We start from the raw sequence: 71719 nt of genomic DNA, 5'->3' as shown, positions 1-71719 counted from the left end.
TCGATGGCCTGCAGGACAGTTCCCACCAGGGAGTCAAGCACCTTGGAATGAGTGGAGGACAAAGAGACATTAGCCTCCAAGTTTGTGGTAGTATCTCCATTGGATAAACCATGCAAAACAAACATCGTACCAACGCAATGTATATCCAAAGCCCCCAAGATGTCATTTGTTGCATCCATTGCCTTGCCCTCCTTTGTAAGGACTTTATTCGCCATCTGGAATAAAATTTTGTCCACAGCCATGCTTAGGTTTTCTTCAGTCAATTCCTTTGCGCATTCATCTTGTGTTGTGGGCTCATTACTCTTAGAATCTTCTTGCATCTCATCTCCCCTTGTGTATCATCCGATCCTCCTCATCTTGTGGGTGTTCTTCATCATCATTGTCATTATCAAGATTATCTTCCTATTTACCATCCTGCAAAATCTTATCGACCTTGAAAATAATTTCATACACGTCGTCATCTACCATGATATCAGTGCATCAGGAATGCCTTTAGCATCCAAAACAACAAACAGTATACGAACCACATCGGTCCTCTTTGTATATCTCATGTCCACTTTCTGGGTGGACCCTAGAATATTTCCAATAGCCCACAATGATAGGAAAGACCTAATCTCAAAAGGAACCCCGTACACATTAACCTACACCTTCTGCAGATAATGGTGTGATTCTATCTTGTGATCCAACACCTAAAAAGTCATGACCCCCTCCCCTTTGTTCATTCTCACTTCTCAAATCACCACCATCCTTTGTAATTTCATTTTGTATGGAAACAGGATGACAAACCCATCTCCATGTTCCTAGACGTGCCACATCCACTTTACAGGGATGAGGCAAGACATTTCAACCATGATTAGATCGACGGGAACCACACCTTCCTTGATACAAATCGGAGCGGTAGCTATCTCTTTCTTGGGGGAGGGTTTTGACACGATAGCTCCATCTATAGGAATTTGAAAAAAGCTGAGATTATCACCTGCAAAACCGCACAAGGTTGCATCCAGCTTTGGAGCTCACAGAAGCAGACATTCTGAAGTGAGTTGTTCCTCCTCGCAAATGTGACATCATAGGATCCCTTGCTTCTTCTTTCCAGCATCTCCAGCATGCACTCCAGAGCTTTCACCCTTTTCCACTGGAGCTTCTTCGCGTGGTTCACCGGCGGCATGACATCCGCAGGGGCCGAACCCAAGGCCACCGTATGATGCTACCCTAGTTAGCCCCTTCGGCTCTAGCACTACCATGCATCGGTGGTGCATTTAGGTAGCCGTGCCCGGAACCCCGGCCACCGCCATGTCTATGGCCACGTCCACCTTAGGCTCCCTTCCTGAAGAAACAAGGGTGCTGAAAACCCCCATGCCCTCTGTCAAAGCCCCTACCGCCTCCACTTCTGCCATATCCTCCGTCAGGGCCCTCTCCTCCAGCCATCCTATGAATCACCATAACCGTGTATGTGCGATCTGATGCAGCTCGACAAGGAGCAGATGAGTGGCGAGATCGATCAGGTGACCTACGCTAGCTAGGGTTAGACAAAACAACCCCAGGTCGGCTTCAGAGAGAGGCCAGACTCGAAATAGTCTTGGCCCAAGCTAAACTAGGCCCATCATTAGGCCCGCGAGGATCACGATTAAAAATTTGAATGCCTGTGGAAACCAAATCGGTCTCTAACGAGCTTAGGATCTCTGCCGACTGTGAGACACATCGTGCGAACTACTCCGGCAGATAATCTCTGAGCATTCATCGTGGGGAGGTTCTTGGCTGTAGCAACGACCCTTTCTAGGGTTTTGGCGACATGTGCATTGAACAATGCAATGCCACTGATTTGATTATCTTCTCTGCATCCGTCGCACCGGATCATCACAAGACTTACGTACCTCGTGTCGCACCGGATCGTCCATCACAAGACTTACGTACCTCGTGTCGCACCGGATCGTCCGCCGGAACCAAGCTTTCGACCGCCGTTGCGAGTTCTGACCTAGAGTAGCTTGCCATCATCGCATCAGAAACAAGCTGAGATGCAGCCGGTGTAGTCTTCTTCTCTTTTTTGGATCCATCTCCCAAGAAACGGCCTTGAAGTTGATTCATTGGAATTGACACTGACGATCAGAAAACCCCAGCATCAATCGCTCAAGCCACCGCTCACGCGCCCTCTCACAACGCTCTTTATCCTCCTTCATCCTGGCCGATGCAATTTCGTCGACTACCACCTTGCGATGCCGACGGGCAGCTCGGATCATTGGGAGATAAGGAAATTGCCTCATCCTCTCATCATTGTAGCTTTCTTGAAATAAAAAACCAGTAGTGACCTCCTTGATTCGACATCTTACGATAATTGTGCTCACTAAATACTCCCTCCATTCAAGAATGTAATACGTATTTTATTTTGAAAAAAACTACACAAATAAACTTTGACCGTAAATTTCTTTTATAATATGTTACAATTTATATTATATAACATCTATATCATATTAAAAGTATTTTGAAAAACAAATCTATTGAAACAAAGTTTGTATATTAAATATACATATAATTTGACTAATTATCAATCAAAACTTATGAAGTTTGATATTTTTGAAACAAAATACGTCTTACATTCTTGAACGGAGGTAGTATTTCATCCGATAGTTATGAGATAGGTAAATTCAGACCTGGCCAACTGGGCTTGACGAGCCAGCCCAGCACGAGCACGTCTAGGCATGGCTTGGTTAGGGCACGACCCGTCAGGCCCGCCTAATTAACCGGGTTGTGCCAGCCCGCATGCCGGAGGCTCAACCCACGGCACGACCCGTGAGAGATTGTGTCGTGCCAGCCTGGCTTGGGCATGACTGTGGCACGTCGTGTCGTGTCGGGCGGCAGGGTGTAGCGGCGGCGTGGCGGGGCGGGGCGACGGGGCCGACGGCGTGAGGGCGGGACGGCTTGGGTGGGTCGATCGGGTGACGGGGTTGGGTGGGGTGGAGCGGCGGCTGCTAGGGCGAGCCGTGTGGAGATGTCAGCCCAGGCACAGCCTAGCTAAGCCTGCCGTGTCGACCCGGCCCACCTAGCTCTCAGGCCGTGTTGTACCTAGGACATACCTATAGTATCAGGCCGCGTGTCGATCCATTAGGCACGAACCAGTTAGCCAGTTTTAGGTAAATTAGACCAGTTTGGAATGTAGGAATATTCTCTTATTTCCATGAGAATTTAACTGCTTACTAGGAAGCTCTTGCAAAATTATACGCCCCAATGAGACATTTAAATTGATTGTATGCTGAAGTGATTTCGAACACATGTTTTTACATGAACCTAGCAAAATTTCTACAAATTAACTCATTCTAAAAACGTCATAATTGGAATCTTATAGATAAGGGTCAAAATGTCAATTCAGCCAACCGTTCTGTTGGAAATCGATCGAATTATGGCTCTTAACCAGAAACGGTCATCATTATGACAAATAGTTCAATTGATGATACCAAACTGTATGATTATCATTAATAATGGTAGATCAGAGATCATCTCCAAGTTGTTGAATTCTCCAATCAAATCCGAGGCGCACGAGTCGAGAATAATCAAGGCATGCAAGAATGCAAAATCCGGGCAAACACGTTTGGTTGGGTATTTATCAGATTCAGTTGATAGTCGACTTCAAGATGGGCAACTAAAACGCTCTGAATGTCCACCAAGACGTTTTGGACCAAACATTATTCTTTTCTTGAAAAGACGACAGGAGCACTACCTTTTGCAAATAAAAGAAAATTAAATAGTTTAGTATTCTTTTGTTTGGAATGTGGAGATAAGGTCTGATTTTCATGATGTCATGAGTTATAGCTCAATCATGACCCATTAGTACCAGCCGGTCATGAACAGTACCACGTGTAGTGTAACGGTAGACGGATTCACGTTGTTTTTTGATCATTAAGTAGATTATGATTTTTTATTACTTTTTAAATTGTAATAAATTATTTAAAGGTCAAGTTAGGGTCGGTTTATTTTGGCTTTTGCTTCTGATTTTTCTGAAAAGTTATGCTTTTGGTTTTTCTGAAAAGCTGCTTTTAGATTTTAGCTGTTGAATTTTACAATAATTTTTTGATTTCTCAGCACACTATTTATCAGAAAAACTACTTTCAGCTAGCTTCTCAGCTTCTAGTTCATTTTCTCAGAAGCTATTTTTCAGCAAACTCGTTTATTTGGTCTTATGGATTTCTGACAAAAGTAGAAGCCAGAAACAGTTTGAAACAAACAGATCCTTAGTCTCTCTATAAGAAAGAGAGGCAAACCACACTACGTCAAAAATAGTCGTAGGTGACGGGTCATACCCGTCATGGGTGACGGGTTGCGTACCTATCACCCGATTATGTTACTGATGATTAGTCATTGGTAACGGGTAATGACCCGTTACTAATGATATCATCGGTGACGGGTCATAATCTAGACTCGTCACCTTTGAGCGTCCCTCACGTGCTTTGATGACGGATCTAAGTGACGGGTAACCTCTTTACCTATCACTTATATTATACACTTATGTCCTAATATAAGTGACGGATAACCTAGTTACCTATCACTTATGTCTGTCACCCATATGCTTTGGTGACGAACATAAGTGATGGGTAACCTCTTCACCCATAACCTGGGTTACCCGTCACTGATGTGTACATTGCCTGGCAGGAATGTACTGCTTCCAAGCTGCATCCTGGAGCGTAGCTAAGATTTGGCAGCCGTCTTCTTCCTGCAAACAACAACAATGTATCCAAATCCATATCGACAAACACAGTTATATAAGAACTCACTTCATCATAGAATCGCAAAGGTTACAAAGTTTCAATCAATTCATTACAGAATTACAAATGTTATAGAGTTCTGATCAACTCATATTACAAAAGATCTAATAACATAGGGGTTCTATAGTGGAACTCGTCGCGTGGGTTGATGACTTCAGACACCAAGAACTCGATGATCCGTCGTCGAATCTCCGGTAGTGCACCATCGTTGAAAAAAAGAGCATTAAAATCCTGCATAATTTGACACGTAAGTAATGTAATGTTATCATGGAATTAAACTAATTACTAAAATTAGTTATGAATAATCTGGTATTGAACTTACATCAGAAGATTTGATATCCTTTGCTTGGATTGTGAGGATCATGTTCCACAAAACATAGAATCCACATTGGTTGCCCGCTGGTTGTTGGTGGCACTGCTGGAAAGAAAATTTAATGCTAAATCAAAAGGGAAAAAACAACAACAGAGAGTATTAAGTAATCTGTTTGGTAGCACTTACCACGAAGCTGTTCTTGTGTGTCAGTCTGCGGCCGTCTTTCTCGTTGTAGTCAGGTTGAGCTCGAATATACTTGTCAAAAACCATGCATAAAGATGGATCGATTAGGAAGCATTTGAATATTAGAAAAGTTAAATATGTAAACTAGTCAGACAGAACTTATGCGTCGAGGAGTCCTTTTACAGCACTGTAATCATGCTCTCCAGGTTCCATCGAACTGCTTGTCCATGTTTCGGTACGGGTGCTTCCTGGGAAGGAAATGTCGATGCCGCATGTATACTATTTTCTTTAATTTGTTCAACCTCAAACATCATGTGGCATCTAAGCAATGTGGGCAAACTTCACCTTTTCTTTTGCTCTGACCTGACAAATTACAAAGTGCTGGCAGATCATTGACGGTGACGAACAACATGGCGTGCAAGGTAAAGTACTCTTGCTTGTACTGATCCTAAACCTCGACGCCTTCTGACCAAAGTTTCTTACGACTCTTCTTATGTCAACGCACCAATTGTGCCTCATTTCTGTTGGTAAATAGACGCTTCAGACGGGGTATTATAGGAAAATACCACACCACCTTCCTAAGACCACCTTTACTTTTCTTGCCTTCATCCCCGTCATTTCTATGCTTATACCGATGAGTTCCACAAACAGGGCATTGATCTAGCTCTGCATACTCTTCACGAAACAAGATACAATCTTGCTTACATGCATGTATTTTTTCTATTTTCGGTCCTAAAGGATAAATTATATTCTTTGCGTCGTAGACACCCTCGGGCACCAAGTTCCCCTCCGGTAGCATGTCCCTTAGCAGATCCAGCAATGCTTTGAAACTCTTACCAGTCCAACCATGGGTTGCCTTCAGCTGTAAAAGTTTTAGGTTCCCAAATATCAGCATGTACTTCTCATTACAGTTGGTATAAAGGGGCGTCTAGGAATCCCCACAAAGTCCTTGAATTTAGCAAAGTCACCATTGTTATACTCATCGTACCGCTCGACATCCTGCACCATCTGGTCCATATTCTTCACAAAATCCTCGAAACTATTATCATTAAAATCTAATATGTCCTCATCTCTGAGATCATGATCCATTTCATCGGGTGTAAGTGCTTGATCCACACTGTCGGCATGGAGGGCCCGATCCAACTCTCCCTCATTAAGGCCTTCGTCACCATGATTGTTCCAACATGTATAATTCTCTTTAAATCCACGCATTACCAAGTATGCATGGATATTGTCTGGTTTCAGGAACTTCTTATCATTATTGCAGTCGTGACATGAACAATACATTGTCGTTTTACCACAATCTTTCATATCCGCCAAAGTAGCACTCATGAAATGCTTCACCCTGCTCAGGTCAAGTCCGGGTTTCAAGGTACATACAACTTCTATCCGTCATCTACAATTAATATAAAAACATTCATTCTTCATTAACAATTACCTTAATGTTTAGTGGTTAAGAATTCAATTAAAAATTCTATACAAATACACTAGATCTTTGGCATATCGCGGTAGATCGGTCAAACTTAGTATTAAATCTAACATAAATAAAACTCGTACTAAAATTTTGGATAAAGATGCAAAATGGCCGATTACAACTCAAAGCACAATAATCTACCAAATAGGGATTAGAGGAGAAGGAAATGAGGAGAAAATGGGAGATGCAAACCTTGAAAGACCTAGCACCAATTTAAACTTCAAATCAACAAGATATTATAAAATGTCTACCAGAGCCGATGAAAATCGCCATCACTGTGCGAGCAAAGCTGTTGAGTAACTATTTGCCCGAACAGTGGCTAGCCAACTCTTTAAACAGAGCTAAGTAATAGGTGACGGGTGATAAGATTACCTATCACTTATTATTTGTTATAAGTGACGGGTCATTGTCGGAGGATGAACTCCTCAAGCGGGGATCCTAGGACCCCTTTGAGATTCGGCCGGGGGAATGATTCTGAATCTACCTCGTACGTGGATTTAATGCAAATATATGAGATGTAGGCGAGACGGATGATCGTCGGCTAGTAGGAGTAAATGCGCAAGGGATTTTTAGATAGGTTCGGGCCGCACGGAGCGTAATACCCTACTCCTGTGTGTATGTTATTAATACTCTGGGAATGCCTCTCTCTGAATCTCTTGTGTTACAAGGTTTTTGTCTAAGTCTAGAGCTTCGGTCTTGCTTCGAGCTTGGTGAACCTCTGCTCAGCTTCTCAGACTTGTGTGCCGTATGCTTTTGGCTTGTTCAGGTGTGTCTTCACTTCCGCTTCTCTTTACTTCACCTGTTCGACCTCTTCTACCTCCTCGACTCCGGAGTGCACCCCCCTTTTATCCTGTTGGGGGGAGGCTTGGCGTGCCCAGAAAGGAGGGCACGAGTTCCCACGAGCCATAAATGGAAAGCAACCATCATGGGGCTGCAGTTTGATGTTACAGGGGTTGAAAATATGCCCTCGGCCGGTCTTGTCGCCCGTTACGCCAACTTTTAGCCGGTGCAGTGGGGGGCCCATTGGGCAGCCGTCGAACAACCCCGCATGCCCGCTCGGTCAGAGCTGGTCTAACACAGCAGGGGGGCAGGCGAGATGCCTCGAGCCCAGCGACGATATCTCCAAGCTGTTTCCTTCATGGGCCCTGCAAGGTGATATGCAATGGGACCCATCGCATTAAATGTCCCCACGCCCCTGCCAGGCGGTGGCAGGGGCTGGCGTACTCAGTACGACAGGCGTGAGGGGGTGGTTGGAAGTGACCGGCCACACTCCCTCTTAAATGCAGCATCGGGCCTTCCACCGATTGACACCTCACCGTTGAGCCCTTGTGGGGTCCACCGGCAAGGGGCCTCTCAGGTCCTCGGGGAACTCTAGGTGCTCAGGGACACTGTTTATGGCCCTGAGCACCCTCTCCCGGATATGTCTCTGCTCGGATCCTCGGGGAACTCCGGGTGCTCAAGGACAATTGTTCATAGCCCCAAGCGCCCTCTCCCGGAACTGGGTCTTCTCGGGTCCTCGGGGAACTACGGATATTCGGGGACCACTGTTCATGGCCCCGACCTCCCTCTCCTAGAACTGGGTCTTCTCGGGTCCTCGGGGAACTACGGGTACTCGGGGACCACTGTTCATGGCCCCAAGCTCCCTCTCCTAGAACTGGATCTTCTCAGGTCCTCGGGGAACTATGGGTACTCGGGGCCCACTGTTCATGGCCCCGAGCTCCCTCTCCCGGAACTGGGTCTTCTCGGGTCCTCGGGGAACTACGGATACTCGGGGACCACTGTTCATGGCCCCGAGCACCCTCTTCCGGAACTGGTTCTTCTCGGGTCCTCGGGGAACGACAGGTACTCGGGGGACCACTGTTCATGGCCCTGAGCACCCTCTCCCGGAACTAGTTCTTCTCGGGTCCTCGGGGAGAACAATCTCCGAGGGAAGGCGCCACGTGACATTCTGCTGTCCGGGCCTCGGGACTCGGGGACCCCTGGTTCCCATGTCACCGACAGTCATGTTACAACCCGTCACTTAAAACTGGTCTAGGGAGACCTGTTACCTTTGCCAAGTCATAAGTGACGGGTCGTAACATGACCCGTCACTTATGACTGGTGCAGGAAGACCTGTCACTTATAAACCAAGTCATAAGTAACGGGTTCAGTTATTACTCGTCATTCATATTATAGGTGACGGGTCGTATATTTGTTATCTGTGACAGGTAAATACCTGGTTCCGACCTGAGGCGACATAAGTGACGGGTTGTGTAATGACCCGTCACTTATGTGTGTCTCCTTTGTCCGTTTTTCATATAGCGCCATGAATAAAAAGAAAAGCATGAATTGAAAGGGAAACCCTTCTTCTTACCGTCCAGACGCCTGGCGCCTGGCTAACCCTCGCCTTCTCCCTCTCTCACGCCGTTGCCTTCATGCTCCCAAACCTTAGCCATCGCCCACCATAGCCACCGGCGACCTCCATAGTCATCACCCCCCTCCTCTCATCCCTCTAATAAACAACCACCATTACATATGGTACCAAAGCCCACTCTAACGTTATGAATTTCGTCAGAGAGATCGATCCTATAGTCAACTCAAGATCTAATTGTGTAGATGTGATAGTAAAGAACTACATGAACCTCAACAATGACAATCGCAGGGTTGTTCATCGCATGAACAGTACCCATGCCATTGTTCTGCCTATGAATAGTACCCATGACACTTCGATTTCCTCTAATCTTCATGCTCCATTAGTCTCCGATACTGCATCAACGCCTGAGCAGACGTGAGTGGAAGTCTAAATCCGATTGAAGTAAAATTTCGGGTTTGATCAATGTATCACTACCGGTTTTGTGCTACAACCGGCACTGATATCAACTATCAGTGTTGGTTCTTAGTGGCTCTATCACGGTTCAAGCGCGAGAAGTTAAAAACTAACAGTGATATATTTTTAGTACCAATTTTTATACAACCGGCAATAATAAATTATTATTTATGACTAATTTTATAGCAGTGAGTATCCAATTTGAGACGTCCTACGTAACCTGGATCTAGAACACCAATAAATGAGCTTTAGCTTGTGGGGCTCGTTCCATATTGTCCACTTTGCAAGACTATCACGGCTTAAAATGCAGGTGTCAAGTGGATGGGACGGCCGACGGTCGTTGTGCATCCCTACCATGCATGCCTCTGGTGCCGGAGAATGTATGGTTTTGTTTTGTTTTTGAATTTTTGTGCATCCCTACCATGCATGTTCTCTGTTTCTAGAAAAAATCTGAAAGAAAATCTTAAAGAGCTTTTTATGCAGGTGTCAAGTGGATGGGACGGCCGACGGTCGTTGTGTTTCTCTGTTTCTTCTTTTGATCCAAAGTTTTCTTTCAGATTTTCATAAAAAGCTCTGATCAAACCTTTTCTTTTCCAGATTTTTGCTTGGAAAATTTTGATCAAAACTTTTCTTCCTGATATTTTTATCAAAGTTTAAGTTCCAGAGTTTTTTATAGAACTTTAATCCGAAAAGTTTCTTCCAGATCTTTTCTCAAAATGTTTTTGATCCACATTTTCTTCTGATTTCTGATCGATTTTTCTATCTGAACCTTTTCATCAATATTAGGTTGCATGGGGAGCTGCGTGAGGTGGAAGGTGCTGTCGGAATGTGCTAGTTGGGCCGCTCGCTGCATCGTGGGGCTTGTTCGGAGTGTCCAGCATCGAAAGGAAACTAGTGACTTGCGCAGGAGCGCGGGCGAAAATATTTTGGTTTGGTATTCAGTATGTATTTTGTTTGTGAAACGATGCTTGGTAATACGTGAAGGTTTGTAGTGTGAAACGGAAAAAATATTCGAAGATACAAATAGTACTTGATTAAATAAAATGTGGTGTGGGGGGCATCGTGTTTGATTGGATTGGGGAAAAGAAATAGGATATGTGCATGTGGAGAGTAGGAGTAGGGTTTTGAAGCAGTTTTCTGTTTTTTAGTTATGTCCTGTTTGTCTTTTTTTTTCCTCCCCCGTCGGGGGATCCAGGCAGAATTCGGTGGAAACGGGCTATGAGCGAGAGAGAAGATGTTGTGGGTCCCACCGGCAGGGTTTGTTTATAGGAAGCTATTTGATTTTCAATATAAATCACATAATAGCATGTCAAGAGAGAGTGGCAGCAGCACGGGAAAAAGCACCAACAAATGTTAGCTAATTAATTAAAAGGTTGCAAATATAGATACCTCTACCTATATATTTCTTCTCTGTGAAGTATTTACGGAACACTACGCTGTGTGGCAATATTATGAAGAACACTGGCACAACATGGCAAGTGTACATATCTTTTAGGGCATCGATGTAATCTTAGCTGAAGTGGCCATATTCCAATAATATTCTATTGTCATTTAGCGATCCTAAGAACAACACAGTATTAGAATATTAGAACTCCTGAAGAAAGGTCCTTATGCATACAACTATGGAAAATAGGATTCACAATCATCTTGGACTATCAGGTCATTTCCAAACTAACAACCATAAAGAGCAATACATTGTGAGCTCGGTCTCCCTCCCTCCTGATCTATTAAGTATTGCTAGACTAGCACTAAATAAAAATTATCAGTACGAAAAGCTAGCCATGGGTAAACACTACAGAAGGCTGTGATGAGAGCATTGTTAAGCTAAAATAAATAACCAATAAATAGAAAGTATAAATTCTAAGCTGCATCTAAGGTGATGCTTCTCCACAATATCATTGGAAATGAATTATCATTGCGAACCTAAGGAGCACCTTGCAATATAATTTGCCAAGTTAAACATCCATGTTTTGAAACAATTAACTAAAATGCTTTAATGCTGATATGAACAATGGGCTAATAGGACCACTAGACCAATGTTGCTCAGTTTGTAGGGAAATAGGAAAATAAATAGCTATTTTTGTTGTGAAGTACGGAGACATATGTTATCCAAATTTGCTTCACTTATGATATCTTACCTGAGACATGACCCCATGAAATTGAACCATTTCTTTTGTCCCAGAAAAGACTATCGAAGTTCATGTCTAAAGATCAAGTACAAAAGAAAACATCCACTCCACTACGGAAGCAGAAAACAAACATATAAGACATAACTTTCAACCTGCAATGACATTTAAAATTGGACTAGAAATAAGGGAACAAAATTTTGCTTGGTTCAAACAATGAATGCAAAAGAAAGTATTCCAGACAACAATTGTTTTTTTTTTTTGGTTAAAACTCATATTTTATATGTATGTGGAACCATCCATATTGAGAATATCAGGTACGCCTAAGAAACTACCAATATATGTCATCTTAGCTAAATGATACTCCGCTTCCAACTTTTTGTTCTGCTTCATTTTCAACAACCAGATATGCCGCATAAAAAAATCAAATATGCCAATATTTCTTTAGGGAAAAAGCCGTAGAATAAAAAGTTTTAGTATCTGATGGGACCTACTGCACAATGATTCCAATTTCGCCAGCAACAGTGAAACTTCCCATGTGGAGAAGAAATAATTCCACTTCAACTTCGACCATATCATTCTCCAAATATAATGCCGACATAAGGGATGGACTAATAGGAGCACATGAACAACATTAAAATTTGACATCGGAGAATAATATGTCATCACTCAGAACCTAGATCACCAAAAAAGAAAAAAGGAAAGGAAAAAGAAATCATCATACTTGTAGGCTGCTAGCATATTAATGTATCTCGTTCTGCGTCAATATGTTTAATTGCATATAACATATGATCTTTCAGACAAGTCCTGGAAGATCTAATATACTTCAAATAAATTAGCAGGTACAAATAATGTATGATATGTAAAATATGTAAGGGCTATTGAGTTGAAAGCTGTTAAAATGGGTTCGTCGCTAATTGCTCTTCAAGCACAAAAATTGGCATGGAATTTGGAGCTCTAGAAGTTCACCTTTTGAATTTATGAAAGTGGGGAGAAGGAGTGGTGTTTTGAAGCAAACTTACTAAATCGTTGGACAGCACAGACATGTTCCTTGAGCCTAGACACAATTTGATCGAAGGCTCTCTGTTATCTCTTTTCTCTCATATCCCCTCCCGGTCTTCTTACTCTGCGTTGTGCTCTCTCACTTGTTTCTCACCAAGCACAGCAGCAGCCGCTGCTCTCCTCCTCCCAATCCCAAACCTAGAGCAGATCTATCCGAGACCGTAGCGAGCTCCTCCACCACTTGTCGAGCCCGCTCGCTATTCCTCCTGCCAAACTGACCTCCATGAGCTTGTTTCTCACCATCGGTCGTGCGAGCGGGCGCGGAGCTATGGTGAGAGGAGGACGGCACCATGCCGAAGCGATAAATTCGAGGGACAAGAGGAGAGGCAGAGGTGGCGGACTTGTGTGGGGAGATGGAGGCGGCGGTTGCCATGTCTACCCACGCGACGCCAAGAAGGGTAGCGCAGATCGGGGATGGTGGCAGCCACAGGGTGGGAGGCAGTGGAGGCACGACGGGGAGAAGCGGAGAAGTCGGCGAGCGGTTGCAGCGGGAAGGAGAAAAGAAAGGCAAGTGAATGGGGTGAGACGAGGTGAGGACGGCAAGACGGGTTCTGATGTTTTTGAGCCTTCGAGACAGAATTATTTTGGAATATTCCGAGAATCGTTCTTGGGAGCAGCAGGGCCACATGATCTTAGATCGGACGGATCGAAATGGTTCGGCCGATGTGGACGTCCTGGCTGGCTGGATACCCACGCTACTTTAATATATACTAATATGGGTTGATGGAGACGAAAAGAAATATGGGTTTTGTCCTGTTGGGTCATGCGCGAAGTAGCGTCCGTGCTGGGGTCTACTTGGTTTACAAAGCGTAGCTAAGTTTTGCATTTTCTGGGTTGAGTCGAGTCAAAATAAAAATATATAAATTAAAGATGCACATCTATCCAATTAAGGTAAAAAAATAAACTAAGGTATTGAGCTTCTGTTTCGTAGATAGTCTGTTTTTTTGTCTTTTGACTATAGCTTATAAGAAATAAAAATAATCTGTACTGCTACAGAAACCTAAGAAACTAGAAACAAATGTGAATGTGTTTTCTTTAAAAGTAGATTTCTGAAATCTAAACAAACGTGGCCTAAGTGGTAATCTAGAATTACTCATTGTGTACCTATTTGCATCCATAAGCGTAGATCCTGTTAATCTGTGCACGACTTTCGATAGAAAGCGACAAGAAGGTGTCTGTATCTATCATCTCACCTGCGCGTGGCAAAAGTTTACATGAGAAAAATTTAGCTCAAAATTGTGAGAAAAAGTTAACGAGAAAAGTTTAGCTAATTTTTTTAAAAAAATTCTAAAAAATTATTAAGAAAAAAATTGGATAAGATTGCTTTTACGTTGGCCCATGCAACAGGTCATGCGCTCCGAGCGGAGCGAACGTGTGCAGAAAAGAAATTTCGCCGTAGCATTCCTCAGAGACCATGGTTCACGAAACGGGAGCTACAAATTTGGTAAGGTTTGCCGAATAAAATCTATGATACCATGATGAACTAAATACATGGCCAAAAAAATGACACGCTTAACATGGCCGGGAAAGTTTGGATACAAACCAAATGGGAACATTAACTTGCTCACACCTTGAGAACAAAAACCAAGGCGTATTGAAACGCTGATCAATATCAGTAATCTTAGCAAATCTAAACATTGCAACGTTCTCCAATCCATCCGATGATTATTGCAATATACACCGAGCAGTGTTACCAGATACGAATATAGGTGTCGGAATTTGACTTAAATTCGGATGTATGATTTTGCAAAGAAAATTTAGACATGTAAAATACAACATAGAATTCGACATAGGTATCGAAATCTAACTTAGATTCAAGGTATTCAATTCAGTAAAAAAAATTGAACACGGATATCCAAATAATATTGGCACCAAGTCGAAGCAAAACATACCTTCAACCAAATAAACCTACTATGTTGAGTTTAGATCATTGTTATTTGCACGACTCAGATATTAGTACAATGCCAATGTATTTACAACTGTTCCTAAATTATATACTCATTATTGAGTTTTTGTTATCATATATTACGCTATTTGCAAATACTGAAGATTGTAGTGCCTAAACCCTTAGAAAAAAGAAAAAACCAATTGCAAAATATTAAAAAATTCATACATATTTTTTTATTACAAGTTGAACTTCTCCACTGCATTACAAAAGCACACAGAAGTTTCAAGTTATTTAGATCTCACCATCTACTTTTATGTGTACATACAAAAGCACATAGAAGTACTGCTCGATTAAAATCCCACTGAGTTAGTATGGAAAATATAGAAGCATGAGACATTTGACAAACTTTCATATCAAAAATTGAAGTATATCTGAACTTATAGTTAGCACATCAATAAAATTGATAATCACAAGGTGACGAACAAATAGAATAACATTACCACACAACATAACTGCTTACATTTTCGCAACATGAAGACATCATTGCAAACAGTTGTTGAATTTCCATTCATCCAGTAGAATTTGTCCATAGAGCTAAAACATATAGCAGATCTGAGAATGACTACCACTGCATATGGCAATGAAATATGAGATAAGCATGCAAGTTGGAAGTTAGAGTGTAGCAAGTTGCAAGATAATGTGAACATTGCTTTTACATGTAATCGTACTAAATTAAGGTTTCAACACAAGAAGTAATCATGCACTGCAAATATAGAACTGCACAATAAAAGGGAGAATCAATTAGGGCATGTTTGTTTTACTTTGGGATTCTGAAAATTAGCTTCTAGATTGTAAGTTTTAAAAAGTTGGATTGTAAAAACCCGAAGGCCTAAAAGCTAAGGATTGTTTGACATCCTGAATTTTGATGTGGGTTGGATGTTTACTTTGATTGTGTAATGTCTGTAATATCTCATGTGAGGCTTACCACACTAATTGCAATTCTGGGTGGCGGCTGAATGGGCCACGGTGTGGGCGGGTGTAGGGCGGCGGATAGGGGGCAGGAGACATGACTGGCGGGTGAAAGGGCACCGATGGTGGAGAGGGGACGGCGGTGATCAGCAAGCAGAGGGGCACTGGTGACGGAAACGGAGCGGGGGGGGGGGGGGCGGCGTCAGGGTGAAAGTGCTTCTAGGCTCCCTAAGTGAGTTTTGGTGATAATGATAAAATAATTAAAGAACTAATGAGATTTATGAAGTATGGACAGGTGTAGTTTAATCATGTGAGAATTTGACGTATGGTGATCCCCTAAAAGGGAAAAAAGAAAAGAGGCACATGGATCTTATAGATTTAAATTCTTTTATCCTTCAAAAATGAGTTTAGGATACCGTACTATTAAGGGGATACGAAATTCACTTGGTTGCGTAGAAGCAGTGCTCAAAAGATTTAACATACCTATGAGAGACACATCAAACATAGCACATGCATCTAGGTTAGCCCTAACCTTTTTGAGATGTGCAAATACAAAGGGTCCACATTTTTGCAGATAGTCCGCAGTTGAGCGAAGTTTAGGTTAACTGGGTTTTGCGGAGTATCCGCATTTTCACAAATATAATGGCTAGTTTTTATGTGTGGAGTATTTATACCCCACAACTTCTCTCCTCAAAAGAAGCATCACATTTTACTCGACCTAACTTGAGACAAATATCTCAAAAGCATTCAAAACTCCTCTCTCTACTCCCCTTTGTGATTCTAGGTAAAATCTTGAGTGAGAGCAAGAAATAGTGCAAGTGAGATTCAAATCCATCCTTTGAACATTCGTTTTCTTCATCAAGCTGGTGATTTTCATGTTTATTACTCTTAGTGGTTCATCCACCTAGACGGCTAGGCGTCGCCCATCGAGCTCCCAATCTTATGGTGAGCCCCAGGGATGTTTGTATTACCCCTACAATTTGAGTAAACAACCATAACTTGATCTTTGTAGTCGTTTGGTTGAGCAAATGGTCGAAAAAGATCAAGCTCTTTGTGAGCTCCTCAACGGAGACGTGGACCCTTCTTTGTGGAGTGGCCAAACTTTAGTGGACAAATCATTGTGTCTCATTTGTCAATTTTTTGTGATTTGTTACATACTCTTGTATTCTTTGTTTTTTAGGTTTTTGCTCCGATCTACTTTCTTGTGAAGTTTGAGCTACAAGTATGTCGGAGGGTGAACTCCTCAAGCAGGGATCCGGAGGGACCCCTTTGAGATTCGGCCGGGGGGATGATTCTGAATCTGTTTTGCGGGTGAAATAAATGGGTGTAAATGCGATGGCAGATGGTGCGGAATGGAATGATCAGATGCAGAGGTAGTAAATGCACAGGAGGTCTTTTAGATAGGTTCGGGCCGCACTGAGCGTAACACCCTACTCCTATGTGTATGCTATAAATGCTCTGAGGATGTCTCTCAGAGATGTTGCTGGTTACAAGAATATTTGTCTAGCTTAGAGCCTCGGGCTCCTAGTTCTTCAGTGATCTGAACTTCAGTGTTCCAACTTATCCTGGTGGTTGCTCCGTGTCAACTGGGTCCTCTCTTCCTTCTTTTTTCGTCGTCTCCCTCCCTCCCTTCGCCGGGGAGCCCGCCCGGCCTTAAATACTCACCGGGAGGTAGCGTGCCCAGAAAGGGAGGGCGCGAGTTCCAAAGCGCCATAAATGGAAAGCAACCATCATGGGCTGCTGCGCAAAATGACGGGGAGGGTTGAAAACGCGCCCCCCGTCTGGTCTTGTTCGTCATCATGCCGCTCTGCAACGGGCGCCATGGAGAGGGCCCACCGGGCAGCCGCTGAACAGCCTGGCGTGCCCGCTCGGTCTTGTACACCTGACACAGCAGGGCGGCAGGCGGGGCGCCTTGGGCTTCGCGACATCGGGCCTGGCAAGCCGTGGCAAGGACTGACAGCGGGCATGGTAGGAGCAGTTGGAAGTGACAGGCCATGTGCCCTCTTAAATGCGGCATCGGGCCTTTCACTGGTTGGCACCTCACCGCTGGACCTCCGTGGGGGCCACCGGCAAAGGACTTCTTAGGCCGTCGGGGAACCGAGTGCTCGGGGGTCACTGTTCACAGCCCCGAGCACTCTCTCCCGGATACGCCCTTTCTTGGTCCTCGGGGAACCGAGTGCTCGAGGGCCACTATTCACGGCCCTGAGCATTCTCTCCCGGAATTGGCTGTTTGGGTCCTCGGGGAACCGAGTGCTCGGGGGCCACTGTTCACGGCCCTGAGCACTCTCTCCCGGAACTGACTTCCTTGGGTCCTCGGGGTACCCGGGTGCTCGGAGGCCACTGTTCGCAGCCCCGAGCACCCCCCTTCCCGGTACTTGGCTTTTCAGGTCGTTGGGGGACTTGAGTGCTCGGGGGCCACTGTTCACGGCCCCGAGCACTCTCTTCCCGGCATTTGGTCTTCTCGGGTCATCGGGGAACTCGAGTACTCGGGGACCACTGTTCATGGCACCGAGCACTCTCTTCCGGGACTTAGTCTTCTCGTACCTCACGGAGATGATCTCCGTGGGAGGGCGCCATGTGGCAAACTGCTGATCTGGCCTCGGGACTCGAGGACCCCTGGTTCCTGTATCACCGACAAAGTATTTGGTAAAATAGGTTGGAATACATCCACTGATGCTAGGTAATTCATGGATTTGATTCATGTTAAATTGCATAGGCATCTACTTGAGTTTTTCCTTAAATCTCCAAAGTATTCGCATATTTCTATGGAACCTCCATATATCTGCGGAGGTTCTAGAAAAGCTACGGACTGTCCGCATATTGCTAATCCGTTGTATTTAGTTTGTAAAAGAAGTTCAAGTTACTCCTATTCACCCTCCTCTAGGCGACATCAGATCATTTTCACAGGCACTACTACAGAATCCATTTAGTGGGACACCCCTGTACAGACGGATCTATGGAGCCGTTTGTACAAAGGGTACCACAGACAGCTCCAAACTAGAACCATCTGAGAAAATGGCAACGATCAGTTCTAACAAAGTGGGATGCTACAGTAAAGATTGTTACAAACTACAACTGTCTATACTAATAGTACAGATGATTCTAGTTTAGAACCATTTGTATTATTCCTTTTATGCAGACAGTTCTAGTTTAGAACTATCAATACTATTGACAGTAGTAATACATACGGTTTCAAATTAAAACCGTATGTACAAAAAGGAATAATACATATGGCTCTAAACTAGAACCGTGTGTACACACTGCAACAGATTTGGCATTATATGACGGTTAATATTCATCACAAAATAATGATTTTTTGTAATGGATGATATTTTGTGAAATAAAAACATCGTCACGCCCATCATCATAAATAGTGTGTCATATAATGTATTTTATGAAAAAAATTTCATAAAACATCATAAAGCTGGGGCAGGCTTCCCAGTCAGGCAGCATGGATTCTATGACGAAATTTTAATCGTCATGCAGTAACCCATTTGTGACGAAAAAAGTTTGTCATGCATTTGCACTTTCTGTCATAGTTGAGTGATGTACCAATTATATGAATAGAATTTGTGACGCTATATAATTGATATGAAGTATGTTTGTCACAAAAGGTACAAACACATAACAATACATTATTCCATTTATAATGATAAACAATTTTCAGTTACATTTATACCAACATTCACAATTGTTCATACATTACTCCACACACAATCAGTAACCAAACTGAACTATGCTACATCTATACAGATTCATAACAAGGAATGCCAACAAAGAGGCTAAATAATTATCATGTCTTTGATCATACTCATGGTCTTCATATCCTAAAAAGCATAATGGAGAAATTCAATGTGCGTAACTATCCGAAGTTCTTAATAGTTGGCAGAAGACAAAGATAATGATAATTGGTTCAACATATACTTCGAGAAGGATTGTGGTGCTACACAACATATAATACCAGTTGCACACATCAAGGATAGGTGAATTACTCGACTATCTTCCTTAGATGTCGGGAGGAATATAAATGTTGAATTTCAGAGGCTCGAACACTCAACCAGGAGTAACTGAATTGAAATTTGTACATAACATCTGAAAAAGGGCAATATTCTTTGTATAAATAAATTTGATTGAACTCAAATGTAGCTGGGCTAACCATAAAAAGAGTTAGAACTAAAAAAAAATGTAAACTTCCTTGCTATTCCTCATGTTATTGTAGTACATTAGTACTACATGAAGGAAATAAAGTGCAACACTATCTCTGTACAACTAACTTCTAGTTCATGTGCAGACTAAAAATTGGAAATCAAATATTATGGTTGCTTTATAATGTAAATAACAATGCTTACTACATGCTAACAATACTTCATTTAATCTCAATCCAGGCCTGCTCCTCTCACATCCTTGGTCTCAACAATTGTGCTACATGTGTTCAAATAGAAAAAATTCAGAAATCAATGCAAGAGTGCTAGCTGCTAAATGAAAAGGAAAGTCGTTTCAAGTAGATCATTGTGCTCTAATGGCAAAAAAAATCCATAATAACAAGGAAAAAAGGCATGCCGAATAAGCTCTATGTAAGCATTTTAATGAACATATGGTGAGCAGCGTCAGGGTGTCACTATATCAACCAAATTTGAAACTTAAATTTTGCTCCTAATTCAGATGGATTGCAAAACCCCAATTCAAACCATAATCCTACATTTTGGCCAAGAGAAAACTGACCAATAAAAACACTAACTTGCTTTGCTTGAAAGAAACTGAAATAGTAGTGATATAATTGGAACAAAGCATTACCAGTTCCTAAACTTGATGAATCGAGGGTGTTGTGAGCAGAATTGTTGTTCATGCTAAAGCGGTCAACCAGGGAATGACGCAGCCTCCCTGCGGTGGCCGACGAGGGTCATGGCCTCTGGATTCGGCCATCCAGCAATCGGTGGATTGGCCTCCGGGGGACACGCACACATGAGTTCTAGGAGGCCAGGAGGAGTCTACAAATCATGGTGGTTAGGTCGCCACATTGGCAAACTCGTCTTGGGCAGCTGGGCGAGCGGGAGAGGAGTCGATGCAACACTACCCTTTGGAGCGAGCTGGGTGTGATGGATAAAGAGATGGGGCAGTGAGCGGTGCTAGAGGTTGTGGTGCGCCGGATTAGGGAGAAGCGGAGCAGGGGGAGGCTGCTTAGATGGTAGTCGGCGGTGAGGGAGATGGGTCAGCCGGCACAGGGTAGGCGTCCGATGTATTCTGCCTCATAACCGTCCAATCCAGGGCTCCACTCTCCTTGCCCCACTCGAGCCGCAGCCTGCAGGCCACGCTACGAACCGTCCTAACTGCCGCCTCCCTCCTCCCACGCGACGCCATCAGGGGCCCCTCCCTGGCACAGCACCTCCCGACGCTTCCTCCTTGCGCTGGCCGCCTCCCCGTGGTGCACGCTGCGTAGGGCCGCCCGGTCTCCTTCCTCCGCATGGTGCGCCTCCCCCCCCCCTCCTCCAGGTCCCCTCCGCCGTGCTCCTCCTCTGCGAATGGACTCCGGTCGGCAACTGCGCAAGATCGAACCCGCCGTCGATCTACAGCCGCGAGTCACCTCCATCCACTCCAACAACACCACGAGATAACCCACAGCCTGGTGAGGTTAGCCGGCCCGTTAGCTTGGTTCCTGCTTGCACAAAAACGTGTCAATCTTGCCAAAATCAAAGTAAAATATTGGTACCTCCAACAATAATGAGACAAGTTTTGTTACATTCGTATGCCTCTGATCTACAACGTAAAAATGATTACACTCAGAAAAAAAAAGTGCACTGGCCTACTATTGCCCACACTCGGCTCCTGTTGTATTCTTAGTCGAATGTGCATTGCATATCTTACCAAATTTGTTTAAAATCTTCATAGATATAGAGTCATGTTTTCCCTATTTCAAAAAAATACATTTCACTGGATGTTTCCAAAAAAGGTGTACTGGCCTACTATTGGCCACACTCAGATTTGGTTAAGATCTTCATAGATATAGAATCATGTTTTACCTGTTTCAAAAAATACATTTCAATGGATGTTCATATTTTCATAGAACTTGCCTTCCTGCAGTACTCAATTTCAACATCAGAAAGATGTCGACCCCTGCTGAGGCATCAACACCTAATACACGTCGTAAACGTTGGTGCCTTTCCACATCTGCATCAGCTCCAGGTTAGTTAGGCCATGTCCAGGAACATCGGTATCTCTCTCCGTATCACTGTGCTCCTGTCCTTTTGTCGATCTTGCATGCCGCATCGTCTCCAACAGCTTCGGCAAAAATGAATCTCCAACAGAAGCGGGTTCCAGTATCGCTAAGCAAAAATGCCGATAGAAACGGGAGTCTATATCACTGTTAGCTGAGGATGTACGTGGGATCGAGAGGAGGAGGAGGGTAATGAAAGGTAGGAAATAAGGTAGTTGCTGGAGATGAAAAAAATAGTGGATGCTGTAATAGTGTTGAAGGATACTGTAATAGTGTTATAAGGATTGTATTTTTGAGTATCTGCTGGAGATGACCTGTTATATATCTACATGTGTCCCCTTGTAGTTTACCTTTTCTGGTTGAGTTATAGAAATTACCTTGCTACATATCTTACCATTGTTTATAGAGTATTTATGCTGCTAATATTAGCACACCACCTGATGGACCTGAAACAGATCCTAGTGCTGACTTCCCCGCAAGTTTCCATGTGCCATCAAGGCGCTCTATTCGTTGTTGTCTGCCTGCTCAGCCTACTGGTATCATCACTCGATTATTGCAATCTTTGGGTATACCTTGCCCCTTATGTTTTCGCTGATTTTCTTCATGCCTTTGAATTAGTGTCCTATTTGTGGTGTATTTGGTTCGAACCCAGCATGCTATCACTGTTTATCAGCCGAACGTGCATTGCATGCCTCAGCAGATTCGGCTAACAACTTCATAGATAAGGATCATGTTCGCTCTGCTTCGCAAAAAAAAAAAAACCATGTTTCCTCTATTTCAAAAAAAAAATTGCATTAGATGATTGAGATTTCATAGAACTTGCCATACTTCCTGCAGAATTTGATGGAATGATGTCAGTCCCTGCGGAGGCATCAATAGCGAATACACATCGCAAGCGCAGACAGCCTGCCATTGCTTCATCAGCTCCAGGTTAGTAAAGTGCAAAATGTCTAAATGTATGCTCCTTGCGGTTTGGTTGTTCTGCTTGGCTTATAGAAATTATTGTTTTATTTCATCATCCAATGTGCTTTGCGGCCCCAGTAGCACAACGGTCTGTCCGTCGGCGAACTATTTCTTCCCATCCAAACACTATGAGTTCTGATCTGCATCTCTCAATAAACACATGTTCACCGTCGATCTCTCAAGCCATACAAGCTCCATTTAATGCACATCAACGTAAGTTCATGCACACTGAACTTTTATGTTTTTATTTGCTACTATTATATTGCTCGCAATATATCTTTCATTTATGCTAATTATGGTGTGCTCACAGTGTATACAAAATCGGGACATACAAACTCGGTGAATACAAAATCGGGGCATACAAACTCGGTGAATACAAAATCGAGGCATACAAGATCCGTGAATACAAAATGAAGGCATAAAGTTTCGTTCAGATTCTCGCTGTGATATTCCCAATGCAATTCCTATGTTCTACATGCTAATTACCTATGTATATTAAATTTCAAGTCTATACCTTTATTCTTACTAAATCCATAGCCTCTCACGTGTGCTTCTTCATTATTAGGCACTATTTTCTTGCCTTTGAAGTTTGGACCGTCGTCTTACACATGCCATTATTGTGGAGCGCTTTTTTGGTACGAAGAACGCGTGAGACGAGAACGACAGACATTATCACCAGTATACAACAAATGCTGCAAAGAAGGGAGTGTCATTTTACCTCCATATAAGTCACCTCCAGAACCTTTGCATGGCCTTCTCACATGAGTGGACAGATCTCTATCAACTCATTTCTTTGAGAACATCAGATACTACAATTCTATGTTTGCGTTCACATCTATGGGTGTTCATGTGATTGATTCTATCAATGATGGTCACGGACCATATGTCTTCAAGATAAGTGGTCAGCTCTGCCATCGCATTGGATCACTCTTGCCAAGAGATGGAGAGCGACCAGAGCATGCCCAGCTATATATTTTTGACACGGATAATGAGATTAGAAAGAGAATGCGTGTTGGCACCTATAGGAATAGTGGTTTCCATCCCAAACAGGAAATTGTTGCTGCACTTATAGGATGCTCAACACTTATAATCCAATTGTTCGGTTGTTTAGGACAGCTCGTGCTAGACTGGCTGGAAGTACTGATGATAGGTATATCATAAAATTGTTCGGCAAACCTGACAAGCATGGTGACATATTCAGTGCCCCTGTGGCCTCTGAGGTTGTTGGTTTAGTGGTCGGTGATTTAGGTGCAAGTGATGGTGGTCGTGATTTAATAGTAGAAGACCAAGTTGTCCAATTATGAAAAGTTGAAGAAAAGCACTCCAAATTCATGGTAATGCAATATCCAATGCTCTTCCCGTATGGAGAGGATGGTTGCCATGAAAACATTAGTTATCGACGGTGCCATCGATCAGAGGCTATCAAACGAAAGAATGTCACTATGGTTGAATACTTTTTATACAGACTGCATGATAGGGCTGATGACTTCAATACGCCAATGTGTTGCAAGAGAGGAACACAAGCTTATTTTGTTGATGCCTATTGTTGTGTGGAAGAATCTCGATTAAGTTACTATAGGACCAAATCATTTCAACAAAAGTATAGAACGGCTCCATCCAACGAAATTCGTGAAAGTGTGAATAGGGGCATCACAGAAGCATCAGAGGCTGGTCAAAAAGTTGTTTTGCCTTCTTCCCATGTTGGAGGGCCTCGGTATCTATACCAAAATTACCTTGATTATGTTGCTCTGTGTCGAAGATATGGTTGCCCTGATTTGTTTATCACTTTCACATCAAACCCTTTGGTGGCGTTTGGATAGAGATTGGGTTAGGGAAAGGGAAATGAGGTGGGATAAGAAGAGGTGGGTAAATGATAGGGATAAAGCTTTTACACCCATTCCCATGTTTGGAATGCATTGAGATAAGGATAGGAAATAAAATTTTAAGTGACTACAGTACCCTTGTTTTTGATAGAGAAGAACCAGTCAAAACATAACTTTCAAGGGCAAAAATGTAATTTTGTGTATTTTTTACTCTATCCCGCCCTATCCCACCCCCACCCATGGGTTTGAAACGGTGGGAAAAGAGAGCCTCATATCCCAATCCAAGAGCTGCTATTTTTCCCAAACCCTCTATCCAAACATAGAAATAGATTCATCCCACATCCTATTTCCCTATCTTGGCCTTCGTTTCCCGATATCCAAACGTCACCTTTATGGTCAGAAGTAACAGAGTCATTGGCTTTCATCCCTGGCCAACATGCAAGTGACAGGCTTGATATCGTTGACCGTATATTTCATATGAAGCTAAATCTATTGATAGATGACATTGTGAAGAAAGGATTTTTCGGCACTATCATAGCAGGTATTGGTTTTTATTCAAACAATCATGTTTTCCTTATTGTGTTTTGCATGTCCTCTATAGTCGTTTCTTTATATTTGTACACATTGTGATCGTTACGTAGTATTGTCTTTTTGCAGTTGTATACACAATTGAATTCCAGAAGCGTGGTCTTCCACATGCTCATCTTATAGTATGGTTAGACAAGGATGGACCGCTAACATCTGATAATATTGACAAACTCATATCCGCACAACTACCAGATCCTTCTATTGATCCAGTTGGTTTTGAGGTTGTTACATCATTTATGATCCATGGCCCTTGCAGTGCTGCTAATCCGGCCTGCTCATGCATGATTGACGGTGAATGTTCCAAGCACTATCCCAAAGAATATTGCGACAAAACAACAATCTTGCAGAATGGCCATGTCCGGTATGCCCGGCCAGATAACGGTATTACTGCAAAAAAGAATGACACCGATCTTGATAACCAATTTGTTGTACCCCATAACGTTGACTTATTGGTTAAGTATCAAGCGCACATAAATGTGGAAAGAGTTAATCGTGATGGAATGGAAAAATACCTATTCAAGTATATGGCCAAAGGCTTTGATTGTTCTAGGGTGGGCCTCCAGCGTACACGAGAATAAAGAGAGCCTTCCGTCCAAAAAATTGATGAGATACGCGCCTACCTGGAATGTAGGTGCATAGCTCCCAATGAAGCAACATGGCGGTTACTCCAATTCGATATTCACTATACTAACCCTGTTGTTGAGCGCCTTCAAGTCCACTTTCATTTGAAAATAACATTGTATTCACAGAAGATGACAACCTGGAGCAAGTATTGGAAAACCCAAGAAATGGCACTACAAAGCTTACAGCATGGTTTGTTGCAAACAAAACCTATGCTCAGGCTGCTCAATATACATATTCTGAATTCCCTGAATATTTCACTTGGCATGGAGATGGCAAGTATTGGGCTCCCCGACAGAATAGCCGCAAGAAAATTGGGAGAGTAGCAAATGTTGGGCCTAATCAAGGAGATGCCTACTACCTTCGTATATTACTGCACATTATCAAATGAGCTAAGTCCTATTCTGATCTTAGAACAATTGAGGGGAATAAATATCCAACATTTCAAGCTGCATGCCAGGCCTTAGGACTTCTTGGTGATGACTGTGAATGGTCCTACGCAATTACTGATGTAGCCCACTGGGCTCTTCCATACCAACTCCGTGAGTTATTTGTAACATTTCTTCTTTTCTGTGATGTTTCAAACCCTCTGGCTTTATTGGAAGAACATCTAGCTGTGATGTGCCAAGATGCTTCCTACCACATTAATCATGGTACAACAAGGGTAACATTATCTACACCATCTTTCGCACAACATGTTAAGTCCTACGTCCTTGCCGAGATAGATAGGCTACTTAGAAATTCTGGTCATAGTTTATCCCATTTCCATCTGCCTCAACCCAACATAGGGATCACATTAATGCTTGGCAACATGCTTCTCATGGATGAACAAGCATATGACCTGGACATGATATTAGCAGAAGCAACCGAACAACTTAGTAAGTTAAATCTGAACCAAATGCTTATCTATAATGCTATTATCCATTCTGTAAACAACGCTGTTGGCCGCACATTCTTTGTATATGGTTATGGCGGCACCGGAAAAACATTCCTTTGGAATACATTGCTGAACAGCGTGAGAGCCCAAGGAAAAATTGCTTTGGCTGTTGCCTCTTCTGGCATAGCATCTCTTTTACTTCCAGGTGGTCACACGCCCCATTCTCGCTTCAAAATACCATTAGAGATACATGAGCATTCGATCTGTTCTATTAAGAAAAACACTCATTTAGCTCAATTAGTGCAACAAACATCTTTGATCATATGGGATGAAGCCCCTGTTAATCATCGGTATTGCTTTGAAGCTCTTGACCGAACATTGAAAGACATCATGGCATCTAAAAATCCATCACTTTCCAGCAAACAGTTTGGAGGCATCACAGTTGTGCTTAGAGGGGATTTTAGGCAAACACTTCCGGTGTTGCCCAATGCAAGAAAGCACAAAATCTTATCCGCATCCATCACACGATCTCATTTCTGGCAACACTGCATTATTATGCATCTCACAGAAAATATGAGGCTTCGATCCCCATCTTTGTCTGATACTCAACGTGAGCGGCTCCAAGAATTCGCAGAATGGTTGCTCCAAGTAGGTGAAGGAGTAGTACCTAATTCTTCTCCTATCAATCATGCTGATGCTTCTTGGATTAAAATACCAGAGTATTTGCTCTTGCCAGCTGAATCAAGAGACTTTGTAGGCTTGATTTCTTTTGTGTATGATGCCTCAACCAACTCAGACCTGGCCACCTACCTTTGTGAACGAGCAATTCTAGCACCAACCACTGAAATAGCAGCTGGAATTAATTTCCGGATGATTGCAAAACTGGCAACAGAAGAAATGTCATACTACGGCTCAGACACAATTGATGACGATACAAATAACCGTGCCACACTCGAAGCTCTTTACCCTACTGAATTTCTTAACACAATACAGTTAAGAAGCCTACCAGACCATCACCTTCAGCTGAAAATAGGAGTTCCAGTAATGCTGCTACGCAATCTAAACCCATCAAAAGGTCTCTGCAATGGTACTAGGCTGATAATAACCCAGCTGACTCGACGTGTAATAGAAGGAGTGATAATCACTGGGAAAACTAAAGGGTCCAAAGCTTATATACCAAAAATAGTAAATACTTCAGTTGACAAAAAGTGGCCTTTCAAGATAAAGCGGCGTCAATTCCCAATCCGAGTTTCATATGCAATGACCATAAATAAAAGTCAAGGACAAACACTTAGTAGAGTTGGCGTCTATTTATCGACTCTAATCTTTTCACATGAACATTTATATGTAGCTTTCTCAAGAGTAACGTCACCTAATGGTCTGCGTGTTTTGATCCAGAATGGCCCTCCTGAACAGGCAGACAACACTCACAATGTTGTTTACAAAGAATTTTTTTCTGATTTGGCTCAGTAGTAATAGAAGAAAAAAAAAGAATGATCAAGGTAATCCCAAAACCTCTGTGTGTTTACTTCCTGTTTACCATAATAAGACTGCGTGAAGGAGCCTCAACGGTAAGCAGACTCTTTAATAACCGTGTTTCAGCATCATCTACATTCTTGTTACAGATTCTAAGCCAATTCATTGTAATTTAAAATGTCATGTCCTATTTCCTACCAGTATTTAGATTTAAAATATTACATGTGCACTACCTAGACATGCATACCTACAAATATGTCATTTTTTGGTTGAACAAAATAGGTAAACCATTAGTCCATAGACCAACCTATAATTGCTTACTTCCATAACTGAATTATATGGATTATCTGTGACATCATTTGCCTGACACTTACATATGTCAAATATGCACCTCATTTGCATGTTCCTTTTGCCATATGCAGCTAGCTTCGTAGGCACTTACGCTGATAAAGTTGGTTTTATCTTGAATGTAATAATTTAAATTTTCATTGTATTAACTAAACATATTGGTCTCCCTTTCTTTGTATTGCAGGGCCAATTATTTGACAATATTCTCACATCCTCACTCTTGTAGATCATTATATAATTCTACTTAGCTCAGATCTTTTTGGTATGTGACCATGATAGCCTTGGATTCTCCTATTCGATTTTAGCATTTTGCTGTTACTAGATCCTTCCACCTGTTTCATATTGTGTTGCCCATCTAAACATATTGGTCTTCCTTTCTTTATATTGCAATACTGATTATTTGGTGGCATTCTCAACTCCTCACTCTTCTAGATCATTACATAGTTTTCATTACCTCATATCCTTTTGCCATGTGACCATGATAGCCTTGCATTCTCCCATTCGGTTTTAGCATTTTGCTCTTGCTACATCCTTCCACCTGTTCCTTATTGTGTTGCCAACCTAATATGTAATCCTACCTTTTGTATTATCCTGCTTGCAAAGCATTGAGAATATTACTATTTGTTGCTACACCTCAAACCAGTTAGAGAACCTAGATGCATACACCATATTTGTGTTCATGTCTCACATTTTTATTTCCTTTCTACTATACATTTATACATACAAAGCATGGAGGCTGATTTGGCCATTATTACAGAGAAAAAAAATCGTGAGATGTAATCCTTCCAAGTGTGTTCTTCATTTGTATTAGTGGATCCCTTTTTTTAGAACTTTTAACAAGAATCGAGTTGAGTAGTAACAGCTGCTCTGGCGCTCAATTGGGCACGAGCACAAAATTATTTTAGCCATGCCCTTTCTTCCCACGCAGGCTTAATATCCTCTTTTGATCACAGGTTTAGTCATCACACTATCCCCATCTTCTTCCATCACCAATTATGAATTTAGATTTTTGTGTCATATCATACTATGTAGCGTCCAATCTTTCACAGCTACCTTAGTTCAGAAACATACTACCTTGGTACAAATGTAAATAAAAAAAACAAGTGCAAGCACAAACAGCGAAGTATGTATGCCAACACTACATCACATTTTCACCTACATTTTTTGCCCTTCAGTATATTCTAATATTTGACAATAGAGGCACCAGCCATTTGTGTTTATCTTCTTACATTGCTTTGTTCATATACTGATTAAATTGGTGATACTTGAGTATAATCCTATAAATTTTCATTGTGCTTACTGAACATATCGGCCTCCCTTTCTTTGTATTGTGCCACAACTATAGTTCTCTGTTCCACATCTTTTAGAATCTCAACATTCATATTCAACCATATCAGGCCAGAGTAATGTTCATGTGCCTGATTTTATACGTTTATTACCTTCATGCTTCTATTTTATAACTGAAAGAACATCGATATGCAACTGCAATTGCATGGTTTTGATTTACCTGGGCTTTTTCATTTATTTTTCTTCAGACAGGGACCTATTGCTTCTTATGTTCTTGCGCAGAATGCTTATTTCAAGTACATGCCTGCGAGGACTTGCACATCTCTGAAAAAAGTTTGACAAGCTACCATGATAAATTTTATTGGAGGTTGGCCGTAGCTAAGGATGACAGTGTTTTGTCCACAACTTTTTTACATATTCATAGATACCAACCAATTTCCAGTAAAGGTGATGTCCGAGGTTGAATTTCTTCAGTTATAAAGAATATTAAGAATATTATGGTCCTCCTATCTTCTATCAAGCAATAACTATATGCTCTGATATATTTTTAGTACTTTCGTTTTGCATGATTCCATGGGATGTATGTGATGCCATATGTAGGCAATTCAACATCTTTTGTGTGTTTCCCATATATTACTTGCTCGCAAACGATATGCTGTCACAGCGTATTTGTGTGATTATTGAAGACAACTATTGCTTTGTGGCGACTTGTGTTGATGCACGCCAAGATTATCCTTATAGTGTCAATTGAGTTGCCTCATTCCAAGCCCTTGACAAATGACACAATTTTAATAATTTTACCTCTTGAATAATATTGTAGTACTTTATAAAGCACCAGAGTAGAAAATTTTGTTCATCCCTCTATATTATAATTTTCTATTATAGTGATATTTCTTTTAGCAGAAATAGCTTCAACACTTGCCCTGACTACAATTTCAATGAGACATCGGTGTCTTGTAACGTCAAACTGTCCTTGTGAGATATCATCTCATCATGCTTACCCTCACTCTGCACACAATTATTAATGCATATCTAACCCTGCACCTTGACCCCGCGACAACGCGCGGGGTTTTGACTAGTTAGTAAAAATGTCTATGTACGCACATGACAACAAAAAGGGCAAGGATGGCGGAGCCACATACCGAAAGAACCTTGTGAAAAATTTATCCAATTTTGCAGGTGAAAAGGGCACTATGGATAGATTAATCAGCGATTGGGGTCATCTGCAAGAGAGTCATGCCCTAGTACCTTGGCTTGGAGGACTTTGAACTCAAGCAAACCCTCATGCGCCTGCCACGATAATAGAGCAGAAGGGGAGGGTGGTGGCGCGAAAAGGCTAGAAACTGTATCTAATCATGTTGTTCATGACAACTATGCCCCTTCACCTCATCCTTCTAGTCAAGGCTCATCAAATCGACCAGCCAAACGCCAGCGCAGCAAAAACTGGAGGGAGAAGGTGAGGATGGTACAAAGGCGGCATGTGCCCATAGGAAGCGCTCCTCGTCGAGGAACGCTGATAGGGATCAAGGGTTTGGGGTGTTTCCTCGGAAGGCCGACAGCTCCAACCAAACCTCATCGTCGCGGAAGTCTAGTCGGGGGGGGGGGGGGGGGGGGCTTGCCCGTTGCCTCTTCAGTTTGGTCTACACCAATATTGGGTGCGCAAGGGTTGGGTTCAGGGTTGCTTGATCAGGTGGCATGGCAGGTGAGGGCGGTGAATCAGTGGCTATAGCACGAGAGCGAGGAAGTGGCATGTGAGTGAGTTGAGAAGGAGAAGGTGGCGACGGTGATTTCTACGAGGGGAGGAAGTATAGAGACGACTAAGAGGTCTAACGATTGGGTGGTGAGGAAGAGGAGAGGGGGAGGGGCGGGCGCGAGCGATGTGGGTAGGCGTGTGCTACCGTAGTTTGGGGAATAGAGCATATAATTTCCGTGAGTTTTGCTAATTTTGTGGTTTTTCAAGTTTTTTATAGGTGGGAGGAAAGAAGATAAAGGGATGACGTATTAATCAACTCGTACTTTATATAGTATAGGTGAATAGGTGATTACTTTAAGTGCATATTTGTTACGGAGTTATATATATAGATGTGACTTTTATCAGCTTCGCTAAATTCACAAACCAATGACTACTCCAAAATGACACGCAAGAAATGAAACAAAAAGTGACGAGCCAGGTCAGAGCCAGCAGCGCATACAAACAACGGACAATTCCCTTACTGCCACTGAAAAAAGTTCATGTTCCCTGCCTTCCTTATTTGCCATCTGCTTTATCTTTTTTCTCAGCTTGCCACTCGGTGACGCTGCCGGCAGAACTCCGGCAGAAAAACAATATACATGGCTAATGTTCATGGGTACTATTTATAGGTGTAACGTTCTTCTATTACTTAAAAAAAAATCAGTGATCTTCTGTTTCTTAAAAATCTAATTTTTTTTCTCTATAATCTATGTGTAACCCATCTTAGTTAGATTTACTTAAAAAAATCTATGTGTAACCCATATTAGTTAGAATTTAAATTAAATTTATTCAAAAAAGATTACTTTTATAACTTCTAATAATTGTTAGGGCCTAAAATAAAATTACAAAAATCTGAGAAAATTTAGTAATATTAATTTTCTGTGGTAGACTAATTTCTATATGTATTTTTTATTGCATATAAATAGAAAAACTCACTTTTTCACCATATAATTTAGATCTAAAAATAATTTTAGAAATTAATCTGCCACATAATAAGGATATTAGTGAAATTTCCTAAATTTTTGTGATTTTATTTTATGCTCTAACAACTGTTAGAATTATAAAAATAGAATTTTTAGATAATTTTAATTTAAATTCTACATAAGTTTTTTAAATAATTCTAATTAAAATAGGTTACATATGGATTGTAAAACACGTGCAAATTTTTTTTAGAATTTTTAAATAAATAAAAGATCACTAATTTTTGAAGGAATATTAGAACGCTACGCCTTATGAACCGTACCTGCTAATAGTATCCATGTACAGTCACCAAGAGGAAAAAAAAGATAAAGCAAATAAAGAAAATGAAAATTTTCAATGGCAGTGAGGTAATTCTCCGTACAAACAAACCCAACGGCCCGTTTCCAAGGCCATCTCATCCAACAGCTCACAAGTTGGGGCGGAGACTCAAACCTCCCAAATCATCGTTATCATCAGAGAACAAAACAAAAACAAAAACAGTTTCTTTTTCCTCCGAACCAAACCAACTCCGAGCCACCCCCCAAATCATTCGGCCTTCCCTTCCGGTTGATTGATCGACGAGCCACTACCCCACCACCCCAACGCAGCGGCGGCGATTCCTTCTCCGCGTCGCCGAGCTCGTCCACCCACCCGTCCGTCCATTGCCGGGGAGTCGTCGCGGTTTCTGGATCTCGGATGGCGTCGGCGAAGTCGTCGCGGTCGCGGCCGGCTGGCCACTCGGGGGTGTTCCCAGTGGGCAGCGCCGCGGCGGTGGGGAGCGGAGGCGGGGGCGGAGGGGGAGGAGGAGGAGGAGATGGCGGGGTGCAGCTCGCCGACAAGCTCAAGATCTTCAAGACCGACAACTTCGATCCCGACGCCTACGTGCAGTCCAAGTGCCAGACCATGAACGAGAAGGTGAGCCTCCCTGCCTGCTTGCTCCGATCCGGCCGGGGGTTCGAGCTCGCCGGCTCGATCCGGGTGCGCATGTTGCGAGTTTAGATCGCGTGAGGTGGTAGACTGGGTCGCATTATGTGTCTCCTGGTGTTGTTTGTCCGATTGGGTAGATATGGTTGGCGTGACTTGATCTGGGGGCAGTAATTGGTGTTGGAATTCTGGTAAATTGCCTAATAGGGAAATTTTGATCTCTGGACGATTTGTGGTAGAGCGAATGCACTTTGACATTTCATAACTCTTGACATTCCAGAACTCGCGGTTGGCCGTTCGGTGTGCTTTTGGGTAGTTGTCGCAATGCGAGTCCTTAGCGAAATTGAAACTGTGGTCCTTTACTGTTATGAAATGAATTGTTATAGCTTTGGAGAATAAGTTCCAATGCTTTCCTTTCTCTGGAGGGAGAATTCTGATCCACTGATGGTGAAAAGATGATTTTGTCTTTTGCATTACCTGCGGCAACGGGAATAGAGTGTGTTTCGAAGGAATGGATGTTCATTATGTAATTTTATGTGCACATTTCAGTACTGGGATTTGGAAGTTCAGGTTTGTGTACACACCATTCTTGAGGATGCATCGTAACAGGATTAGATTATGTTATAAAGGACAGGATGTTCATTGTGTAATTTTATGTGTACATTTCAGTACTGGGGTTTGGAAGTTCAGGTTTGAATACACCGCCATTCTCGAGGATGCATCATATTGTGGTTATGTGTTACTTTAAGCTAGACTGGATGTTTGTGTCATGATAAATCAGGGTAATATTAGGCATGAAATGGTTTAGGCCTTTGTTTAGAGGATTTTTGGATCTTCAAGCTTCTGTGGAGATGGGAACTTTATGCCATTGTTGATGAAAATAGGGCATTTTGAGTTGGTACGGCTGTTTCTAGAACATCTTAAATATGATGATCCCAGCAATAAAAGGGATCAGGATCAGTAAAAGTGCAGAATTTGAATCCTTATGATTGATGATTTCTCTTATTATCCATGCTAAATCGAAGTCTTGATGTCGTTTATGGAAGAGACATGGATGTGGAAATTTGTGGCTTTCATTTTTGTTTGACATTTTTGTCCAGTGCAATACATTGCTTCTATGCTGATGTATTTGGTGTACAAAAATGATATTTTGGTTTTCCTTTTGACATTATTCACAGTTGAAAAGGCTGCTACTTATCAAAGAAATATACCCTTGCATGCTATATTAATTCATGTAGGATTTGGAGTATTATGTCAACTTTTGAATGAAACATTGAAAAAGAAGCAGTTTTTATAATATATGTTCCACAATTCTTCAGTATTGATGGTACTTCATTGTTTGCTAGTTGTGGCAACTGACATGACTCCAGCCTAACAAGATGCCTATCATTTGAGAAATGTGTAATTCTTGGATCTGCAGCCACTCTGTTCTAGGAGTCCGAGTATTGTTTGTATTTCATTACTATGATAGCCTGCTGTGACGTTTTTGGTTTGGACATTTTAGCAAAATTACTATTCATGCCACAATTATTCTTGCCAACCAACTAAAACCTCTTCATTTTTCTTTCAAGTTTGCACAGTTGATTCAGTTCACGAGAATACTACGGTAGCACTTATATTGTTCGCTTACCATATCTTAAATTTGCCATTCTTTAAAATTAGGTTTAGATATGTTGTAGTGCATTCCTGTGGAATTTTTATGGGTTCATTAAGTTACACAAGTTAATGCCATTTATTGAGCCATAATGTCCTCGGCATTGGCCTTTCTACTCACTTGGCATTTGGTAATGATATTGTTTTTAAGGAATTTGTACTTCTACTCGCTCAGTCAGCTGCTTATTGTCGTATTCTCTTCGATCAACTTTGTTGAAGTGTTAAATTCTACCTGAACTATCAGTATGTTGTTAGAGTGCGCACAAGACATAACCGACAAAGAAATTCAAATTCATTTCAGGAAATAAGACATTTGTGTTCTTATCTGCAAGACCTAAAGAAGGCTTCAGCTGAAGAGATGCGCAGAAGTGTTTATGCAAATTATGCTGCATTTATCAGGTCTGCCAGAGTGCCAGCTACCTTTTTGTGCAACCTTTCCTAAAATATGCTGTGCTGTTGTCACTTTTGTTTGAGATATCGACCTCCCCCTTTAATCATGATGACACACGATCCTCCCCCCTTCAATGCATGCATTGTGCTGGCATCATTTTATTATCGCTTTCTATGGCTTTTTTTCTCTGATAAATGCGGAATGATGCCCAAAGGAAGAACACTTTGTTTTCTGGTGATTCAATACTACACCAAATCTATTTCTTTATAATTTAAAACATTTAATCCATAAAAAAATGCTAATACAGAGGCATTTGCCTACTTTCATTGTTTTTTTTTTCTTGAGCACGCAGGAAGACTGCATGTAATTGCATTAACAGGAATAAAAGTTTTTCATTACAGTTTGACACAAACAACAAAAAAGAAAAACACACGTTCTGCTCTCTAACTTGAAGATACACACCACGGCAACATAGGACGACCAAACGCACATCACACTATCAAGGCATCAAGGTATGCAGACCCGTAAGCACACCATAACTTGTTCTCCTTCGTGACCTCGCGCATGACAGTGATCACGCAAAGAGTTGTGCTGTCAAAAACACAACTGTTGCGGTGCTTCCATAGCCACCATGCACTAAGAATCACCAAGGAGTTGAAGCCCAGAAGCTTTTCCTTAGGTACCCTGCACACCGCAAGAATAATATTCTTTTTAACTTTACCATATGTATATTTGGTTCTATTTCACGGAAGAAACTAAATCTTTGACAATTGACAACTCCAAAGATTGTTTCCTTTTCTAGTATTAGGATATCTGTTGTTATTGATTGAGAGTTATATCAATGCAATTGTTATTACTCATCTTGAACTTTTGATCTGTAAAGCATCTAGATTGCGGCATGTGAAATCACAGTTCACATTATGTGACTTTCTTGCTCTAATAATTATTTGAAACCAATTTTCTGATCACCAGAACATCAAAGGAGATATCAGATCTTGAAGGGGAGCTGCTGTCAATTAGAAATTTGCTGAATACACAGGCAGCTTTAATCCACGGTCTAGCTGAAGGAGTTCAGATAGATTCATTGACTTCAGGCCTTGAAGGTTCCGCCGAAGATGACATATCCAATGTTGAAGACCAGGAAACTTCAGAAATACAGAAATGGTCTGCAGATTTCCCTGACATGCTTGACGTTTTGCTAGCGGAGCGAAGAGTGGATGAAGCGCTGGATGCACTGGATGAAGCAGAACAAGTTGCTGCTGACGCAAAACGAAAACAGACTCTAACTACAGCTGAAGTTTCGGCTTTAAAAAGATCTATCTCTGATAATCGTCAAAGGCTGGCAGATCAGCTTGCTGAAGCTGCTTGTCAGTCTTCCACTCGTGGTATCGAACTTCGTGCTGCGGCTTCTGCCCTCAAAAGGCTCGGTGATGGCCCCCGAGCTCACAGCCTCTTACTCAGTGCACATAACCAAAGGCTTCAATGCAACATGCAAACTATACATCCATCTAGCACTTCATATGGTGGGGCATACACTGCAGCACTTGCTCAACAAGTTTTTTCAGTCATAGCTCAGGCACTCAGTGACTCTGTAGATGTCTTTGGTGATGAATCATGCTACTCATCTGAATTGGTTACATGGGCTACCAAGCAGGTTATGTCCTTTGCGCTCCTGGTAAAGAGGCATGTGTTGTCCTCTTGTGCAGCTGCTGGAGGTTTGAGAGCAGCTGCAGAATGTGTTCAGATATCTCTTGGCCATTGTTCCTTACTGGAAGCTCGCGGTCTATCCGTTTCATCTGTTCTCCTGAAACAATTCAAACCCAGTCTTGAGCAAGCGTTAGATGCTAACTTGAGGAGAATTGAAGAGAGTACTGCTGCGCTAGCTGCAGTTGATGACTGGATACTCACTTACCCCCCAACTGGTATCCGTCCATTAACTAGATCGTCTGCTGCTAATTTGGCACTTCAGCCAAAGCTCTCTAGCAGTGCACACCGTTTCAGTTCAATGGTTCAGGTAGTGTTCATCTCTTTTATTATGGGTGAATTACAAGAACGAAACTATCTGTTTGTTGTACATGTTCATCTTCATTTCTTTTCTTACCAGCACTGTCTTTTGAACTTATGTTCTCATCAAAGATTCCATTTCCAACAATCGCGTTAATTCTCAGTAAATCCTCATCTTAACTAATCTAGTACCTGATGTATGGCCCTTGCCCTTTGTCCTTTTTATGTATTTCAGACTAGTTATAGTGTATTAAACTGATATAGTAGGAGTGCAATCACTAGAATGATTGATGATACCAACGTAACTCCGTTGACATCACTAGAATCACTTTGATGACAAAAGTTCTACTGAAACTACAAAATAAACTTTTCTGTACCATTACTTTTGCATTCAATAAATATTATATTATGAGCTTATTTCATTCCACTGAGCTTCTTTGAGAGTTGTGACTAGCTTGTATCTTGGTCTGTTCAACTATACTATATTAAGTATGTCTTGATGCTACCTGAAATTGCAGGATTTCTTTGAGGATGTTGCGCCACTACTTAGCTTGCAACTAGGTGGTTCTACGATGGATAGGATCACACAAATTTTCAATTCATATGTCAATTTACTTATAAGTGCTTTACCTGGTTCAATGGATGATGAAGCTAACTTAGATGGTTTAGGAAATAAGATTGTTAGAATGGCAGAGACTGAAGAACAGCAGCTAGCTTTATTAGCTAATGCATCTTTGCTAGCTGAGGAGTTGCTACCTAGAGCAGCTATGAAGTTATCATCAATAAACCAGTCTAACATGGATGATTTGCGTAAAAGAGGGGCAGATAAACAGAACCGTGTGCCTGAGCAACGTGAATGGAAAAGAAAACTCCAACGAATAGTGGACAGATTGAGAGATAATTTTTGCAGGCAGCATGCACTTGAACTTATATTTACAGATGAAGGTGATACCCATCTCAGCGCAGAAATGTATATTAGTATGGATAATACTGTTGAAGAACCAGAATGGGTTCCATCTCCAATTTTTCAGGTACTTACAAATTACGAATATTTATTGTAATTTGCTAAATTAAACCCCAGTCCATGTACTTGCTGGACTGGCTCGTTTAGGTCTTTCTCATGTAAATCCTTGAACTTTTTGAAAATTTTCAGTTTGTATCATATGTCTTCGTACTTACAATTGCTTGGTCAAAATAGTGCCTCGTCTATGAAATTTCAACTTTGAAACCATTGTACATCTTTTTGCACAATTGCTTTCCTTTATATAATATAACCTGTCATTTTGTCGTGATCATATACCTGAGGACAGTTGTAACTGAATTAATTGAGCATATGGGCCGAAATGAATGCTTTTTAGAACCTTGAGGTTAAAGTGACTATGCTAGATGGGTTAATTATACAATTTTGAAAGGGAAAAAGTCTATATTGCCCCCTGAATTTTGTTTATTATTCTAGTTAAGCCCCTGGAGTATTAAAAATCGTATTACACCCAGTGTTTATAGCCCAAGGGGTTAAGATGATGCACCATCAAAATTTGAGGGGCCTAGTCTGAAAAAATCAAGGGGCAGATAGACTTGCCATTTCAAAAAGTAGGGTATATTTGTTGTGATTATCCCTTCATACTGTTGGACATTCTGCGCTAAGATAGTTGGTTTAGTGGTGACGATTCTTTTATGTCTATATCTATGTGCTGTTAAAAAATGTGTGCTACTTGCCAGAAAGCATGTTGTAATCTTGTAGATAATAGTCTTTGGAAGCATCTCATCTGGTGTTCATTGTAGGAACTGTATGCAAAGCTAAACAGAATGGCAGGCATTGCTGGAGAAATGTTTGTTGGTAGAGAAAGATTTGCTACTTTGCTAATGATGCGCCTCACTGAGACAGTCATTCTGTGGCTCTCAGGGGACCAGGCCTTCTGGGAAGAGATTGAGCAGGGACCAAAGCCTTTGGGTCCCCTTGGCCTTCAGCAGGTAAGCTCATTTCCTCTCTTTTCTTCATCTGTCAACTATTATTTTTAAAATTTTCCTTTCTTTGCAGTTTTACCTGGATATGCAATTCGTCATCATTTTTGGGCAAGGTCGTTTTTTGTCTAGACATGTTCATCAAGTCATTTTGGATATCATTGATAGAGCAATGGCTGCATTTTCTGCTACTGGAATGAACCCTGATAGGTACTATGCTTATCTCATGTTTGTCCCTCTATTGCTTCATAATTAAATAACTTTTTTTTTTGCTACAACCTTGGCAATTTTTTATGTACTGCAGTTGTCTAGGGAAGTCAGTGCTCTGATGTGTTTTGTCTTGTAAAATTTGGATTACACTAATGATCCTCCCTAATGAAAACTGGTAATAGGATGAAGAATAAGTAAATAACTTGGGGTTATATCGTATATTTAGGCTGCTACCCTTGTAGCCTAGAGTTATGTTCATTAGTTTCCCAGGGATCTTCTGCCGTCGTGGGCTACAATAACTACCATTGTCAGCTTGGCTGCCACTAGTAACCTAACCAAAATGTCCCTACTGGGATGGTCTTTGAGGAAAAATGTCCATTAGGGGAGACCTTGATGAATGATTCACTGATTCACATGAGTTTGCATTATATTTGCTTATAGCTGAACTATTCAAATACTTTGAAAAAAGAAAAGGATATAGAAATAGAATGAGTCATATCTTGTTTATCCGGAAAGCCAAGCAGACTTGGCCTGGCAAAGTTGCCAGCTGACCATATGCCACACTATAGTGACACAACTGGTCTTACATACTGTAAAATACAGTTGCATGTGTTGGAAGAAGAACTGTCTGCTGAACTAAAGCATAAAATATTGAAACAATATCATAGCTTTTTGTTGGTTGAAGGCACTGGCCATATTAGTGTTTAGAATCTAGATTACTGTTATACCATGTCACAAAGGTTGGTATGACATAATTTGTATGAAGCATTTTCTGAAACTGTAGCTGATTGCTGTTTTTCAATATTTATTGAATACCAACGTAATATGCCATCTACCTTTAAAATTTATTCTTAGTTACTATACTTGAATACTAACATATTCTTTCGAAAACTCTTCTGTGAGGATCCCCTCACATGTTCCCTTGTTGGAAGTCCTCACCATGACTTGCCTGTGATTTGGATTGCAATCTAGTAGCTACTTCTGGGTTTCACTTGCCCATGAGGCCATGAGGGGGATTCTCACAGAAGTTGCTTCAACCATAGACTCAAATTTCAACCAATATTCTTGTTTTTGTGCAGTGTCCTTCCGGGTGACGATTGGTTCATGGATGTTGCTCAAGACGTTGTCAGCATGATCAGTGGAAGGGGTAGAGTTGCCAATGGGGACAGGGAGATAAACAGCCCGACTGCCTCAGTTTCAGCGCACTCCATGTCATCGTTCAGATCCCATGGCAGCTCCTAGTTTGCAAGCTTGGTCTTTTTTGTAGGCATATCATTGTATAATAATCAATAGTATATTCTTTCGCCTTATTCCTCCTATTTCCTCTATTCTTTTCTGTTGCTCTTTTTTTTTCTATATCTGTTGTGCTAGTATTAGTATAGATGGATGTTGGCCTAGGAAAAAGAAATGTTTAGTCACTGTTTCCGGGAGCTGAGGTTTGCATGGCCATATGGCATGAGCTCTATGCAATCTGTACCATTCTTTTATCAATTTTTACTTGTCGGTTGGCACATCACATTTCATGAGTACAAGAATGGAGTTTTGAGTAAGTTCACATGTGAAGAATTCTGAATTATTTTATTTTGTGCTGGTCAACTGCTGCAATATTTGACAGACCAGGTCTGTGACTATCTTTGAAGCAAGTCTTTTATTTCCGATTAACAGTACAACCTGACATAGCAATAATCCAAACATATTGTGCATTATGGACAAATTGACAGCCCATGCCTTTGATTTTGATACTGTGTTCTGATCAGGGCTCGGAGAACCGTTGTGAACCGGCCGAGAAACCGGAGCTGGCCTGGTTCAGGTTGGTTTTCCATGCCCCGGCAATCTTTTTGCTAAAATGCAGATATTTTGGCTTGCTAGTGAGATCTTGAACACGCAAAAACTCAAGTTTTAAGTTCAACAAAAAAACAAGTCTTGATCGGATTTGGTGAGGTACCATTTTTTTGTCCCCAATAAAACGGGATCTGAAATCCTTGGTTCTGATCGTCACATTTTTGGCAGGATTTCGCTGAAACGGGAGTGCAGCAACCACTGCCTGCCCACTGGTTCCTTGGTGGCATCTCCAACTGTGGCCACCCCATCCTGCCAATTAGCCCTTCAACTTGCGCCGCCCAACTAATCCTCGAGACTGGGATGAATGAGCAAGCATCGCAGCAGTCGCTAACTAATCTCCGTGACCACGATTAACAGAGCATGCAGAGTGGGATTTGACAGTTTTGATGGCTACAAACAGTCAAATTCTTGATTTGAATCCTCATAGATGCAACTTTTGCGTGTTTACGATATTGTGCATTACATGAAGTCATGGAGAAATCGACAGCCCATGTCTTCCATCCAAGTCGCTATACAATACCCTCATGTCTTTGTTAGAAGGAGATTCTCAGATGTAACTATACGAGTAACATCGCTGACACGTGAGATCAATAAAAAAAGATCCACGTGTTAGCGACGACGTCACCTGTACAATTACATTAAAGAAACCATGTTCATCTTTCATACAAGTCACTGTACAATATCCGTAAGGCCAACAACCTCAACTGCAATTCGCAGACCATTCTACGGTGCGGTGCACGAGCAACTGAGAAGGACCCGCACAAACCCCCACACGAGGACACGAGTGAACCAAATGAAGCCCAAAGGGAAATTCCTACAAGAGAAATGTAATTATGTATGTCATTATATACGTATGGTCTATATCAGTCGTTCATTTTTTCTACCTAACACTCATTTATTTGTTGATTCTCTTATCTATTTTATAATTTTTTATATAATTTTTTAACACGAATCTCAACACAAATGAATAAACATAATAAACTATACATCCGCAAGCCCCAGTGAAATTTTCGTGTTCATTCAAACCCTCACATATGCACATTAATTGCCGCATGCATGCGTACGTCGCCGCGTCGGCCGTCCGATAGGCCACACGAACGTACGTACGTACGTATACTGGTATACACATATATACAAATCTCATGCAGGCATGTGCGCACCCTACTGCTGCGCATGCGACGCGGGGGGATGCCCCATGCACGCGCAGAACGCCGACGAGATCCTCCGCCGCCGCCTCGCGGGCCTCTCATGGCGCGTGCCGTCCTCGCCCACGACGATGACCGTGCTGGCCGCCGACCCGGCCGAGGCCACCTCCGGGCTCTCTGCGATGATGCTGGCGGAGGCGCCTTGCAACGAGCCGGCCGACGACGGCACTGCGCGGGGCAAGGGGTCCCCCGCGAGGATGCTGGCGCCGGGCTGCAGCCCCTTGTGGTCGAGGCCGCCCCTCATCGGGTCGTCCCAGATGCGCCCCGATGAGCCCTGCCGCCGGAACGACACCGACGACCTCTGCAGCCTCGACATCGACGGCCCGGTAGATACGAATCTCTCTCGATCTGGTTGAAGAAATATCGACAGGGATTCAGCGACGGCGAGGCGTATCTTCGCAAGAACTCTCGGCTTCTCTTATATGGTGCCGGTGGTGCGCTGGCACTTGACGTCCGTACGCCGTTGTTTTGGTTGGTCCTAATATAGGAAGGAGTTTGGCGCGAAAATAAAGGGTTGTTGGTGAGGAAGGGAGTTGAACGGCACGTGCATCTCCAAGGAGTCCAACGCCAATCATATGGGTTTCAAAGATTTTCCTTTTCTTGAGAGTTGAGAGGAAGGGTTTGAAAGATACTTTTTTCTTGGTTAGCTTGTTTTTCCAAAATTTGATTTATTAATGCAACTGATTTGTAGGTGAAACATAGCCAACATTGGACAGCCATTCCACCCAGCCCAATAGCCCTATTAGATTGAGCTGCTGGCCCTATTGGCGGTATATAAACGAAGGATTTTGTCCACCTAAGTACATATATCGGACGCCACGCCCCCCCCCCCCCCCCCTCCACCACCACACAACACGAGCTCCTCCGTCCGTGGCTGCATTCGGAGAATAGCAAGCCCAGTAGCCAAGGGACACCCGAAATTATACGTGCTGATGGAACTGATCAATGAATGAATCCTAGGTGGATGTACAAAGCTTTCCTGACAATTGGTAACTTCCTCTGGATGTAGCTGAGTCAGCGCGTAAGATTTTTTTAGACATTTACGTAGGTATAGCATTGTTCAGGAACTCCTCGAGTCCTAGACTGATCATCAATCTCTCAAGGAATAATAGTCAGTGGCTCAGTGCCCGTGTATTCTCATGGACTTGGCAGGTACAAGCTCATGCACATTACAATTTTTTATGCAAGTGTCCTCGCTATAGTTTTTGTCCACACAACGTGAACGCGTAGTCTTATATGTCGACCTATCACTGCCGGTTTCTAATAGGCTGGTAGAGATGAAGCATCACTGTCAGTTCATAAGCTGCGAGGGAAGAATCAGCCATCGTGGCTTATGAACCGGTAGTGATAAGGGTCATCACTGTCGGTCGATGGATTGAGCCGGCAGTGATGCTCTGCTCCCTCATCACTACCGACTTAATCCACCGACCGACAGTGATAGTATAACATCACTGCCGGCTGGTTAAATGGACCGGCAGTGATGTCCCGACTATATAAAAGTCGTCCTCTCCTTCCGCAAGCTCGAGCACAATAGAGATGAGCTATGTTCTTGCTCAGTGGCGGTTATTTTTGCTCACTAGGATCTTGGTGGCTTCAAAATTTTGAGAAATACTCATGCCCTAGGTGTTCCAAGGTGTGTAACTTACTCTCCAATCCATTTCTATTTGAATTTTATTTGCTAAATTGCTCTAGATTTTGAAATGATAGAGATGAACCTATGGTCACGATGTTTTGAGATAATGTAGATGCAATTATACCTCATTTATGATATGAAAGCTTCAATTCTGGTGAGAAGTGTTTTTATTATTAATTTACATTAGCTATATGTATGAGCATATTTATTTTTGGTTTTTAATGAATTAGAAAATTTAGCCATGATATTAAGGTATATAGCAAACTCCAATTATATTTTTTATATTTTAATTAATTAGCAAGCTCCAATATAGAAACTTTAGGTATGAGCATATTTATGGTTGATTTTTAGTGAATTAGAAAAATTAGCCATGATATTTAAGTATGTAGAAAGCTCCAATTATATTTTTTATTTTAATTAATTATCATGTTCCCAATATAGAAACTTTAGGTATGAGCGTATTTATTTTGATTTTTAATGAATTAGAAAAAAAATTCATGATATTTAGGTATGTAACAAGATACAATTATATTTATGTATGAGCGTATTTATTTTTCATGTTTTCTTAATGAGTCATAGATAAGGTGTTGAATAATAAAGAAAGTTTCTAAAGATGGCACCAACAAATACTCATCGGAAGCGGACGCGAAAGCATGCAAAAGGCGGCTCCTCCAACCCAGGCCAATTGCCGGTAGGAGATGACACGGTAATTTATTTGTTGGTGATCGCAAAATATTCTAGATGTTATGAATTTGGATTTATAATAATGATATAATTATAGATGGATAGAAGATGGATGTACGATGCGAGCCGTGTAAGCGCAGAGTACAAGAACGCCGTGGATTATTTCCTGGTACAAGCCGCGATGCACAAGTCAAATACACAGTCTCAATACATGTGTTGTCCATGCACCGATTGCGAGAACAAGAAGCAGTTCTCCACCACCTAACAAATACATTCCCACTTGATGCCAAGGGGCTTTATGCCTGGCTATACCCGTTGGACAGAGCACGGTGAAGCTGAGATCGTACAGAAAGGGCAATACATTGAAAGAGAAGACGAAGACATATGCACCGATATGCCGGTCGACGAATACATCGATATGCCGCCTGTCAGAGATACGTTGGTCGATGATGATCTAGAGGAGATGTTAGTCGACGCCGACGTCGATGATTTGGAGCAGATATTGTGCGATGGGGAGGGGAACTTCACCAATGAAATAGAGTTTTAAAAGTTCCAGTGTATATTAGAGGACTTCAAAATACCGTTGTTCCCGAGCTGCGAGAAGGAGCACATAAAGTTACGTACTGTGCTTTCACTGCTGCAATTGAAGGCAAGCAACGGGTGGTCTGATACAAGCTTCATAGAGTTGTTACTGTTCTTAAAGAAATTACTTCCAAAGGAAAATGTACTGCCAGAAAACACGTACCAGGCCAAGCAGGTTGTGTGCCCATTGGGGTTGGAAGTACAGAAAATACATGCATGTCCAAATGATTGCATGTTGTATCGCGGAGAGCATACAGACATGCAAGCGTGTCTCGTCTGTGGTGCAGCACAGTACAAGCGTGACGGTGATGATATCGATGGTGAAGGAAAGAAGAAAAGGCATCCCGTGAAAGTGATGTGGTATTTTCCTATAGTCCTCCGTTTGGAGCATTTATTCGCGATGCGATGGCACACCGATGAGTGCAAGGATGATGGAATGCTGAGACACCTCGTTGATTCTACGTAGTGAAGAAACATCGATAGGAAATACAAGAAGCCATTTGCAGAAGATGTGCGGAATATAAGATTTGGGTTGAGTACGAATGGGATGAATCCATTCGGCAACATGAGCAGTAGTCATAGCACTTGGCATGTGACTCTATGTATCTACAACTTTTCTCCTTAGTTGTGTATGAAGCAGAATTACATTATGATGCCGGTGTTGATACCAGGGCCGAGACAACCCGGCAACGATATCGATGTCTACCTGAAACCATTAATGAAAGATCTTGTAATACTGTGGAACGATGGTGTGCAGGTATGGGATGCATACAAACGAGAGAACTTTACCCTACGCGCAATGCTGTTCGTAACAATCTAAGATTAGCCAGCCCTTGGCAACCTATCAAGCCAGATTGTCAAAGGCTATTGTGCATGTGTGCATTGCTTGGATGAAACAGAGAGCTTGTGGCTGAAGAACAGTCAAAAAATGGTGTACCTAGGTCATCGTAAATTTCTTCACAAGGATCACCCGTACCGCAGCAACAGGAGAGCTTTTGATGGGAAAGTTGAGACCTGATCACCTCCTAAGCATCGCACTGAGAGACAGGTATATGAGATGGTAAATGGACTTAGGGTTATCCTTGGAAAGGGACGTAGGAGTACACCGGTTCCAAAATGTAATCTTAGAGCTCTTATGTTCAAAAAGAAATATGTCTTTTATGACTTAGCATATTGGCCGAATTTGGTGGTTCGACACGCAATCGATATCATGCACATTGAGAAGAACGTGTGTGATAGCTTGATTGGTACGTTACTAGACATACCTAGCAAAACAAAGGATACACTCCAACCACGGAAGGACCTAAAATGTTTGAAACTCAGACATGATCTACATCCCGAAGATATGGAAGAAGGCAACAAATATCTTGGCCCTGCGAGCTACAATCTGAGCAAGGCGGAGAAAATTGCAATGTGCAAGTGCTTACATAGAATCAAAGTTCCATCCGATTACTCCACCAACATAAAGAGACTAGTAAACATGAAAGACTTGAAATTAACTGGCATGAAGTCTCATGATTATCATGTGATGATGACACAGATACTTCCAATTGCAATTAGAGGTATTCTGCCGCCGAAGGTCTGAAACCCAATCATAAAGTTGTGTTCATTCTTCAATGCGATATCACAGAAGGCCATCGATCCGACTAAGCTAGATAAGCTGCAGGAAGACATGGTTGAGACTCTATCCTAGCTTGAGGCGTTGTTCCCTCCATCATTTTTTGATATCATGGTGCATCTCATTGTTCACATTGTGAAAGAGATACGGATTCTTGACCCTGTGTTTCTGCATCAGATGTACCCTTTCGAGAGGTTTATGGGAGTTCTTAAGAAATATATTCGTAACCAAAATCGGCTGGAAGGCTGCATGGCCGAGGGCTAGGGAACCGAGGAGGTCATTGATTTCTGCATCGACTACATGAATCTCAAATCGATTGGTGTGTCTGTATCTCGCCATGAGGGGAGGCTACAGGGGAAAGGGACAATAGATGCCAACGCATTCCGCACTAATGACCCCGTTTCATTCACACAAGCACATTTTGCAGTTCTGCAACAATCAGTTGTAGTGGACCCATATATTGAAGAACACCAGAAGATGCTACGCACCAGAAACCTAGGGAAGTCCGATGTTTGGATCGCGTGAGAGCACAGAGATCATTTTAGCGCTTGGTTACGCAGACAGGTTATGCATAAGCAGTAGAGTGTGCTCAGTTGAATGTGTTGGCTCACGTACCGTCTACTACAATCCTCACATTCCAAGGATATAAAATGAATGGCTATACATTTTATACGAGAGCTCAAGATAATAAGAGCTCCAACCAAAATAGCGGTGTCTGTATACATGCCTATGACTGCAATGTAAATAGGGAGACCTATTACAGATTCATAGAGGAGATCTGGGAGCTCGACTATGAAGTGTTAAAGGTTCCTCTTTTCCGGTACCAATGGGTCAGACTCCCAGGGGGTGTGAAGATCGACAAGTACGGTATGACTACAGTGGACCAAAAACTCGTTGGATACATAGAAGAACCATTTATACTTGCGAATGATGTTATGCAGATCTTCTGTGTTAAGGACCCGGACCCGGCTAACAAGGAGGAGCGCCACGTGGTTCTTCAAGAAAAAAAAAAGGATTGCTGGAGTGGAGAATATTGTTGATGAGGAAGACTACAATAAATTCGACGCGCTACCTCCTTTCGGAGAGGACGTCGACCTAGGTCCCATGGAAGACACCGACAAACCTCCCTATGTATGTCGTGATCATAATGAAGGGCGAATAGTTAAGACAAAATAGCTAAATTGTATTAATTACTATGTATGAATTTGTTTTAGATGTAATTATACCTCACTTTTGTTATGTAAGATTCAATTTGTAGTGTATGGTGGAAGATATATTTATTATTGACCATATTAATTTTTTATTTTAGGTATATACAAAAATTAATTTTGGTATATAGCAAGTTCAAATTTAAATAAATATGTATTAGGTCTGCTAGGTCAACTTAATGTTAATAAATATAGATAGTACAAACTCAATCAAAATCACCTGAGTAGCGCGGCGGTTTGTTCAGTCTTACTTGGTGTAGGGCTTGTGTTCGAGTCTCTGCGCGCGCGTGAAGCTAAAACATATTTTTTGCACCCCGCGGTACCAGCAATGAAAGGAGTTTCACTACTGGTGGACATATTGGGCTGGCAGTGAAACTACTTTCACTGCCGGTGTACTTATTGAGTCGGCAGTGAAAGTAGTTTCATTGCCGGTTGTCCTAGTGAGCTGGTAGTGAAGGTACCATTTCATTGCCGGTGGTCATATTGAGCCGGTAGTAAAAATCCTCACCTATAAAATAGCTCGACGTCCTGCGCCCTTTGACACTTAAAATTTTTCCCTGTTCCCTGTGCCGTCCGCTGAAACGCCTCCCGACGCCGAGGAGCCCACGCCGCCAGAGGTCCATGAGCCCGTGCTCACTGTCCGTGTCCTCCTCCTCGATGTCGTCGTCCTCCTCCCCGTCGCCGTCGCTGTCCTCCTACCCGATGCCATTCCCGTCATCCTCGACACTGTCATCCTCCTCCCTGCCACTGTCGCCGTCCTCCTCCCCGGCGCCATTCTTGTCCTCCTCGACATCGTTCCCTGTCCTCCTCGACGCCGTCGCCCTCCTCCTCGACGCCGACCCCATTCTCAATCCCCAACACCGCCTTCCTCGGAGTCGCCTGCCTCTACGCTGCCGCCCCATCCCTGAGGCCGCGTTCCTCCACGCGGCCGTCCTTGTCGTTGTTGTCCCCAAGCTCCAATACATCATCGCAGTGAGTACTCCACCGCCCGCCGTCTCCCTCCACCTCCTAGACGATGTTTGTGGTTGCTGCGAAGTGATAGGTACTGTGAGGTTAATGGTTGATTTGGTAATTGAGCTTTGGTTTCACCACTGGGTGGTTTAGTCAATTGAAATTGAGCCGAGTGAGCTCGGTTCTAGTGTTTAGAACTTTGGTGCTCAGGCAATCGATTGGTGGTGGTGCTGTGTTGGAGATGCTTATTGACTGTATTGATTTTGCCTTTAGCCGAATTGCACTGTGAGTATTCAGTTTTCTCCTCCCTTTCATTTCTGCTCTCTGGACGGCTTGGTGATATGCTCTGTGATGATCAAATGGAACATTGAGGTTGGGCTAGATGTCTAAGTGCAATAGGTGTTAAATCTGTTTGTTCTCTGTTGTTGGATCGATACAGATTGCCCTGATAGTAGTGGTGCATTCCATTGTTCAGTCCCTGTGCTTATTGTTGGTAGTCTGTACATTGCTAGTTAGGCTTGATTCCTAGACTAGGAGCTACTGTATTTGTTGATTCAATTAATCTTGTTTTGATTGAATTCTGGAAGAGCAGGAAAACCTTTGGTACTGCTATGATATTTTACTACTCGGTTAGTGTTGTTTCTCAAAGAGTAATCCTCTCCCTATCAGCTTTTATGTCCAGCAGCATTGTCCAGGAAGAAAGCTTAATTTCAGAGAATATTTTTTTCAGTTTTACATCTAGTTGTGATCTTAGCTTCTAGCCTAGCTTGTGATGTGTCAAATGGACAATTAGGGAGCAAGATATCGTAGTCCTGTGGCCAATTGTTATATTTATCTGAGAGCAATTTTATTCAATCATCCATATGTTGTTCAGTTCATTATCTTGCTTGATGGGAGATGGTTTTGCTCTGTACTTATGGCACTTACGTGTATGTTCATGTCCAGTGTATATGAACTACTTTGTTTCTTGATTTTTATATTTGAGTGGTCCTCAAGCATATTTTGTAGTCGCAAATGATGAAAGGAGAAAACTATTTAACATACATATGACTACAAAGCTCGACTGGGATGGTTATTATATATGCACCTTGCACGTCTTTTCACTATCCAAGTCGAGCTTGCAGTCGTATATAATTATCTCCATAATCTGATGCTGATCAATCAAATAATAGACTCTTTGTTGGATAGTGGTGGCATATAATAGTGGTGACTGATTTTTGTTTTTGTTTGTTGCTTTTCTTCTTACACCCTAGTGTATAAATATTGATGCTATGCTTATTTTCGTAGTAATCAATGCACCCTAATGTATAGATGTTGATGCTATGCTTATTTTTTATATCATGCTCTATACAGAGAAGCAAACATTTCTTTTGAAATACAATAAAATAGTGGTGATGATGATATGGCTCGAGGCCATATTTCTTTATTACTTCTAGGACTTTAGTACTGATTTCGTGGGTTCGGAGAGGAAGCATTCTTCTCAAGTCAGCATTTATGTGACAGTCCTACTAGTTCAGAGAGCATCTTCTCTTAAGACGAGCTGAACGTCCTATCTGAGGTTGGCCTAAATAGTTTTATTTTAGTAAAAGAAAATTGTTTAGGTCAACCTCAGATAGGACGTCCAACTCGTCTTGAGAGAAGCTGCTCTCTGAACTAGTAGGACTAGCATATAAATGCAGACTTGCGAAGAATGGTTTCTCTCTGAACATGTAATCAATATAGAAGTCCTAATAAGGCCATTTACTAGAGCCACTGAGCCTAATAGTTTTTTGCAAGAATATTCTTTGGTGTTAGGGTGGTTTGTAGTATCTCATTTTTGAATATTCTCTAAAAGAATAATGTGTCAATTGTCAGTACCCTTATGTCTGTTTTGCTACGTTAGATGTGACTTCTTTTGTTAAATGTGGTTATAACGTACTCAATTACAATATTGTATGTGTATGCATTCTATCTATCGACTCTTTCATGGTTATCTCACTCTTTCGACAGCCTCTCTCCCTCCCTCATCGGCTTTATCTCTACCTCCCTCCTTTCTCAGCTCTCTATATGTATACTACTCAACCGCTCGTCGTCATCGTATGCAGAACTTCCAGGAAGGAATGACACCACCAACCACTGATCCGGCCCATATGCCAGAAGGAGATGTAGTACCGCCGTCAAACATTGAAGAAGGTAGCCTGAGCCACTACCTCAACCTAGAACAAATAGGCGCCTGTGGAGTCGATGAGGTAATTCATAATTAGATGAATGGATCTCTTCTACATATTATCGTATAGGTTCCCAATAGTTTTTTCGCATCTGCGCAGATGCTTGATGCGACGGAGGGTCACGACAATGAGCAATCCCAGGCACGGCATTGTGTCCGAGGTCCCTCGAAGATGCCTACCGGGCGATTTGTGATCACGGAGGTCTCTCCAACAGGGGAGCCAACTGCACCTGAGAGAGTTCTAGGGCCATACAAGTCAGTTTGTGGGATTTCTGTTAAGGATCACGTGCCCATCAGCTACAAATTGTGGACTGGCGAACGAGGTGATCCGCATGTGGTTCCTGATTTGATCAAGAACGACATCTTGTGGCCCAAGATATTAGAGAAGTTCGACTTCCCTAAAGGGACACATATGGAAGTAGTTAAGCGTAAGACACTAATGATCATGGGCCTTTCATTTAAGAACTGGAATGGCACACTGAATAGAACATATGTGCAGAAAGGTACAACACCAGATTTCCGCAAGTGGTCGCAACTGGAAGATCATTGGCAAGCCTTTGTGGAGTACAAGTCATCGGAAGAAGCACAGAGGTTGAGTGCGGTGAACAAAGCGAACTCAAAGAAGAACATCTACCCCTACAAAGTCGGCAGCCGTGGGTATGTGAGGAAAGAACAACAGTGGCAACAGCATCTAGATCAACTACGAGAGAGAGGTGTCACGCTTGAGACGGAGGGCTGGAGCGATCGATCGACGCGCTTCCTTCTTGGGAGGGGTGCTTCTTACTCGTCTGATGGAAGTTTATGCTTTAAGACCTCTAAAGACCAGGAAGTGACACAAACACTTGTAAAAAAGCTTGTGAAAGCCCACGAGCAGTCTGCACAAGGCTCTTTCAAGCCAGACAGGGATAGGGACGAGCTCACTTTGGCCCTAGTAAATAAGGAGGACGGTGGTCGCACACGAGGTGTTGGGGTGATTGGTTGGAAATATGGATTTCTAAGCGAAGTCGATAGTTACAAGAGACGAAAGAGATCCAAAGCAGAGCGAGATGCAAAACGAGAGGCAGAACAAGCTAGGATGATGGAAATGCTTGAACAAGCGCTAAAAAATAAGAGGGAACATACAGAAGAAAAAATAGCACAAGCAGTAGCACAAGCCCTCATGCGTGAATGAGGCACCATTGTGAGCGAACAGGAACGGCCGTCAACGTCTCCTGAGTTTGTGTGCTCTAGCCTCAGTGGTCGTTGGAGTAGCTGTGCGTCCTAGAGAGTTCCGAGAGCTGACCCTATCACTTATCTCGTGGACCTCATCACAGCACGAACACCGTGTGAACTACACATTGGTGCTAGAAACATTACCATCAAGGTGGCTTTCAGCGTGGCTTATCCCCGTGGCTCCCATAAACATTTGCAAGGACGTCCAGTACCGGAGGGCTACGCCGCGGTCGAAGTAGATGAGGCAGTTGACCAATACCTCCATGTTGAGGTGGACTACCCTGCAGAGGAGGGGGCAAACACTATAGGAGAGGACAAGCACACATTCATCACATGAAAGAAGGTCTACATAGTATTTCCAGCAGGGACAGCTTCCGAGATTCTACTCTCCACTACACCCCGGGTCGTCGTTGCCTCAAAGATCTCCCTCTCCTCAGCAATCTCCCAAAAGAAGTCTACCTCCTCAGCCATCGCTTCGAAGAAGTCCATCGCTCAAGAAACCAGCACCATCAAGAAGCCAACCATCCGCTCAGAAAACAAGATCAGGTTCTGCAACATCTAAGCAGACGACATCATCTAAAAAGTCGGTGGCATCTAAGAAATTGGCGGAACCAAATGATGTCTATTCACTCATTGCTGAGGAAACAAAAAAAGGTTGTGGACGCCAGTGTCACATCTCATTTCCATCCTCCACCAGCTCCACCGAAGTCTGTTGTGCCTGAAGATGCCTTGATTTTTTTCATGAAAATGACCAAAGCTAAACAGACGGGGTCGGCTTCAAGTAAGCTGCCGACTGACTATGAACACATCAGCAAGATGCAGGCCAAGAGCAAACCAGGCCCAATCATTAAGGATGCTCCAAGCATTGTGGACTTCCTAACTTCTTCTAGATTAACAGCAGAAAAACTAGCACAACTTACTATAGGAGCAAATATATCAAAGTCGGATGTTATATGGCCGTTTGAGTTGGGCAAACCTTTGGTCAAACCAGATATAAAAAGAAACCTTACAACTCAAATGCGTCGATTACATCAATGGTACTTGGAGCAGTCCAGGCAGGGTTTTCAGGCGTTCCCCGTAAGATACAAAGAAGAATATTTCCTCAACGGGGATGACTTCTTCTAATTGGAATTCTTGCACTTGTATGAACTGTACAAGGAAGATGCCCTCGATGTGGCTATAGTCAGAGCATGGACTCTGTAAGTGACTTATGCGTATTATTTCACGTTATATGATCTTGCACCTTGTAATTGCATAGCTAACTTCTCTCTTTCATAGAATAGAGATCCAAGCATACGAACAAGACTTAGATAAGAAAGTAGGATCCATCGATCCTAGCCTTGTGAACCAGAAACTTGTAATGAAAAATCCAGACTTCGCCAAGGCCTACTTATTGAAGTGTCTGCTTCACCACCAATACAAGAAATTCATACTCTTACCCTACAGCTATGAGTACGTGTTTGCGTGCAAGGGCGTCCTCATTTTATGGGCAACTTGATTCTAGTATTAATTTGCTATTGTGACATATTCTGCAGTTTTCATTGGATCCTTTTTGTCATCCACCCAGACTTGAGCAAGATCATTATGTTGGACTCAGCAAAGAGAGATCAGACGACTTACCAACACCTCATCGACATGCTAAACAGGTTAAGTCGATCATTTAATCTTCTTGACAATTACATCTAAGTTTAATTGGTATTCATATTCACGTATAGGGTGTACACAAGATACCGCAAGAAGAGTGTTATCCACTTCCCAACAGGAAGGAGTACGCTGTAACCGACTTTTCGGTACACAATACATATTCATGTCTTGCATTTCCTACTAAATAAAAATGGTCAATTCATTCTACTGACGAATCCTTTCCTCTTGAAGTGTATGAGGTAGTCACCTGGCAACAATCTCTGCGCATTTTATGTTCTTACTTTCATGCACGCATTCAGCCTGGACGGAGACGCTGTTAGGTTCAATGACCTTGAGGTATGAAATAACATATCGACGCCTTCTTTTCAATTTCTACACGTGTTCAAGGACTAATTCTTTCGATTCTTCAAACGCATAGCTCCAAACTACGCACAAGTGTGTTACAACCTGCTGAAATACATGCCCTTCAAGAACAAATGGCCGGGTTCTTATTGGAACATGTTATCAACCCAAATGGCGAGTTTCATGAACTGATCATGCCATACACGCGTGCGAGACCTTCAGATGATACCTTACCTTCAAGCAGAGAGTATGTGACAAGGAGGAAGGCTACCAAGAGGCTTGACAACATATTCTATTTCCGCAATTCACATAATATTAATGAACGACATTACCTATTCTACGATATGCCACCGGTGTGTCAATGACATATGGGACCATGTCCCACTTGTCATCCTCACAATGGATGGCATATCGTAGAACCAACACTTATTCAGTTGTAAATCGTAGATTTTTTCATTTATTAATAAATGATATAAATTACTATGTATGATGCGAAGTTGGTATCGTCGGACGACTCTTGGACACAATGGCCTTCCAATGATGATGCGAAGGAGGAGCAAGAAGCGGCATCTCGTAAACGTGCCCAAGAGGAGGAGGATGAGAGGCTGGCCCACGAGCTGTGCACTACGGAGGAGCAAGAAGCAGTGTCCTGTAAACATACCCAGGAGGAGGAGGACGAGAGGGTGGTCCGTCAGTGTGCTGCGGAGGAGGCCGAAGGCTCAAAACCTAGAGGCGTTCAGGCGTCAGACTTCGATGTCTTTGACACGCCGGCGAGCCTGGAGCATAGGTGACGTTGCGGTTGATCTGACTTTGCCAGGTCCTCTTCTCCACCACCATCGGCCCCCTGACATCCCCGGATGTACTCATGCCATCAATCATCAGTGCGGGGACGTGGTCCTCATCGCGGGAGAGGTAGAGGGATACTTTTCAGGGGGTGACTTGTAATATTGTGTGTTTGTCGATGCCTGACTTGTAATATGTGGTCATTACTATGTATTAATGAAGGTATTTTTATTATTGATTTACAGTAAATATATGTATCATTGTATGCATGTATTGAGAGAGAGACGGAGAGATTGAGGAGAGAGAGAGAGAGTACAGAGAGGACAGAGAGGAGGACTGTGGAGGGGGGAGAGGAAAAACATTGCCGGCTCAAACCTTCGGCCGGCAGTGATTTCAACAAATCACTGCCGGCCGAAGGATACAGCCGGCAGTGATGCCAGAGAATCACTGCCGGCTGAATCCTTCAGTCGGCAGTTATAACCCTCTTCACTGTCGGTCCATTGAGCCGACAATGATAGTCCTGGACTATCACTGCCCGTTGCCCACTGCCAGCTCCAAACGGCAGTGAAGGGCGTTTTGGAGCCGACAGTGAATGGGTTTTCTGTAGTAGTGATTGCATTTACCGTTGCACTGTTTCGATGAACAGTACCATAGACAAACAGTACCCACCAGGTCTTCTTCTGGTTCTCTTTCCTCTATTCGGACAGTGAGGCTCCTATGCTCCAAAATTCACAAACTTTTTTCTATGCGTCTTACAATTTATGATGGATCTATTTTAAAAATATCCACCTCAATATCCCGTGTGGGATTCAAAATAAAAACTACAAAGAAAACTACTTTTAGAACTTCTTGCAATTCTTAAGCCCTAAAAAAATTTCCATAAATATGAAAAAATTCACTAATATTCCTCTCATGCGCTGTAATAATTTCTAAAATTATTTTCAACACTAGGTAACTTGGTGAAAAAATATGTTCCTTTACGATGGTCCATTTATATGCATTTTTACCATTTCAATATTGTATCCATATTACATAACATATTATATATATATATATATATATATATATATATATATATATATATATATATTACATATTACCATATATAATTGTAACTGTATGTATATAAATTGTAATATATATATATATATATATATATATATATATATATATATGTTATAGTAATATGTATACAACATACATATATGTTACAATATTACATATTACTAATAATTACGTATGTACGCATAGTACATGATCGCACAATTTGTACCATATAGATACATGATACTATATTGTTAGTATATGGTACATGATTACATATGTATACAACATATAAATACATATATGGTATATACTACACATGGATACATATTATATAATATATATATATATATATATGGTACCATTATCCATATATAATATATATGGTATATGATTACACGTTGATACATACATGTAATTACATATATGTATATGTTATATAATATGTATCCATGTATGTATCCTTGTGTACTTATATACTATATATGTAATTATATGGTATAACATATATGTATGTAAGGGAGATAAGACTCATCCCTAGCCATGCTCGAAAGTTGGACCGTCGTAGCGGAAGTTTTACGTGGTGGTGAACAGATTATTTCCTTCTTTTCTGGCAAAATATCATGATGACGTTTGGAAACTAAGCGCATTTGTTGGTGTAGTGTGCCAGCTCTCCTGTATTACGTACCAACAGCCCTACGGTGCATTGGAAGAGATTCCAAATAGAAAATGTGATGGGACCCTGGCACAAAAGTTCATAGATCCAAGTAGTACTCCAAACCGCCGCGGTGGCTAGTTAGAGAATCGCCGAGTCCGCTTAGGCTTTCTTCTGTAACATGTGCTTGGGAATAGAAACTTATTCTTTTGTTAGTAAAAAATAAAAAGAATGTACATGAAATCGGTGGGACTTCTTAGGAACTCGATACCGAGGAAATAACGACAACCTAACATGCTTAGTACTACTCGCTTCCTCCTCTGGCTAGGGTAGGATGACTTAGTCACTAATCAGAGAGCTTAACTGGGTCAGCCTTAGGTCTGGTGTGAGTGGGAGGCGTCGTAGCCTCTGAGCACTCAGGGACGCAATAAGGAACCTTTATCACATCCCACGAGGTCGTAACTTAGAACATCGTCCCCACATGAAGAAGTTGCTTTGGCACACGCACAATATGTTGTTATTAGCTCTTGTTATATTGTATTCATCTAGCCCCGACTAGTTATTTGGGAAAAAAAAACTCGGATAAACAGTCAAAGATAATAAGATAAAAATAACCGATCGGCCATTGTGAATCAGTTGGTCGGGGTAAGAGAAAATAATTGAATGCTCATACTTCCCCTCTGATCATAGAAACTTGTGTTGTCCAGGCTTATTCGGGTGCGTATCATAGGTAATGGTACTCGGATTGCAGCTTACCACCGGTGTACTCGTTTTATGTGGGCCAGACATTTAGTTTAGGGAAGACAAAAAAGAACACAAAAGGATTCAAGCGACCTTACAGGAAATATTAACATTCATTAGTGTAAACTTACTCTTAGTACTTACAGATAAAACTTTTGGAGTTGGTCAATATTCCAAAAATTATCGAAGACTCATATATCCTCCATTGCTAAGAGACCCAGGGCGAGTAGGCTCGACCACCGTGCAAAGATCCTCCCACTTCAGAGATAGCTTGTTGCCATTATGTTAGCTTTGAACAAGTCATAGAACCAGGTTCCCGATTCAAAGGATATTTCACGAATGCTCTGGTCATGGTAGCGCCGGAGAACTTGCTTGTATCATGCTGATCTTATCAGCACTTGTGTCATTTTTTCTTCATAAACATTGAGGTTGTCCTAGCTTAAAACTTTACCATATAGTTTGTAATAAATAACTTGATAGATTTGTTAGATTTGTAGTAATTTAAACGCTTTTTGCATTTGACGGGAATACTTCGTGCTGGATGCATTCGACAGCATATCACGATCTCCTTACTGACTTCTTCCTTCGATTCGTTTGGGACATGGTAGTCAATAGTCGGAGCGCTTATTATGACCAAACTTAGGTCCACTTGAGTGGGAGGCGTTGTAGCCCTTGGTCACTCGTGGAACGTGATAAGGAGCCTTTTCGCAACTCGAGTTCACAATGTAACAATCCTTCCCTCCTCGTTAGAGTTTTCTTTCACAGGGTACACAATATATCATTTTTGGTTTCCAGCACTTAGTACTTGTTAAGCCCTCGACTGTCTGTTTAGAAAAATTTTCCAGGTAGGTAGTCTAAATAGAAAATACAATAGAGAGAAAAGAGCTCATATTGCCTTTGGATTGAGAAAAGCTTTTCACCACCTCGAGTGTGTGTTTGGGATGAGGAACCCGAGAAGCGGCTTATCCCATTGTCGGGCATGAGGATGCACAGAAAGACAAGGCGGGAAAAGAATTCGAGCGAGTTCCTAGGTAATATGATCTTTATTATTACGAATGTACTCTTAGTACTTACGTTTGGGACTTACAGAGATTATTGAGACCCACGAGCTATTGTAGACCCAAAATCTTAAACCCCAAACGACATAGACTAGATTAAGCCGATAAGCAGTGACCTTTATTACTTCGAGGGTAGCATAGGCTTTGTTACATGGGTTCCGAACTAGTCATGGAACCTAGCCCTGGGTTTCTAGGTTTGCGTCTTGAGGCACCATGGTAGCGGTTATGACTGAGGCTTCTTGTTCATCTTGGTCCTCAAGCTCTTGGGTTCTTTGCTTAGTTGGTGTCGAGATGTCATGTAGATATTCCTCTTATCGCAACGGAGACTTGCCTTAGGGCAACCTCAAATAGTAATGACCCCTTCGGGTCCCGAGATCTTCACGCATTGGTAAGTGTAACGTGTGGCTGGCATGAACTTGGCAAGAGTAGATCTTCCCAAGATGGTGTTATATGTCGTCTCGAAATCGACCATGTCGAACAGAATCTTTTTTGTCTGAAAGTTGTCACGCTTCCTGAAGGTAATGGTTAGCAATATCTAGCCGATGCGAGTGGCCGAAGATCCAGCATTATACCGTGGAAGGCTTGCGTAACCGGCTTGATGGCAGATCCATCATGGATTTTTCATCGGATTGCTCCGGATAGGTGTCTCGACAATCCATGTTGTCAGAAATTGCAGGGGGGATCTCAGCTTATGGTGAATAGGGTATTCATGGCTGTCTTGGCAGTTGGGTGGTTCAAACTCGATGTCGTAATCCTTGGCGCATGGATCCATAAAGCGACTTACCTCGTCGCTTGAATTGTCGCCAGAAAGTTCATCATCGAAATCCACCTGATCACCGGCTCATCAGGAAGCGGGGTGAAGTTGTCGTAGAACCTCTCATCCAAAAAACTGATTCTTAGCGAAGGCTTGGGTGACACCGATGACATGTTCTATGTAGATTCTTCAACACCTATTATCATAGTCCTCACGAATGGTGCCAGCTTTTGACGATTAGTGAACCACCGATTTATCAAACTTATTGAACAATTGGGGGATGCTTTGAGTAAACGAATTACAAAGGGAACAAATATAGGTTTTTAGATAGGTTCGAGCCTCCATGAGGATAATAACCTTACGCCATATTTGTTTTGTATTGATCTGAGCCTCTTACAAAGGGGTATAGCTAGTCTAGATGGATTTAAACCTAGTCGGTGACTTCCTCGTTTGCTTCTTTTGACTTGTTTGGGCTTTGTGTCACTTGTCTTAGCCTTCCCCCGTAGGGTCCCTTAGCTTCGTATATATATGGCGGTGTCATAATTCCTCTAGACTCCTACTTTCTATTCTTGAAGATAAACCTTCCTGTTTACTGGGTGCTTTAGGTACCTACAAATAATTTTCTTTTATCTAGGGATCCCTTTCTTGAAGATAAAGATATGCCTCAAGAATTATAGAAAACCTTGAGATACCCGGATATAGTAATTATCCAGTATTCATCGTCATGATATGTCACCACGTCTCCGAGCCTAGTGAGCTTTTTCTTTTTGCTTTTGATTTATTTCTATTTTGATGTTATATACTTTATATATTGCATAATAATTAGTTTTCTAGTAAAAAATAATTAGAAAAAATAGGATACAATTTTAAAATAGTTTTAATTATGTTTAATGTTTTATATAGTTTAATAATCAAAATAAATTCATATAAATTACAAAAATCCTAAAAATTTCTAGAAAATCATTGATGGCTCTGAAAAATTCTAAAAGAAATTCTAATCACATAGATTCACATGTAGTTATTCTTTTTGTCCTATTTTAATCTTCTGGAAACCGGAACTTGTCGAGCGTAGCTCTGATTTGATCTGTTCTTTCACCAAAATTTCCAGAAAAACCTAATCTTTTGTGTGATGATTATTGTTGTGTAATATTTGGTTCTTTTTGGATCTTCATGATTATTTTTTGCCTTTTTCTGTTGTTCTTGAGTAGACGCTAATATTCTGGAGGAGCTAGAAGGACTTTGGGATCAAGACTTTGAAGACCCAATTGAGTATTGTGAAGGCAAGTTGTGTTCCCATATTGATCCTAATTTTTAAAATATTTTTTTTTACAAACATGTATACTAATAATATTGCTGGGAAATCTAAGTTAGGTTTTACCCTAGTTTTCCTTTAACATCCTTGTCGCTATGGTTTTGGTTTTCGTTATGGAAGGGTAGATCATGGTTAGCCTTGCTTTGGGATGGTGATAGTAATAATAGCTCAATTGAATATGATAATGGTCCTATGAAACTGTGATAAAAGGTGATTATCTATTTTTTGTAGCAACATAGAATTAGGATTTGAGTAAGTGGTTCGATGAGACCGGTACAGGTTGTACAGTTGGATTCGTGGAGCAATCTTTCCAAGTGGCTCACATTCCGCTTTCTCCTGTAACAGTACAACCACAAGCCTGGTATAGAACGGACCTAGCCAATTAATTTACTTTACTCTCAGTATTATGTAGACCATTTGGTTGTATGGAACGGAAGGGCATACTTCCAGGATTTTTATAAGGTGCAAGAGGGGGCTTCCATTATTGAGGTGTATTCATATGGCAGTGAAATCTTAGCGATATTAACATGTTGAGAGGAGCTTTGTAAAGTCTTTGCAATGGATTCCTAGCACACACCTTGGAAGTGTGTAAGAGTTCGTCGACCAACGGATGCTCGACAAATATGGATGATATATACAATCTTTGCAGAGTATAAAATTGGTTAATCAGTTGTGCTCACGGTTACGAATGGTAAGAAAAACTTCATATGATTAGAACTAACAGTTTGGTTGGTTTGATCAATCATGATGGTGGGAACTATGATTGATGTGTTATTTAACCTTGGGGGTGGAAACCATGATTAAGGTGTTGGAAGGTTGATTAAGTCAAGATGGTTAGAATCTTGATGTGTTTATTTATTTACTATTATTCACTTAATCATTTACTTGATTTTCAATTGTTTTAAAATAAATGTTGTTTATGCAAAAGAACCATATTGTTATATTACTGTTTAAGCATTCATATGAATATTATTTTCTCACAACTTACTGAGTGCAATATCTACTCACACTTGCTATCACAAGACAAACTCATTTGGAGAAGGCATTGGAGAGTTCATGGAGGATAGGTCATTCTGAGGTGTTTTCTACGTCGATTTACCCGTAGAGTCATCGTGAAGAATAGAGTCTACTTAGTTTCGCTGTAGTTTTATTTGGATCTTGGCTCTTGAATGTTACTTTTCTAAGATGATTAAGTTGGATATTATAATGATTATCATCTCTAAAATTACTATATGTTAAAATTGATTCCTGAGCTTAGCATCTAGATGAGATTTGTTATTTTCTTAGACTGGTCTCAGACATATGCATTGCAAGAAGACCAAACAATCTACATGACTGTGTGGAGACTGGTTGCACAGTTTTCCCAAGAAAGTGCAAGGCTTGGTGGTGGTAGGGGTGCTGCAGTGATTTGGGCCATCTGGAAAATTAAAAATGATGCGTGTTTTAGAAATAAGCTACCAATAGATCCTTCGGTGGTGGTTTTTCTGTTTCTTCATGGTTCGAATATTGGGTTTTGCTGCGGAAAAAAGAAGGCGAAGGTTGCTAAACGAAGGGGCGAGGAGAATCAAGCAGGTGGCGCAAGATGCATATAATAGAGCACATGGGTGCATATAATAGAGCACATGGATGGGCACCAGTGCGGTGATGTTTTGGAAGGAGTTGTCTAGCTGAATATGTGTTGCAAGCTTATTGATTGCAGTCTGCATAGGGTGGTGTGGGATGATGCTGTGTGAGTTTAACAGTAGAATATGGGCACCAATATGGAATTTTTGATAGGTTGTTTTTCACTTCTGAACTTACTGTTTATAGGTTTTAATATGGAAATCGGAAAGGGGAGTTCCCTTTCTGTTTTGTTAAAAAAAATGAAATTATGGGTTGAGAGGCTAACCTTGCCTGACCTATATCTACTCCATCTAATCTGCAACTGTGCAATCGGCTTCCTCATACGAAGTACAAAATCACTCGGTTTTGTTGCATCACATGATTATCACAAAAGGGCAATGCGCTCAGATTTACCGACAAACTTCACTTCAATATTATTACATAAACTAGTAGAGCCAAATCAATAAAAAATTGTTTTTGTTGTGTTGAGGTAAGAATGGCGGTGCAACAAAAGTTGGATCCGACGAAAAGACCAAGCTTACATATAGTACAGTTAATTAAATCCCCTCAAGCTTTCGGCAGTACGAAAGCCAAAACAAAAAAAGACAAAAAGAAGAGTTCTAATGCCCGTGTTTAGCCATTTGCGACAATCTCGTGGATCTTGTCACTGATCTCCGGGTCGTCTGATCTGACTGCTAGCTTCATGGCCACCTCCTTTGGTCCACTAATTCCAAATGACAGTCTCACTAAGACTTTCACATTGCCAATGAACACGCCGGAGAGCAGACAAGTGTGAGACCTTGAATTGTTTGGAACCACATCAGTTCCCTAAAAAGCGAAGGCAAAAATAATCAAGTGTTAGATTATTGTCAACTATGGTGAATACAAGGTGGGCAGGTTCCTTTTAACACTAGAAACTATCAGAATTTGTTGGAAGTTAAAAGTTGTTGGACTTTAGAGAGAAAATAAAGTAAAATGGAAAGTAAGAAAGATTGGAACGGGAACCATCCAGTTACTGGCTGCAGCACAGGTCAGGAAAAAAATTCACAAAAAAAATATTTTAAAACCATGGAAGAATGCTGATAAGGTACAAAGTACAAACCACTATCAAACTATTCAGGAAATAATTATGTATCAGCATTTTAATATATGACCATGGTATTCATTCCGTAGAGAATCAAAACAAAGAAACTAACCTCGCAAGGCTGCATGCCAAGGATGCCTATAACAGCACTAACAGCCTCAGCCAAGCTCTCCCGGGCTCCAAGCCCGTACTCATCAACCCGCTCGCTTTCTGGATCCATGCTTTCCCAAGCATTTCGGAAGTTGGAAACTCCCACTTTCAACATATAATCAGCAGAAGCAATTTCGAGGTCTTCAAGTTGGTACTCATCCTCAACACCATCATCCTCAGCGTCACCTGTGGATGGATCAACCTGAAAGACAGCACAAATTCAGTAAAACCATACATTACCGTATACCGCAACACATTGGAATTGTGTGGAAACAGTTCATAAATTCTCTGTATATATTAAGTGTATGTATGACATATAATTATCTTATTTAGGGTAAATCCAAAGGCAGATGTATCCAGTGTAGAGCATTTGCAAGCATGCCCAAGTATCAAACTGAATTTCATTTGAGCCTCAAAGGGATTCCTCATTATTCCAGAAAGAGCCTAGAAAGATCCTAACAAACTTGTGTGCACAGACTAAAACAATATGAAAAACAGAAGCATTCCAAGTTCAGAATGTTATTTAGGTCAAAGTAACCCTAAGGTTGGAACAAAGCAACATCATATTACGATAGCTGAAAGAGCATACATGGCTAATAAAGTGAACACAAAAATGATAACAAGCAGAACTGACTAGGGGCCTATTTGGCTAGATATAGGCTTTGCCAGCTTGGCCTAATCGATAAGAAAGTTCCAGCAGAATAATAAGGTTGAAAAGTCAATCAAAAGGGCTCCCTTAATAAAAATATCGACAATTGCAAAGCACTGATTTCTGAAGTAGATGTTGTGTCAAGAATGTCTTCATTTCATCAGGGACACTGATCCTCACAAAAAATGTTCAGGAAAAGATCTTGAAGAGATGAATGCAACAAGAAAGAGCAGCAGTGTTGCAAATACATACCTCCTTAACAATGAATTTCAGTATATTAGAGAACTTGCCAGTGGCAGGGACACCTTCTGGCTTTTCAAAAGCCACGAAGGTCTGTCCAGGGGAATCATAAGGTAAAGAGCTTAAAGACTTGGATCCAACTTCTGAAAATTCATCAGCCTCAGAAGCATCAACAAAAACGACCACCTGAAATAGAAGAGTTAAAAGAAGTTATGAATCATAAAATACAAGGCATGAATACAATTATACATATGAAAGAAGTTACTTACCTCTTCAAGCAACTGTTCAGGAATTGTATTGGTACAGTTGTATTGCAGCACAATGTGTCCATAAAAAATATGCTTAACAACATTGACTGAATATTCAGTCTCGGCTTCAGTCAATTCTACAGGTGCTGATGACTGGAATGAAGGATGAAAAGTTATGACACAAGAAATGTGATTATCAGCAGGTAGGTACATATGCTAGTCTCCCATAAAAAGAAAAAAAAATATACCAACCTTAAAGAGTTTTCCAAAACCAGCAAATTCAGGAATGGATGAAAGAAGCTTTTCATACGATGCATCAACAGTAGGAACAGGGCCACTGACAGCAGACAGCGGACCTGTTAGTTTCTTGCCTGTGGCCTTTTTCTCAGCAAGGGGTTGTGATTTTGTCTCCTTCGGAACAGATGAAATATCAAAAGGTACATCCGAAGGTTCCTGTCCACATGTTATGAGAATCTAAGGCACCAACGTAATAGACTAAAATCATACTGATATTAAAATGACGGAGACATACATAATTCCGCAGGTTGGTCTCCAGGTTTACTAGTGGAACATCAAGGGAACCAAAGAGAAACTCATTCACATCCTTCTCAGTCTCACCAACTGTAGCTTCCCCACCTAACAATTTGAGGTAAAGGGTCGCTCTGTCACGCACCTAAAAAGGGGAAACAATAGCATATCAAATGTCAGATAACAGACTTCTAATCAGGAATGAAGAATCTAACAAGGCCATTAATCTAAATGGAACAGTTTGTTTAATAAATCACAATTAATATTTTCATTGACGAAGTTGCCTATGCACGAGGAAGAAGAAAGCAATAAATGAGCAAGGCACGCAGCGGGAAGTGTCATTGAATTATACAAAACAGGGCATAAGATATAAGTATCTTCATGGGTGAAATTATCCACCAACCTCGTCATCGCCATCAAACAGGCAACGCCTCAGAAGGACGAATATGCGAGGCTGCATAAAAAGATTGTAAGTGCAATGGAACTTTTAAAAAATAGTAAACACAATACAAAGCAAGGGAATTTTAAATATAAAAATATGTGAAAGTACCTTGAGTGAGTCAATCAGCGCGCCGAACTTTGCCAATGTGCTTACTGCACTAGCTCGAACTGTAGCATTTTCAAGTATCACCCTATTATATATATAACGAATGTATTTACTTGGATCTGATGTCTTTGGGCCTTCATTTCCCAAAAAGTGAAGTATCTGTTGCAAGATTTGAAAGAAAAGCAATTTAATTATAATTTAGCAATTTACATATAGTTCAGGGTATGCAAGTATACCATTTCTACACCCCCTTAAAGGAAAAAGGGTTACCCACAATTTTTTTTTTCTGGTCCACAATGATCAGTATCAGAGTTAATATAGGTAAATATAATATGCATTCGTCAGCTACAGTTTTCAATTTGATTAGGCTATTCTCTGTTTCTTCAGAAGCAAAAATAACCATCTTTAGACAGCAGAAAGTACACAATGATACAAGGATTAATCTCTGTCCCTTCAGAAGCATAAATTAACCATCTCCAAACAGCAGAAGGAACATAACTAGACAACAAGGAATTTACACCAATATATTACAGCTATTAGTTTCCAAAATACATGCCTACAGAATGTTGACTTGGTGATTACCTGAGTGGACAAATAGGTGAACTCACAGTCTTCTATGAATTCACATAAGTGAAATAACCCACTTTCCTTTGCATCAGGAATGTCTCTAATGAGAATTATAATTGAATCAACAATAGCTTTCTTGTATTCGAATCCACCCTCTTCCCGTAGGATGTTACTCAAAAAGTTCATCCTGGACAGCATAAATGGGAGTTAAAGCTCTCTTGAAAAGCTACTTCAGGATATCTAACAAGAATGTGTATAAGAACATATACTACTCTACATACAGTGAGCGGTATTTCAGGGGGAACTTCAAGCACAAGGATCGTATTGCTTCTACCACAACAATCTTGAATTCATCAGCTATGTCTGACATAAAGTTTGTCATTTGTTTCATTAAACGATCAACACTTGACTCATTGCCTGTCTTCAGCAGTGTTGTAATTGCAAGGGTTGCAATGCTCCTGTTCTGATCAGAGATTAAGCTCTCCATGTCTATGTTACAATTCGTGACGGCCAAAGGATGAGCTGATGCAACCTGTACAATAATTATCAAATGAACACTCAGTCAAAATCAGTGAACCAACAAAGAATCCTGCCAAGAATACTACAATCACTCAGTTTCATAATATCAATAAAAGACTGTTAATGCCAGCCACCTAATTGGGGTACATAAAAATTGTACTGCAAACTATTTCAGCTTTCGAGATGGGCACATGAATTTTCCACTACAAGACCAATTTTGCAGGAAAATGTTGTTTTAGTTACAATAAAAAAATAGAAGCTTATTGGTCTCAAAACAAAAAAAAGGAAAGGGAAAGATACATCTGGACTCTGAATGTCACACTCTTATTGGCTATTGCTTTCAACAAGGCAATCAATATGTCACTGGAAAAAGATAGCAGCTTCAAAACTTGTCAAAATCAAGATGTCATTCTGACATGTCTGCTCTTACACCAAGCAAAAGACATCAATTCAGTCAAGTAACCAAAAGACGTGACTTTGTCCTAATCAAGGATCAGCTATTATGGATCTCAATGTATTCATAAACCAAGGTAGAACCATGAATTCAATGAAATAGTCCTTGAAGCAAGGCATGATGCACTTGTAACTTGTAAATGCAATAAGTCAACATCAATCAAGGAGATAGTAGTTCTATTTTCCAACTATATCATATTCCTAGTGGAAGAATTTAAAGCAAACACAAACTAAAAGTCATGGTAAATAAATTATCAATGTGTATTAACTGTTGTTCACTTGTTCTTCAGGACTCTATCAAGTTTTAAACTTTAGGGCTTAGCTGCTTAGGTTATCCATTCAGAAAAAAAAAAATGCAAACTTCATCTCAAGCCAAAATAAGTATTAATACATGACAGATGAGGACAATAGCGCTACGTCATTGTAGTTCTGCGATGAAAAACAAAACCAGACATCCAAATGCCATCAATTCACATAGGTAACTACTACACGATCAAAGTTCTACACAGATGAGATGAGCATAATATCAAGAATAGTTGATGTATCAAATAAAAATCTCATGAACAAGCCTACCTTATTAAGCGTGCGAACAGCAGCAAATCTGAGAACAGGTTTGGATGAACTTAAGAACAACTGCAGCACAGTGATTGCAGGAGTAAGCTCACGGCTTGTGACGCCATTTAGTTCAGTTATTGCTCTAGCAGCCTCAAGTATGACCATTTCTGCTTTGTTCCGGAGACAGGACTCCAGGAAATCAAAGAAAGGACGATCTCCACCTTGGTTCACACCAGACTCTCGAATGACCTTTGGATGACACATGTTTCAGATATCTGTGATTTATCTATATAAATCTTGCAGAATCATAAAACATACCTGGCTAGTGTATCGAATAAGTAGACACTGCGCCAGAGGTGAGCGGACTGAACCCCTGGTCAAACTAGTGACAAGCTTGCTGACAGCCAAGCGGTCATTTTGTCTAATCTGAAATGTCAAAAACATGAGAATACAACTTTTTCCAAATGCCATTCAATGGAAGAATCACGAGAAACTTAGTATAGCATTCTTTCAAGTGATAAACAAAAATAGTAAGTGTTTTCCAGTAGTTTGATTCATTTGAGGATATTCCAGAGATGCATCCTACTTAAAAGAAGCACGACATGTTGAACTCACTTGGTGAAGAAGAGCAAGAGCATGAAACTGAACAAGAGCAGCTCTTGACTGCACAGCCTCCTGAACCTCATTGCTCCATCTTTTCACAACTTCCGGGCTTGTCTGACCACAATAAAAACATGTTGATAAATATTTATAGGGATCTAAAGACGCCAATAACATGCAGTCTAATAAGATCACAAACTAAAACTGCAGCACACACCTGAAGAAGGTAGATGCCACTAACAAGGGCCGCACTGGCAACAACAGGATTCTTGTCAACAATGGCTTGCTTCAAATACCTCTCAATTTGGGTGAGAAGAGTTGAGTCGATGATACGGCAAAGAACTCTTATTGCATTTGCACGGTACATATCAGTTTTGCTATTCATGTCCTTCATCAAAGAGCTGGTCACTATGATAACCTACACCAAATGAATCACAAACGGAATCATTCCCACACTCCACAGAATGAGTAGAAATACAAAGTAGCAACCAATATGCGCCAACCTCATCTGCTGAAGGAGAGAGTTCCTTGATCATGAGGTACACCATCCTCCTAAGCCCTGCATCCTTGGACTGAAACAACTTGGTCGTTGCGAAGAAGACCTCAGTGGCCTCCACCTACAAAATTTTTTAGACTCCTGTAAGGATCAAAGAGCACGTCCTGTACTAGAGCACATTCAACACTTCCCAATAATACTGAGTAAAATTGCACAGCGCCCACATGTGATGTTATGTACTCTCAGATCCCCATTGTACTTTGAGTGTTTGAAACATGCACAGCTTAAGGTCTGTACCCTGCACAACAAGCTTACGAACCCCTCCCCTAAATTATTTAGGTAAGCAGGTGTTGAACCTAATTTTGAAAGTACCAACTTCTTTGAAACTACAGATGTCAAAAACTTTATGTAAAAATGCAATATGTAAAGAGTACATGCACTTCAGATCATTTATCAATGCACATGAGCAAAGTCAACATCTAGGACCAGCAATTTGAATCCACAAGAACAGCTGAACCATGATCGAGGGGAGATGAGGCATATGCTACTGTACCTTGGTGAAGGTGTCGCCCTGGTTGAGCAGGTACAGTAGTTTGGTGATAACCTGTAGACACAGACAGAAAGCATCAGAAATCACACGACGTTAACGCATAACAACGGACGCTCCGTGGCGTGTAGAGATAATATCGCGAGACTGGGGGAGGTCGATGAAATGCGATTGTGCAGGCACCTGGCAGCATCGCCGCGCGTCGAGCTGGGGGTCATGGAAGACGCGGGCCTCCTGCAGGACGGCGCCCTTCTCGATGCCGAGGAACGGCGAATAGTACTCTGCACCAGCAATCAAGCAAGCGATCAATCAACCAATCGAAATGGCTATGGGCGCAGCGATCCGGATCGGATCGCGCCAGATCTAGGGCTCGGCGGGCGCAGATCTGAGCACGCACGCACAGAGCCCCGACGCACACACGCACGCAACACGGAGAGGGAGGAGAGGGGGAGGAGTTGAGGAGTTGACGCGCGCGCACCTTCCTCGTCGAGGTCGTCGTCCTTCTTCACGACGAGAGGCTGCGCCATGGCCGCGGGTTGGGGGACGCGCGCGTGGGATGGCGCCCGAGCCGGCGGGGCCAGGGCGGGAGGCGCGGGGAGGGGAGCGAGGGCTTCCCGCGAGCGGGGGCCTCGCTGGATCGGGAGGAGTGAGGAGGGGAGAGGGAAGGAGGAGGAGGAAGCGCGGGGCTTACAGGAGTGGAGAGGCGGGCGGCATGGATCTGAATCTGGAAGACGGCCAGGGGTAGGCACTAGGCAGGCGTTGAGGCGTGCTTCCTTCGGACGTAATTCTCAACCGTAGCAAATGCTCCCTGCAAAAAGTAATAATGTAATAATTACTTTGTTTCAAAAAGTTTTGTGTAATAATGCAGAATATAAAACCGTATTTTGTTTCAAAAAGTAATAATGTAATAATATATCATATCGAACTTAAAATTCGTTTAAAATCCAGCTTCTTTTATATTTTTATTCTCGTTTTGTGTAAAAAAATTAACCTAAATATGCTATATTTAAAGTGTGAATGTTTATAAGCTTACACAACCTATCTAAACTATCAAGATGATACTAAACCTACCGCACCGAAATATTTGGGTCATTCGGGTCGAAATCAAAAACACTAATGGGCTAAGGTATTACACAAAAATTATCATTTTTGATTGACAAATAGTTAAATGATATACTCCCTTCAGTCATAAATATTTATCTCTTTGACTAAGATCCGATCAAACTTTTAAAATTTTGACCATCAATAGTATCTAAAATATTTAGTTTAGAAACATAAAAATTACAAGTGTAGTTTTTTCTTAAAAATATTTTTATAATATTATTTTTTATTAGATATTATAACTACATTCAATAGAAAATAATGATCAAAATTGTACGTCGAAGATCGTTAAAAATTAAAAACGATAAGTATTTATGATGAGAAGGGATAAATGTTTTGTACAACAGCTTTTTTCAATAGAATTATATATAAAAATTTAATATGATGTTGATTTATAGAAATTGATAACATAATATAAAAGATACTAACATTAAATTAGTTAAATTATTTATAAAATACGCCAAACTTTTTGAAAAGAATGGAGTACTTTATTTTTTTGAGTAATACTACACCTACAAAAGAAAAAGTTTGACAAAAATTATATTTACATGTTAACGTGGATAACAACAATGATTTGCACTTACCAATTGAAAGATTTTATATGATGGAGCATGCATAATTATTGTTATCCATATCAGCACATATGTATATTTTTTGTAAAACTCTTTGTTACTAAGCATTGCTCTTATTTTTCATTGTGCCTCCACGCCGTGTTCCTGTCCCACCCCATCCTGCTCTCTTTCTCCCGATGGACACA

At 41.5% G+C, this 71719-nt stretch overlaps 5 protein-coding genes across 5 annotated transcripts; 3 read left to right on the top strand and 2 right to left on the bottom strand.

Annotated features, from left to right (window-relative positions):
- Nucleotides 1-20932: 20932 nt before the first annotated feature.
- On the top strand, nucleotides 20933-24125 carry LOC133892996 (uncharacterized). The gene is made up of 6 exons (XM_062333977.1): nucleotides 20933-21195; nucleotides 21651-21752; nucleotides 22239-22319; nucleotides 22621-22713; nucleotides 22825-22959; nucleotides 23057-24125. Exons 2-6 carry the CDS (start codon nucleotides 21674-21676, stop codon nucleotides 23158-23160), a joined length of 492 nt encoding a protein of 163 aa, XP_062189961.1. The 5' UTR covers nucleotides 20933-21195; nucleotides 21651-21673; the 3' UTR covers nucleotides 23161-24125.
- Nucleotides 24126-24233: 108 nt separating this feature from the next.
- Nucleotides 24234-25755, top strand: LOC133893304 (uncharacterized). The gene is made up of 3 exons (XM_062334301.1): nucleotides 24234-24546; nucleotides 24958-25110; nucleotides 25227-25755. Exons 1-3 carry the CDS (start codon nucleotides 24246-24248, stop codon nucleotides 25733-25735), a joined length of 963 nt encoding a protein of 320 aa, XP_062190285.1. The 5' UTR covers nucleotides 24234-24245; the 3' UTR covers nucleotides 25736-25755.
- A 7136-nt stretch (nucleotides 25756-32891) lies between these two features.
- On the top strand, nucleotides 32892-41157 carry LOC133892447 (exocyst complex component EXO84B-like). The gene is made up of 7 exons (XM_062333226.1): nucleotides 32892-33373; nucleotides 35337-35434; nucleotides 36399-37440; nucleotides 37949-38461; nucleotides 39213-39401; nucleotides 39469-39602; nucleotides 40682-41157. The coding sequence occupies exons 1-7, from the start codon at nucleotides 33155-33157 to the stop codon at nucleotides 40842-40844; spliced, it is 2358 nt and encodes a 785-aa protein (XP_062189210.1). The 5' UTR covers nucleotides 32892-33154; the 3' UTR covers nucleotides 40845-41157.
- Nucleotides 41158-42605: 1448 nt separating this feature from the next.
- Nucleotides 42606-42977, bottom strand: LOC133892229 (uncharacterized). Its single transcript, XM_062332928.1, has one exon. It carries the CDS (start codon nucleotides 42963-42965, stop codon nucleotides 42606-42608), a length of 360 nt encoding a protein of 119 aa, XP_062188912.1. The 5' UTR covers nucleotides 42966-42977.
- A 20110-nt stretch (nucleotides 42978-63087) lies between these two features.
- Nucleotides 63088-70627, bottom strand: LOC133892376 (coatomer subunit gamma-2). The gene is made up of 18 exons (XM_062333108.1): nucleotides 70340-70627; nucleotides 70045-70142; nucleotides 69868-69918; nucleotides 69322-69435; nucleotides 69036-69236; nucleotides 68834-68935; nucleotides 68537-68644; nucleotides 68237-68467; nucleotides 66973-67223; nucleotides 66707-66878; nucleotides 66128-66283; nucleotides 65981-66031; nucleotides 65582-65722; nucleotides 65302-65502; nucleotides 65071-65202; nucleotides 64814-64987; nucleotides 63875-64114; nucleotides 63088-63506 (listed from the first exon to the last, which is right to left on the bottom strand). The coding sequence occupies exons 1-18, from the start codon at nucleotides 70386-70388 to the stop codon at nucleotides 63312-63314; spliced, it is 2667 nt and encodes an 888-aa protein (XP_062189092.1). The 5' UTR covers nucleotides 70389-70627; the 3' UTR covers nucleotides 63088-63311.
- Between the last annotated feature and the right edge of the window lie 1092 nt (nucleotides 70628-71719).

This window comes from Phragmites australis, chromosome 15 (assembly GCF_958298935.1).
Source record: "Phragmites australis chromosome 15, lpPhrAust1.1, whole genome shotgun sequence".
Classification (NCBI taxonomy): domain Eukaryota; kingdom Viridiplantae; phylum Streptophyta; class Magnoliopsida; order Poales; family Poaceae; genus Phragmites; species Phragmites australis.
The sequence above is the reverse complement of the archived record's forward strand: the minus strand, read 5'-3'. Positions and strand labels throughout refer to the sequence as shown.

What these genes read in the sequence shown, in the direction of transcription:
- LOC133892376 (XM_062333108.1), bottom strand. Translation starts at nt 70,388, where the DNA reads ATGGCGCAGCCTCTCGTCGTGAAGAAGGACGACGACCTCGACGAGGAA. An exon ending in CGACGACCTCGACGAGGAAG is followed by an intron (nt 70,143 to 70,339) that starts GTGCGCGCGCGT and finishes TTGCTGGTGCAG; the next exon opens with AGTACTATTCGCCGTTCCTC. An exon ending in TCACCTATTTGTCCACTCAG is followed by an intron (nt 66,284 to 66,706) that starts GTAATCACCAAG and finishes ATCTTGCAACAG; the next exon opens with ATACTTCACTTTTTGGGAAA.
- LOC133893304 (XM_062334301.1), top strand. Translation starts at nt 24,246, where the DNA reads ATGTGTTGCAAGAGAGGAACACAAGCTTATTTTGTTGATGCCTATTGT. An exon ending in TATCACTTTCACATCAAACC is followed by an intron (nt 24,547 to 24,957) that starts CTTTGGTGGCGT and finishes TCCAAACGTCAC; the next exon opens with CTTTATGGTCAGAAGTAACA. An exon ending in TTTCGGCACTATCATAGCAG is followed by an intron (nt 25,111 to 25,226) that starts GTATTGGTTTTT and finishes GTCTTTTTGCAG; the next exon opens with TTGTATACACAATTGAATTC.
- LOC133892447 (XM_062333226.1), top strand. Translation starts at nt 33,155, where the DNA reads ATGGCGTCGGCGAAGTCGTCGCGGTCGCGGCCGGCTGGCCACTCGGGG. An exon ending in GTTTCAGTTCAATGGTTCAG is followed by an intron (nt 37,441 to 37,948) that starts GTAGTGTTCATC and finishes CTGAAATTGCAG; the next exon opens with GATTTCTTTGAGGATGTTGC. An exon ending in TTCCATCTCCAATTTTTCAG is followed by an intron (nt 38,462 to 39,212) that starts GTACTTACAAAT and finishes TGTTCATTGTAG; the next exon opens with GAACTGTATGCAAAGCTAAA.
- LOC133892229 (XM_062332928.1), bottom strand. Translation starts at nt 42,965, where the DNA reads ATGTCGAGGCTGCAGAGGTCGTCGGTGTCGTTCCGGCGGCAGGGCTCA.
- LOC133892996 (XM_062333977.1), top strand. Translation starts at nt 21,674, where the DNA reads ATGTCGACCCCTGCTGAGGCATCAACACCTAATACACGTCGTAAACGT. An exon ending in CACATCTGCATCAGCTCCAG is followed by an intron (nt 21,753 to 22,238) that starts GTTAGTTAGGCC and finishes GACCTGAAACAG; the next exon opens with ATCCTAGTGCTGACTTCCCC. An exon ending in TCCATTTAATGCACATCAAC is followed by an intron (nt 22,960 to 23,056) that starts GTAAGTTCATGC and finishes GTGTGCTCACAG; the next exon opens with TGTATACAAAATCGGGACAT.